Raw genomic sequence first — 72089 nt, 5'->3', positions numbered from 1 at the left:
ATGTGACATTCAATTACACTTAAAAGGCCTGTCCGTGGTAACTGGTAGTATATATGAACTGTGTACGACTAGTAGTAATTAATAATAATATCCTTGTCTGTAATGCTCATTTAACTCAAGCTGCCATCGCATTTGTGATGCTTTTCTGCACATGAATTCCAATTCTCTAATATGTCAAATTCTCGTCCACTGCAGTAGGAGGGTATTAAATCCTCTCATGTTCTTTCCTAAAATAACATTTTTAACAAGAAATACCTGCTCGTGCCCCTTGTGCCGCCCCTCGTGATACATCAAAATTAAAAACAATACAGGTGACTACACATATAATAGATTCTAGACAACTTAATAATATGTAGACTAAAGCACGAAGAACTATTATAGAGTAAATACACGTGCATAATAGAATTTTGGAGCAACATCGAGCTCGAAGTGTGGAACTATAGGTTGCTGATCGGCAACAGTATTGTGCTATTCATACAAGAAAGTACAGATCTACTTCCAATGTTGTTTTCACACAGTTACATCTTTAAAGATATTTCCACAAATTGAACATTTAATCAGCCATATTCCACAGTAACTAGATAGAAAGGCATTAAGGGAAACTTACTGGACAAACAAACCTTCCAGCACAGCGAAATTCCACGACACTCCTGCAGAGAGAGATAAGAACATTATGAAATAATACCAATAATGTTACTGAGCCACACATCCCAGCTGTTGTTTAAGTAAAGACCTGTTAGAAAAATGTGGCACTGTATACATGAGGAAAGTGCGACTGATTCGTGTGTTAGCGGACTTGGACAATTGTAGCACTGAGAAAATTTACTATTGTATACATCGCTATGGATGGGCGATAGCCCAAAACAATATTAACCCTAGAACAATAGTGTGAAAGTCGTAACATGAACAGTCGGGCTAGGTGTGCTAGACCCAATATCAAAACAATTTTGGAAGCCGTTTTAGTGATTAATTTCGCGCAAAAATATTTTACAATGAAATGGCATGCCAGTGCCCTGAAAACATGCAAACATTCTTAGAATAGTCGACTCAACAAAAACTTTAAAATGTCCACTGAAAAATCAGCATAATATTTAGGGTTCAGAAAGCACACAGATATGAAAATATGTGGCAGGCAGTATGTACATATATATATAGATATATCTGTTAAGAGTATTGTCAAAAAATGAACACAATGATTCTCAGTATGACAAGCAGAATGTAACATGCATATGACACTTAGAGATGTTCGAACTGGATCATATTCGTTGGTTCCTTCTGCCTTTTTCAACAATATAACGAGGAGAGCTATTTGCTATTTAACCCTTTGTAATCACCGTAAAACTGGAATTAGCTGGAGCTTCATCTCCAATGTCTTCTTCTTCTCCTTCAATAAATTTGCTCCTGGATTCAATATCATTGGTTATCACAAAATCTAGGTCAGGGTTTGAATCATCATTCTAGGGTTAAACAGCCGTCAAAGAAGATGAGTCCTCAACCATAAAAATATCTGCACGTTGAATATAAGGGTGTAGCCGTTCTATAAAATATTTTCAAAGATTAAGGATTCCGAAGCATAAAGTTGAAACCTACCATACAACTACGTGTGCGTTACCGATGGGGTCTAAATATATGTTCCTTGCGAGCGTACTTACGAAAAGAACAAACGACCAATGATTCATAACATCAGTGTAGATGTTCACTAAGGTGAGCTACCAAGTCTGTCCGAAAATGAGTCTTGAGTGAAAACGTTTCTAATTCATTTATTAAAATGGCTTCATCGTTCTAATGTTAGCTTGTGAGTTCTTTTTAAGATAAAACTTCTACGAAACCTACTACCACAATTACAACACAGTAGCATCTATTCTGGAGACTGAGTGAGCAGGCGATTATGAAAATTACCACACTCCTTAGAAGAGTGAGAAAAGGTCCACCAAATTTTTAGGAAGAACGTACCCGATCCATATCACAAGTCAGCATGTGGAGTTTCATTGCACGATTGAGAAAACTTACCATCACATTGACAACACCTGTGTGACCGTAGCTTGGGAGGACTCACCGGATGTTCTCCAACGTGCCTCTTCCTTAAATTTTTGACCTCATCCCTTACACCAGTGTGAACAATTTCGGTTATAAGTGACCGTGTGCATTCGAAAATTAGATAAGTCATATTCTTTACAAATTGGTAGGCGCACAGCAATATGCGTGAGGAGGTGTGTTTGGAGACGAGATATTAGGGGACACGGTCACCAGAAGAGTGCGGAAGCTCTACAGTATCTTTAAGCAGTTGCTCAGTAAGCGGGCAATTTTCAGAAAAAACTTTTACCACATTAGTTACGGCAGTACGGACGAAATTCAGTATGTATGAACAAGTGTTTACGAAAATTATATTTGCAGGGAAATGCGTTACGATAGTCAAGAAAGGAGTGACTTCAGGCGAAACGTTCACCACAAGATTACAGAGGATTATATATATGCTCATTACGTGTGCTCTTTTCACGAAGCTTTTTACCACATTACTTAGGACAGTTTGGGCGACTGATATTTCCGTAAAACCTATTGGCGGAAAACGAACTACAACACTCAACATGAGATTGTGACCAATATCCAGCCAGTTTGTGTGTGTGTTGTGATAGTGTATATACCACAACTTCGCACTGTATTCAAAAGTAGGATATTTTAATGTTGTCAGTATTTGATTTATTACTGTCATCATTATTTCACTTGTACATTTTTCCTAATATTTTAAACAGGAAGGTATCCATATGTGTTATGGGTATTTTGTTTTGTACAAACAGATGGGAAACAGTGGTAATTATAACTCGGAAATTTGTACGAGTCATACGGACATCCCTGAACCCGATGAGGTGAATTTGTTGACATTGTAGTCCGAAAGATCCTATGAGTCATGTGAATAGCCCACAGTCTGATGAGACGGCCTTGTTGATGTCATAAGATCCGGAAGATGTTCAAGGCGTTGTCTTGACAAAATCTACACGTCGTTCGATGGCAGGATCAATCGAGACATATCATGTAATAGGTCTATATAGGCATGTGATCATACGGCGAGGAGTATACTGTACTTGGATTCATGCTGCACTGGACTTCAAATTTGGTGGAAAAAAACATTACTTCAAAAAGTGGAGGAGAGAAGATGTAACTCGTAGGAACATGATTTTATTGTGTTTCTGAAGTATGGTAATAGCCTATGACTGTGCAGTACTTAGAATGTGGTACTGTGCCAATTAAGGCAGGTTTGTGTTATATAATGGTGAGAGATAAGAGGTGCTGTATTTCAGACTTTAAACAATGTACTTTCCGGAACAACAAGCGTGTGTTGCTTGAGTGATGTACTTTTAAACAAAGTGTTAAAGTCAGTGAACACAGTATTATTAAGGTACAGTATGCGTGTGATATAACAAGCGACAGTAATGAGAATATGCAAGTTGTGTTGGTACACAGAGACAGTGAAGGTTACACATCTACATATGTGATGTGTTGACAGCAAGTGGTGGCTTGGTCCTTGCTATTGGTTTCCCAGTTTTTGTTGTTAATTAATGTGTAAATATGGGGTATATCAGCGATATATTTTGAGTGTGTTTTATGTATATTTTGGTGTTTTGATGAGGTGCCCGTCACGGATGTTTTACAGAATATAGTTAACTATTTTAGAGTAAGTGCAGCTATTGATGAAGCTAGCTAAAGTCCCTACCTAGTGAGTCGTTTTCAGAAGTGTAGGTAAGGCCTGAAGAAGATGTACCAGTACGGAGATTTATGCACTTGCCCTGGGAGAGAAAGAATTATCATGCTCTATTAAAATTCGAGATATACATTCTGGTGAATTCTGGCGCCTATACTGTGAGCATTTCGAAATATTATTCAATTAATTTATTTTCATTATGTTGGTAATTTATTCAGGTAGATTTCATCTGACGCCAAAGCGTGATGCGATTAAGTATTTTATTCATATATTGTATCATTTTAATCATATTGCAATGTTTAATCATTAACATAATATTACGAATGGCGACCTGCATGAGGCGCTTAAGTATTTTACTTGATTTAAATATTTTAGTCATATGGTAATGGTTATTAATGATATTAATAGTTATTCACATAAATAACAGTGAGTGTGTCAGATACTGTATATTCAGTTTGCACACTTCAAGAAATTTCCTACCGCATCCATTACAATGTGGGCACTATACGTTAATCGCAAAAAGGTGTTGTCGAATATTAAGTGAGGTCAAAATATTACCACATTATAAAATGAATTGGACGTGTCTAATACTCGCTGTCTTTTTTAAGCAACTAAAATACATATGAGCAAGTACATATTCAACTCGGGCTTTTGATTAAAACTGTTACACACATTGATCTCAACAAAATAGGAGTGCTGTAATATACTTTGTGTTTTCGAACACTGGACTTAAAAATAATATTAATTATTGGATTGATTACAGGAATGTAGACATTCCTCAGTATCGGACATTGTATGTTGCCGAAGAACTTCCTAACCAGAAAACTTCTTCGCAAAGTCATTACCAGAACGTGGACTCCCACTAATATGCATAAAGCGGTCTTCCTGAATAGTGATCTTGTCTGGACACTTACCAGTATGCGTACGTAGATGATACTGATGATGTGACTTCTTAGAAAACTTATTACCACATTGATCGCAGGAAAATGGACGCTCACCAGTATGTATTACCATATGTTGCCAAAGACTTGACTTACAAGAAAACCTCCTACCACATTGAATACAAGAATGTGGTTGCTCACCAGTATGTATAACTAGGTGTTTCCGAAGACTGGACTGTTGAGTAAACTTAGAACCACATTGATCACAGTAAAATGGACGCTCTCCAATATGTGTGAGCACGTGACCCCTAAGACACGTCTTCAGAGAAAACTTCGCTCCACATTGATCACAGGAATATGGACGATCACCAGTATGTATAAATAGGTGAGCCTGAAGTTGAGACTTCAGAATATACTTCTTCCCACATTGTTTACAGGAATGTGGTCTGTGAGCAGTATGCAAACCAACGTGTCGCCGAAGATGAGACTGCCGTGAAAACTTTTTTCCACACTGTTTACAGGAATGTTTTCGCTCACCAGTATGTGTACCACGATGCCTCCGAAGACTTGAATTTAGTGTAAACTTACAACCACATTGATCACAGGAATAAGCACGCACACCAGTATGTGTAACTAGGTGTTTCAAAAGATCTGACCTCTCGGTGAACTTCGCAGCACATTGTTCACAGGAATATGGGCGCTGACCACTGTGTATAACCATATGTTTCCAAAGACTTGACTTATAAGGAAACCTCTTACCACATTGATTACAGGAATGTGGTTGCTCTCCAGTATGTGTAACTACATGTTGCCTTAGACCTGACTGTCGAGTAAACTTAGAACCACATTGATCACAAGAATACGGACGCTTACTAGTATGTGTAAGGAGGTGACGCCGGAGGAGCGACATTCGGGAAAACTCAGAGCCACATTCATTACAACAGAGTGCCCTTTGGGTATTGGGACGGATTGATCTTTGATCAGAGTCAGACAACATGTGTAGGTTACAATCATTACGTGTGGGCAAAATGCCAATTAGGTCACTTCCTTCATTCCATATCTTACACGTACTGTTATATATACCCACTGGACCTCCGGACAATAATGCAAAGTTCCCTAATCTAGAAAACAAACAAATTATTACATTTTACAATTAAGATAACAAATTCAAATGAAATATCCAGAAGCAAATGCAATATATGTGCCACGATTGCTTCTTATCACATGACATTGCACTTCAAATCTCCAAATCTCAATAATTTCAGATACAGATGCATAAGGCCATATAATTTCGAATTGCCAAATAGAATATATGATAAGTTTGTACTTAACCACAGCACATCCAAGCAATCCAAGAGGGTTCCTTAGTGATTTGTTCATATGCATTTTTCAACTCTATTTTAAATGAGACTCATCACATTTAGGAAGCCAAATAATACCTAACGTTTTAATAGCTTCATCCATAGTGAGGTTAAATGCTGACAAGGTTTCTCTACCATCTACAGGGACATTGGCAAGGGCTTCTGGACAATCTGACGTCCAATTTCTGAAATACATACGTGTACTATAATGCCGGGAAGACGTTACCGACAAAAGCTCCTCATCAACCTCAACTGAGCTAGTACCTATCAACATTATATCTACGTAAAAACAAGAGTATGCAGTAGGGTGAGATTCTGTGTGTTCGTTAGCAAGTTTAACTTCAAATCTCGGAGCAAGAAATGGGGCAGAACTTGTAACAGTAGCAAGGTGGTAGTCCCCGATCTCTTCATCAGAGGATTTATGCCATACAATATTCTGAAGACTCCTATGGCCGGGGTGTATTAACACTAATTTGTATACCTTACGAATATCAGTTGAGTAACAAGATAAGTTATGAACCTTAAAAAAATAGACAGGAAGTCAGGCTGAATTTCAGGGTCAACCATTTACAAAGAGTAAAAAGCTATCCCATTTCAAGGTCACAACAACTGTCAAACTCAATCTTGGCTTGGTTGTCACGCTAGAATCTTTCAGCACATACAATGATGGGCACATGAAAGCTTGATGAGTTAGAAGTCATAAGGGGTACGTTCTCCATGTGTCCCATTTCACAGTATTCACGCATGAAATTTCCATACAGCTGTTTCAAATCTGGAAATCTAGCAAACTTATCTGCAATGTATTCGATTATTTTAATAGCATTATGCTTAGACTGAGCTACAGGTGATACTTCAGGACGATAAGGAAATTTGCCATTAAATCTGCCAGAATCATCCATTTGATCATTATTCAAAAAACTGTTCAGCACATGCTCTTTCTTCAGGAGTGAGAAATAGTTCATGGACTTCCTCAAGCTTCCAAAACATTTCCAATTTTATGTAAAGAGAATCAAGATTTATAAGCCTGGCACACCCAACCTTGGCGCATTATTGTTAACACAAAACTCAGGGATGGTGCCTGACAATCTCCAACCAAATTTGGTCATCTAACAAGATGAGATAACCATTCTTATGCAAGGTACTAGAAGACAAAATATTATACTAGACTTCAGCTCTTAGCAAGACATAAATACGGAAAGTTGCTTAAATATACTAACTCTTAAAATGGCATCACAAGCAATATACCAAATGGAACAATCAATTGGCTGTAAGGGAAGTTGGCTTGTGGTTGTATTCACAACTGCACAGTTCAACTTCAATGTATAATCTGACACATTAGAGAATGAAACAAGGTTGCGTGTAGATCATCCAGGCGATACCCCAATATTGCCTATACCAAATATAGGTAGCCAAACATTCTTAGTACAAATGCCAAGCTTCGTTACAAGACTTCAAGGCGCTAAGGATAAATGACTTCCCCAGTCCAAGAAAATCATTTACTAGTACAACCACTCCTGAACTGTTCTTCACTGCAACACAAGCTGTGCTTAACTAAATATTTGAGTGGGTGGCACAATTGCTGAACTTCTAACACTTACACCATTATTAGGAACTCTTTGTACTTTACGCACCAATAAAGTGTGGGGTAAATTGTACCAGGGGAATTTTGTCGCTCACACTCTTTAGATAAATCAGAAGCAAAAAACATTGATACCAAGGGTTATTTTCCCTCACAAACTTGCTGCGATAATAAATATTTGTTTGAATTTCCACAATCAGAATTGCTATGAATATCAAGTTTTCGACAATTACAATAAAAGGAAATGTTCTTGTTTGTATTGTGAAATAAAATAAAAAGGGAACGACAGTGACACATGGCCATGAATCAAAGACAATCAGTGGATCCAATTCACAATTCCTTATTTTCAGAGATAAGGCTTGTTGTCCAAATGGGTCCAAAATCCATGTCACTGAACCTTGCAATAGTATTAATTACTGGTAAAAAGGAACCATGGCGTTCCCCCTCTAGTGGTACTAATCACAGGTATCGTAATCATGGCGTCCCTCTCATGGTAGTACTAATCACAGGTAATATAGACACATGGCATGTCATACATAATGGCACCACTCACTGGTAACAAAGGCCAATGGTGTTCCCCACATAAGGGTACTACTCACAAGCAACACAGACCAATGGAGGTCTTTGTCGTCCAAAAGGGTCCAAATCCGTGTCACTGAACATTGCAACAGTATTAATTACTGGTGAAGCAGAACCGTGGCCTTCCTCCTATAGTGGTACTAATCACAGGTGTCGCACTCATGGCGTTCCTCTCTTGGTGGCACTAATCACAGGTAATATAGACACATGGTATGTCATACATAATGGCACGACTCACTGGTAATACAGACCAATGGTGTTCACCACGTTAGGGTACTACTCACAAGTAATGCAAACCAATGGTGTTCCTCACATAGTGGGAATAAACAATATCACCGACTAGATCAATGATGACGACAATCATAATACTGGTTTAAAGGGGCCTACCCGACAATCATATTACTGGTTTAAAGGGGCCTACCCGGTAGGTAACCAGACCCTATTGGTACAAGGTGCAATAAAAATGAAATGATAATTAAAACTTCAACATGTATTCATTAAGTGGAATCTAAAGTAAATGACGATGAAAAATTAGCATGAATTCAAAACAATCAGTGGATCCGATTGACAATGCTTCAATGACTTCACTATGCAGGGTAGTGTATGATCTCTTCCTACTCAGTACTCATATGTGTTACAAAACTGAGTAAACCTCAGATTTATCTCTCTGACCTCTTAACAGACAATCAAACTTAAAACTTTATCGAATAGACCTAAGTGAATTGCTGTTAAAATTAATAATTCATCCATTCAGGTTATAGAAAAAGCCTTCATCACCACCACCACTATGAAACAAACGCTGAATCTCTGAGTTCCGAGATAGAGGTTTGAATCCCAAAAACTACAACAGAAATCCTACAAAATGCAATGTGTATAGACTATATAGTATTTGAACGGTAGACCATTAAAACATTAGTTTAATAATTGTGATCACAATTCAATACGGATCAAAACCATGAAGTTTATATCATATGATACTGAGTAGCATGCAAAGCAACTAAGAGCTGCGACATAACAACTTCAACAGAAACCAACAGAGAGCACCATCAGTAAGAAATATATACCACCTGCGGGAAAAGTTTTTTCCATGGTGTCTGGAATTTCTACACCATCACCACCACCATGGGGACAACAAATTGCGATGGAGGTGCATGCAGGGAAGCAGGCTAGCAGGTGGAAAACAGTGATTCTCTAAGCCCAAATCATTGCAAGTAGCTTGCTAATGCTCCAGAGGAATAAATCCCAATAGCATTGACAGGCAGGACACATACACCACTATCAATCAGGCGGCACATCACATCTCAACTTCAGAGTGATTTCTAGCACACTTCCATTTACCAGCTGCGAACCGCTCATTGGTATTTATGCCATTAAATATCAGTAACTAAGCAGAGGCAGCAGAAAGCCTGCACTGCTCACACAATGTACAACGCAGTGGCGCAACAACAAACACTGGTCTCCCTGTCCCATTCTTTATAATGAAGATGAGATATCTCAACCCGAATATCAACAACTTGCTCCAAATCTACAATATAATAACCAAGCTTCTGCCCAATGCCACACGAGATTATATCCTAGAAATTCAGTACAGCAATGATGGCCACCCCATCAGAAGTTCTAGAAATTTTTACCAAGTCCTAGTCAACAAAATAGGGACATCAAACAATCCGGGCCATTTGGATTGGGAATTCTAACGGACACAGTCCGCTGACGCGTATCTTGTCCCAGATTAAGGCAACAATTAACCAGCTTCTGAGGGATGGTTTGCTGGTCCAAGTGAAGCGACATCATGAGGAGGCCTCTTGGTCATCTTGACCACAGCGCAGACACTGCGATCACTGCCAATTCTATGATCATCCTACTATTGCCTTCTTCAAAATATATGTGGTGCGATTTGTAGTAGTCAACCCACCTCAAGTGCTTGCACGAGAAAGGGATCACTCAAATGCAACACTTGCAGTGAAGATCATCCACCTTTCTCAGTTAAATGTAAGGGTAAAGGTCAACCTTTTCCCACTCAGCTGGAAAAAAGTATCAACTATCACACCAATTTACACACCTACCCCGCCCTCCCCTTCCACTCTTCCCTTCTTCCAATGAGACCATTCTGAAAATCATCACTATGGAGCTCCAGAATATTGTCCCATTCCAACGTCATGATGTTCTTTATGAGATCCAGCTAGCAGCGCTTTTGATCTTCCAGACTCACTATAAGGAAATTGCTCTGGGACACGAATGCACTGTGCATTATTTCTGCTTGATCCTAGTCCACTGTTGTAGTAAACGAATGCTTATTACATTAATACATTAATGTGTGTTCTTTAAGGGTCAAATGACTGCTGCCTCAACAGATGCCACGAAGGGGTAGCAATTAGTATTCATAAAGCCATCGCTTCAGAACAAAATTATCATTCTTTAAATGAATATCAATCTGAAAACTAAAAAATAGAAATCACTATTGGAAATCAAATAATAGCTTTAACAACAATTTATATACCTCCTGGCTATTCCCCACTTCAGAAATTTGTAGAAAATACTGATCGTAATACAGTACTTACAACAAGATCACAGATTTTAAAATTACTTCATATACACAACAACAAGCTATTTACGATCAACTATTACATGACATACTTACCTTCCCTTCCCACAGCCCGCCCTACATCAAACACGAGCATTGAATTTCTGATCCTCAGCCCATGTCCCTGCCTTACTAACCATAAAAATGGACTAACAAACAGATAGCAACATAGCTAACATCCCCGAACAGTCATACGGTATACACGAAACAACTGGGTAGGATGCAGACGAACACTATCAGACATAATATGCAATACTGAACCACCTACTTCACAGGACAAATTACAAGATAATGTTATGAAATAAGAATCCCCATTAAGTATTGTCAACCGACTCCATATTCCTCACCTCACCTCCCATCTATGCAAATTTCCCTGCCTCCCTAAGCACTCCAAATATTAAAATATTCCCATGAACATTACAGGGCATACCTTCGAACCTGTGACCCAAATATTCAAGAAGTGAAGAGTTTGGACCTTTTTCTACTCATCCTTCCGCGTTTGTATTTCCAACATGACTAACTTGGATTTCATAATTTTTTCATCAGGTTTCCATGGTCACATATCGAACTGGGAATCAAGCATGGTTTCAAAATAAGATCTTCATATGACCATACTACTTTCACTGGAAACACCTGAGTTAGGACCGTCGAATGCCTCAGCTTATGCAAACATGAGTTATTCTTCACATGAATGACATGTTTTGCAATTTTCTTTTAACAAGACAAAGATATAAACATGTTATGCCTTATATGCTTCAAGCTGGATCAACTCTCATGTGTGTATGGACTTAACAACTGAGTTTCTCACCTAAGATATTAAAGAATTTTACACACCGTAATCTCATTCAGTATTTTTGTGCCATAATTTTAACGTAATTTAAATCACTACTGTGCGTGCGCCATGTGTTTTATCCTGTTTCTTTGGATGCTTGTATTTTGTTTGATTGTATCACTGCCTGATGATGACACATAATTAGTGTTGAAACCCTCTCTTATGAATGGCATGTGATATGTAATATAACTCACATCAATAAGTTAGTACTGAAAAGGTGGACCCAAAATACCTTTAATTCACTGACAAACATAAAGCAATCCTACCCCATATTATCGAATAATGCATACCAAATCTGCACTCAGTGATAATAAAACAACGACTGACATTTTTGCAGATCATTATAAAGTAATTTTCTCACCATCTTCCGTTCCAATATCTACCATCCTGACCACGATGCAATATTGGAATATTCAGGTATCACACAAGATCCTCTTCACCTCACCTTTGAATCCCCTCCAGATCCTGACACCGAACATGCCCCTAAATGCTCCTATTACAGTCTAATATATAAAAGATGCACTCAGACTGAAAAGAATACTGCCCCTGGACTAGACCAAATTACTTACCGACACACAAATGAGCTCGATATCCCTTCCTACAATTGCAAAATGAAATATACACCATAATTCTCTATACTGGATTCATACCCACCAATCCCCCAAAATTGGGTTCATGCCAAAATATCGTCATTTTGAAAACCCAAAAAACCATCATCCCAAATAACTACATATTGTCCCATACATCTTCCGAAAGAGTGTTCTAAACTCTTAGAAATTATCTTAGCTCACTGTATATACACCTATATCGACTCCCTCCATCTCATATCTCAGTAACACGCCAGTTTCTGTCCTCAGCACACCATACATGACCACGTCTTTCATACACTTAAGAAACTGGAAATTGCAACACCATGAAGGCACTGCTCGTCTGTGTTGATTTTCAAGATATGGAACGATGCCATGTAGGTGTGTAAACGATCAAAGTTTCAGACCCATTCGATTGTTGCTACAGGTCTCCCCACGTGATTGGTCGCGGAGGAATCAACTCCAGTATACGGACTCTGGTGTAGCGTAGTTGACTTGCAGTCTGTGCAGTGAGGTGTACCCCGTCAAACATGCTTCGACGACAGAGAAGAGCACGCTATCAACAACTGTCGCCGTTTGAGAGGGCTCGGATAATTGGGCTGTGTGAGACTGGATTATCGCTAAGGACTGTCGCTGCGCGTGTTGGCCGACAGGCATCTACGGTACAACGTGTATGGCAACAGTCGTCAAATGAAGGTACCCACACTCGTAGACCTGGCACAGGCCCAGCGCGACAGACAACTGTGAGAGAGGATCGCCGCATCATTCGGATGGCCCGCATGGAACCCCATGCAACAGCAGCGCAAATTCTAGCAGCTGTGGCACCCCACGTTACACAACAAACAGTTGGTAATCGCCTGCGTGCAGCTGGCTTACGAGCCCGTGTCCCTGCAGAAGATGTTCCACTGACCCCAGAACAGCGACGTGTAAGGCTGGCCTGGTGTCGAGAATGATCGACGTGGGTCGACGAATGGCATAGGGTCGTCTCTAGTGATGAATCGCGCCTCTATCTTGCCCGCAGTGATCGCCGGAATCGTGTGCGCCGACGTACCGGGGAGAGGGGCCGCCCAAGTCTTATTGTCGAGCGGGACACAGGGCCAACACCAAGCATTATGGTCTGGGGAACTATTGGCTTTAATGTGAAATCACAATTAGTGCTTGCTCAGGGCATTATGACTGCTCGACAGTACGTTGATAGGGTACTCAATCCAGTGGTTGTCCCTATGATGGCGAACATTGCTAATGGGATATTTTTGCAGGACAATGCCCGGGTTCACACTGCACGCATCTCCAGAGAAGCTCTCCGTGACATCACAGCCTTATATCCCCGGACCTCAGTCCTATTGAGCATGTGTGGGACATGATGGGTCGACAACTGGCCAACCGTCCTCAGCCACCCACAACTCTGGAACAACTGACCCGTGCAGTGCAGCAAGCATGGGCCACAAATCCTCAGGAAGCGATCCATTGCCTTATTGACTCCATGCCTCCAAGAATTCATCAATGTATTGCAGCTCGTGGTGGGCAAATCCTGTATTGATTGTTGTCCAAACTTGCGGTCAGAGGGACCTAAAAGTGTAATTATCGAATCATAACCGAACACTCGTCCTGCATGTTCAATTGCAGCAATGTAGCACCACTCCTTCTGGGTGTTGCAATTTCCGTTTTCTTCAGTGTATGTCTGTATCCATCACAAAATAATTACCTACAAAAGTATGCAAAGTACATACAGGTCTTGATGATGAGAATGCCTTTCAGCGGACTGATATAATTCCATCATCTTCCAGTTCCAATGACAATCATCAATGCCCTAGCAATATCAGTATCCAAAACACATTTACCTACACCTCTCCAATTAAGGCAGGAGTACTACATGGTATCCCACTGTCACAACTTTTGTATGTCCTGTTTTTTATCAAATTACCCAACCTATAACCTCACTTTCAATGTGACAGTTTGCTGAACATACAGCAATACTGGCTGTGGAGTACAATAACTTATCCTTGCAATCCCGTCACCAAACCAATTTCAATCAACCCAAACAATGGCTCAATCTCTGAAAAATCAAAACTAATATGAGCAAAAGAATGTATAATTTTTTCCTAATCGTAAATGTAGATTCCGTCCCACTATCAAACACTTTCTAACCTTAAAAAATCAACCCCTTGCTGTAACGAACATTTACCTACCTAAGCATAACGTTTCAAAATAATTTTCAATGGAATGTACATTTTGATCAAATTTAAAAAGAGGCACCCCAAAGGATTCACCTCCTCGTCTGGCTGTTGGATCAAAGCTGGAGATTAAGAGCCATACAAATCACACCTCCTACCAAGCACCACTTCCCGCTTCCAAGAAGGACCATAGTTAAATAAATTAAAACTCAAAATGGCATTATGGACAAATACAGATCGCACATCTCTGGGCGAGGTTCACCTTGTTAATTTTTCCTCAGAAATTATGACAACTTGGTTTATTCCCATGAAGAAGAATTCGATAATAATTGTGTCATCGATTGTATACTGAAAATTAAAATACTGTATATTTAAGGGTATCTAAGATAAAATATAAATAAAAAAAATTAACGTTGTTTCACTCCGAGAAAAACAATGATTTCTGTTCTGTTATTATATTTGTAGTGATTCAATACTTGAGTAAGAAAACAATTTTTATTTCTGACAATGTGTTTTACAAAAGGAGAAGAAAATTCTTTAAATTTACTTCCACAAAACACGTGAAGATAGCACACAAGCACACAACGCTCCCGTAGTGGGGAGAATGAAATAACTATTAAACTAAAAAGATTGCTTCATCTCTCTTTCCCTCCTCTGCCTTTAGGAAAATATCTACCATGAACCAACCTACGCCGGTTTATATTTGCAAAGATTGTGGAAGAACCTTCCTCTGGGAGTACAACAAAGGTCCCATAAGATGTCGCGTAGTGTAATTTTTGGTGCAAACACTGTACAAGTCTGTTCTACAACCCTCCCAACGGCTTGTAGTGTAGCTTCATCAAGAAAGATGTTTAAGGAGCTCAAACGTATTCTACCAGATTTTTATTTATTTATGAATAGTACATTTTATAAACTATTTCAAACGACTTCATTGTCTAGATTTACAACAAGTTTTGTTCCTATTCCCACATCTCAAGAGGAAGAGAAGCAAGATAAAGAAGAGGAAGAAAAAGATGATCTCAACGGTATTTACCATTGGAGTTTTTAATTTTATTTCATTGCCTAAGCCTACTACATGTTCTATAACAGTGCAAACATCTCAAGAAGGAGAGCAGCAGGATGACGTACAAAATGAAGAAGGCGATGGAAAAGGAAGACGAGCGCGAAGGTCTCGACGCCTTTTTACCAACAAAGCAAGTTAAATACATGTTTTTACATATCAACTGTCTGTACGTAGTCCGAAATATTAACAACAAGCTTCTGTTACCGTATGAAGATGTAAGATCCCAACCTACTCGTAGAACGCTTGTAAAACATAAGAGGCGATCAGGATTGTCATTACACAAAGTGTGAAGCAGAGATTCTAGAAATAGGGCAAGAATTACATTGTGTGGGTATTACTGGGTAACAGATTTTACAGTACCTTCCTTTTTTTCTGTAGCATGCAGTACACTATAATATTGCAGACTCTTCAATAACCTACATCTCTTAGGGTGTTATTGCCAACTCTAACTGTAGAGCAGGTCTAAGGCCTGGATAAAGCAAGAGAGACACGCGAAATAGTAGGCTGGCTAAAATGGTAGTTTAGGGGGAGGTATAAAATGTAATTCTTGTATAACAGCGTAAGTAGTCGTTCTATTGATAAATGCTACATAACTAAAGATGTAAAATATAACATTTCTAATCATTTCTGGCCGAACTTGAGTTTTCAAGTTTTTGTACAGGCTATATTAACAGAAATATTCATGAATATAAACTTAACTGAGTTGTAAGGAGATAGCTGCATAAAATGTAAAAACCTTGTAATCCACACTTTTTAGTCACTGCTCATTAGCCCGCACTATTTAGTAGCTGCTAATACGCCCTTGCTCAATTGCCCCCTGATCATTTGCAATTGCTTATTAGACCTTTCTCATTAAGTCATGCTTAACTGACCCTTGCTCATTAGCGACTACTCACTGCTGATGACCACGCAGTTTTTAACAGTCTTACCCTTCACCTAGGCAGTTAAACAAACTTGGAAGATGGATGGGGGTTTGCACCATATTGAGAATTAGATGAGATTTTCTCGCCCAAGGTAAGCCTATACAAACATGATATGGCCACGTGGCAATGGCGGAGTTGTGGTTGTGTGACGGTAGTGCTCCTCAATATTTTGTGATTATGGTTGGACCTAGTTTGAATAATGAAGTGAAACTGTGTGCCGCTGGATTACTAAGGTCTGAAGAACAGATATAAGTATTATATTGTTATTAGATCTTAATTAGTGATGAACTACCGGTCAAGTTTAAGTCATCCGAGGAAGAATCTGTGTATATAAACATTCAGGTGAAGTGCTACCAACTTGAACATATTTCCAAAGAGTAGTGAAGTGCAGTTACCCTGAGCCTACACAATCGATTTCTATATTGATTATGATACCATTCTTCACCAGCATGAGCTCTTGTGTAGCATATCAAAAGGCTGTGTCTAGGCAAGATATAAATTCTAAGATTCAGAGTAGTAACTGTCAAGGTTGTTTCCATTGCAAATGTGTTGGCATAGAAGACGTAGAATTAAATTTCTTAAAAATCTGAAAATCAAGTTTTGAGGTGTGCTCGTTGTGGAAAGGAAAGACAAAATAGTGTACATGGCCTGGAACTAGCAATAACACCATCTATTGGGGACATCTTTCAGCCCTTACTTGAGGTGAAGAAAAAATTGCAGAAGTTGAGAAATCAAGTGTAGAAGTTGAGCGAGAATTATGCAAAAGTTTGGAGTTAGCTCACGTAAAGTTGGACGAGAATACAACATTTATTAAAAAACAGTCAGAAGTAATAAATCATTGCATGGAGAAAATGGAGAAATTAAGAGCAGAAAAGTTAATCTTAAGAAGCAATTATAAGACATACAAATACAGTTAGATGAACTCGATCAGTATGGTCGTCGTAACACAGTCGAAATTTTAGGCATACCTGAATGAGTTAATGAGGATGTTTATGAAATTGTTAAGCATGTAGGTTGAGTATTAAATGTGGAGATCAAGAATGAATAGGTTGGTGCATGTCATAGGTTGAAGAGGCGATTGCATCAAGCTTCAGGTGCCACTGTAGTGAAGTTTGTACACCGTAGTGTCAAGAATGAAATCATTCAAAAATGCAAGGTTAAAAAGGATTTAAATGCGTCTCACCTTGGATTCTCTGAGTATGAGACGGTGTAGGTAAACCATAGTTTGATGTCCCTACGAAGAAAGGACCTTGGCCAAGCTCGAAAAATTAAGGAGAGAAGTGATGCTTTTCTATGGCTACATAATGGACGTTAAATTAAACTACAAAAAAGAAAGAGACGGAGATCAGCAGGTGTTTAATCTAAAAACCCTTGACGATGTGAATGGATTGAAGGAGACTGTGTAGCTGTTGTATTTTAGAAAAAATAATTTTTAATGTAATTAATATTTACCACCAGAGTATAAGAGGGTTAAACAGTAAAATTTCGGAGTTTTATGTTAAAAATAGTGAATCAGAATACGATATTCTGTTGATTACAAAAACATGGTTACAATCTCATGTTTCTAACAGCGGAATGTCGAACTCGTTGGTTGAATAGTCAGCGTACTGGCCTTCGGTTCAGAGGGTCCCGGCTTCGATTCCCGGCCGGGTCGAGGATTTTAACCTTCATTGGTTAATTCCAATGGCCCGGGGCTGGGTGTTTGTGATGCCCCAACATCGCTGCAACTCACACACCACACATAACACTAGCCTCCACCACAATAACACGCAGTTACCTACACATGGCAGATGCCGCCCACCCTCATCGGAGGGTTTGCCTTATAAGGGCTGCACTCGGCTAGAAATAGCCACACGAAATTATAATTAATATAACAGCAGAATGTTTAATACAGATTTAAGTGCGTATAGAAAGGATCGTAGAGGTACAAAGAAAGGAGGAGAGGCATTAATTGCTGTTAAAAGTTCTATAGTATGAAGACAAATAACGCAAGATTTTGGTGATACTGAAGCAGTTTGTATAAAAATAATGCTTAATGGTCACAGTTATATAATAATGTCAGTGAATTTTCCATCTGCAACCCAAATATAGATTTAGATCTTAAATTTAGATCTCATTATAGCTGGTGACTTTAATATGACATTAGTTACTAGTGAGCAAAATAATCTTGTAAATTTTGGACCTGCACATAGATCCTTAGCTGAGTTTATGTCATTTTATCAGTTGCACTTGGTCAATCATATTCTTAATGCAAACGGAAATACATTTGGAATGTTAACAAATTAACAGTATATAGAGATAAGTGCCCTCCAGTTAAGGAGGATAGTTATCATCCTGCAATTGTAGTCGCACTATTATTAAAGAGAGAGCGTAGCCATGTTCGACAATAACCAAAACAATCTAAGCAGTTATTTGACATTAAAGGGGCTAATTTCCTTCAAATATATAAGATGTTGAGCAAATGGATTGGTCCAAGATTGTAGAATTTACAAACGCTGACCAGGCTGTTGAGTATTTTTGAAATGGCACCAATGAATAATATTCACACAAAGAAAAAATATCCTCCATGGTTTTCTAAAGACATAATAAATAACCTGAAACTGAAGAAAATCCATGGAAAGTGAGGGAAAAACTCAGAGTACAATAAGGTAATATTTACCCAGTTAAAAAGTGTAATGAAATACCAGTATATGACAAATGAAGCATACAAGAATTATATTTCAAGACTTGAAGAGAATATCAAAAGAGATGTCAATCAGTTCCGGAACTATATGAAATGCAAAAGAAATACCAAGGAAGGTCTGCAACAGGGCATGAACTTCAACAATATCTTACTTAATAACAACAAATGTATAGCTGATGTCTTTGCAACCTTGTTCTGGAACGGTATATTCGAAACATCCACCAACCTATGATATTCCTGACACATGTGATTTATATGTTCATTATCCATTATCTTTAGAATTCGTGGATGAAAAGGAATGTATGTTAGCTGTTAAAAACTAAAACCTAAAACGTCATGTAGTGTTGATGGAATACTGCCGTAGCTACTGAAAGCATGTTCGAATGTGTAGGTTTTCCCCTTACAAGCCTTATATATCATTGTGGTAAAAATGCAAAACTTCCCAAAAGTATGGAAGATAGGGAAAGTGTGCCCAGATTTTAAATGTGGGGACAGCAAAAATATTGAACACTATTGCCCTGTTTGTATTTTATGTGCACCGGGTAAAGTATTTGAGCAAATAATGTACACGTGTATATCCAATCATGTGAGGGTTGGTATACATATAAATCGGCATGATTATATGCCAGGTAGATCAACTACGATTAATCTCTTAAAATATATACAATATGTGTATGCCATTTTGAATAATCAAGGACAGCTCGACATAATATACACAGATTGTTCTAAAGCTTTCGACAAATTACATCATTACATTACCTAGCCAACATCTATTACTTATTTATGACACATGTCTGTAACAGAGTTGCACTCCAATTACAACAGACACTACAAAATATAGTACAATAATACACATTGCAAAACAGAAAAATATCACAAAAAATTAACAATAGATTTTGAAAAATTATAAACAAATTTAGAAGAAAAAATGACAAAAACAACAATAGGTTATATACAGATCAGGATTAGATAGTGCTGCAATTGCTGACTCATGATTACATAAGTAGGAAGTGCTAAAACTTTATGTACAAGCACATACATATGTAAACAGGTCAGGTGCATGATTAAGAGTGTAAAAATATCTCGGAGTTTATAGGCAATTAAATTACATTTGGGTTATTGACAAAGGGACAGCGTAATGAATTATATTTTCTTTTTATAAGAAGCTGTTTGTTAAGACTGTTTAAGTATATTCATTAAAGAAAATTACTAGACAGTTTTTTGAAGTCTGTTAGGGACACTGAGAGATCTATGTCGTGGTTTCTGAATAAGTCATTAAACGTATTACACATCCTTACTAATGGTGAATTTTTATGAATTAATTTGTTGGATATGGGGTTGTAAAAGTACGTCCGGTTATGCAAGTTAGATTTGCTTACATTAACATTTATTCTGGCTAGTAGATCACTACTATCTATAACGCCATTTATAATTTTGTGTAGAAACAGTTGTTGGTGTAATTCTCGGCGAGCGCTAAATGAATTGTATATAAATTCTTCTAATAAGTGACGATATGATGTTCTCAAACTATATGCTGGCTGATTATGCTTCTTGTAATAAATAAACTGTAAGAATCTCTTTTGAACCTTTTCAATTTTATTTATATAAGATTTGTAATTTGTCATCCATGTAAAGGATGCATATTCTAATTTTGACCTCACGAATGAGTTACAGAGAACACATAAAGTATTAATGTTATTTATGTCCTTCCCGTTTCGTAAAATAAAACCCAGTTGTTTCAGTGTTGTATTTACTATTATTTCAATATGTGCACTGAATGATAAGTAACTACTCATTGTAACTCCTAAGTCAGTTACGGACTCGACTCGTTTTAGATTCTGTCCGTTCATGAAGTATTCACACTGAAAAAGATCATTCGCCATAGAATAAGTCATCACGAAGCATTTGCTGATATTAAATGTAATTTTATTCTTGACGCTCCACATGTAGATATTCTCAATGTCCCTGCTTAGAGAAATGCAGTCACTAACATGTGATACCTCCTTGTACAACTTAAGATCATCAGCAAACATGAGGCATTTGGAATTTACAACAACATCTGGCAAATCATTTATAAATAACATAAACAGCAGTGGCCCTAAATTTGAACCTTGAGATACACCTGAATTAACATTGAACACAAAAGATGTGAAAACAACCTTCAAGAATGGGACCGCAAAATTCAGAAGAAATTGAGAATGCTGCAATTCTAAAAAATTTTAATTCAAGGGTGTTTTTCCATCACTTATCACATGCATTTCATCTAGCCATTCGTGGTATTGGCATTTCTACAAAGAACACACTGTCAGCCTGTATTTTCATCCTGTGTTTTGGATTGCTATCAAACTAAAATTTTAGACTCAGTTAGGTGGAAATGTAGTAAGCAGCCTGGCCTATGCTGACGACTTGGTCTTAATGGCAGACTGTGCCGAAAGCCTGCAGTCTAACATCTTGGAAATTGAAAATAGGTGCAATGAGTATGGTGTGAAAATTAGCCTCTCGAAGACTAAATTGATGTCAGTAGGTAAGAAATCCAACAGAATTGAATGTCAGATTGGTCATACAAAGCTAGAACAGGTCGATAATTTCAAGTATTTAGGTTGTGTGTTTTCCCAGGATGGTAATATAGTAAGTGAGATTGAATCAAGGTGTAGTAAAGCTAATGCAGTGAGCTCGCAGTTGCGATCTGCAGTATTCTGTAAGAAGGAAGTCAGCTCCCAGACGAAACTATCTTTACATCGGTCTGTTTTCAGACCAACTTTGCTTTATGGGAGCGAAAGCTGGGTGGACTCAGGATATCTTATTCATAAGTTAGAAGTAACAGACATGAAAGTAGCAAGAATGATTGCTGGTACAAACAGGTGGGAACAATGGCAGGAGGGAACTCGGAATGAGGAGATAAAGGCTAATTTAGGAATGAACTTGATGGATGAAGCTGTACGCATAAACCGGCTTCGGTGGTGGGGTCATGTGAGGCGAATGGAGGAGGATAGGTTACCTAGGAGAATAATGGACTCTGCTATGGAGGGTAAGAGAAGTAGAGGGAGACCAAGACGACGATGGTTAGACTCTGTTTCTAACGATTTAAAGATAAGAGGTATAGAATTAAATGAGGCCACAACACTAGTTGCAAATCGAGGATTGTGGCGACGTTTAGTAAATTCTCAGAGGCTTGCAGACTGAACGCTGAAAGGCATAACAGTCTATAATGATAATGTATGTATGTATGTATGTATGTATGTATGTATCATTTATTTTATTTTCTTCTTAGGCTAGCACATTTCACTGGACTCAGTTATATTTTATATTAACCTTTCTTCACTGAATTTGTCTAAGCGAGTTATTTATTGCTCCTTCTAAATGTAAATATTCTACGGTATATTGTTATTGTTTTTATTTCCATCATGATTCCTTTGCCTTTCATTTGTTATTTCATTATCTTTGTAGCAGATTTTTAACTTGTATTCTGTAGATTACTTTAAGACCTCGCCCTTATTTCAATGAAGATGGCTCAAATGAGCCGAAATATACTTTAATTTTATTGTTCCATCTAATGATTAGGAGGATACATTTAATTTTTTTCGTTTGTATATTAGATCATGGCATTTTAATGCGAAAATTGTAGTGTTTTGGTCTGACCCATCCTTGGTTAAAACTGCTTGCCTCATATCTTAGTGCACGGAAACAATATGTTTGCTATCATCAACATGAGCCTTACGCATACAATCCTATTTGTGGGGTACCACAAGGGTCTAACCTTGGCCTTTTATCCTCTATTATATAATTGTGTTAACGATATGCCCACTAGAATTAGATTTTCTCAATGTATATTATATGCTGATGATTTCAAACTTTATAAAGATATTTAAAATGTTGATGATATGTTGAAATTACAATATGATTTGGATTACTCATATGGATGGAGTATTGAAAACTGTTTGCAACTTAATATAAATAAATGCTGTGAATTATAAATATAAAATCAATAACAAAGAATTCAAAGTTGCTCACTCCTTTAATGATTTAGGGGTAATTGTTACAGAAAATTTATCTCTCAAGTAGCACATTAATACCATGGTTAATGATTCCTATAAGAAATTGGGTTCTTAATTAGAACTTCAAGAGATTGCACTAACACTTATGCACTCACCTTATGGTTAAATAGCATTGTCCGATCAAAACTTGAGTATTCATGTATAATTTGTTCTCCATGTTATAGATATTATTGAAATCAAATTGAAAGAGTGCAGAAATGCTTTTATGATATATTTATTATAAAAATATAAGATATTCCCTTTCAGAAATTATGTTTCATATCAATTTTTGTTGAATGAATTCAAATATGTATCACTAGCCAGTAGGCAATTAATAGCTCAACAAATTTATATTTATCAGATTATTAATGCATTTATTGATGATAATAGTTTGTTTCACGAGTTATGCTTTAATGATAGTAATGGAAATTTAAGATTTCGGCAATTGTTCATAACACCAGTCTCCAAAACTTATTTTTTAAGGCAAAAGGCAAGAAGTAAAGTATCGATTAGGTGGTGTTTTAAATTAATTTGTTTAATTATTTATTGATCGTGCCAACTAGGTGGCCTGCTGATCACTATATACCATGGGCAGACTTATTTCAATTCTGTGGAATTTTCTCGTGAGCCATGATCAAACTAACAAGTTCGGACCATGAGTGAAGTACAGGAGACAGAATTCGAGAATGATATGGATGGACCTGTTCTCGCCTTGAACCCAAGATACTGGGATATCGAGGACTTAACTCCATGTCTTGTCTGCAGAGGGAGCTACTCAACATATGAATAGCAAATACAATATTATCGAGGGTTAGGGGTGTAAAATCTAATTAAGCTAAACTGTACTTACTTGTCTTCTTCTTTGACACAAGCGACCAACTGATCTACTGTGTTTTCATCTACACTTATTTCATTCTTAATATTGCTGGAAGGCTGTAAGGAACAAATATGCAAAACAAAGTAAGAAACGTAGAGTAAGCAGATAACTAGAGTAAAAGTTTATAAATACACATGACATAGCTAACAAAATAAACTGCATAGTTGCACTATAAAATATCAATTTATTCTCCCAATATAAAAATGAAACAAGCAAACAAGTGTTAAGTCAAAGTTATATGAAGAACACGAACAAGAAAATGAATTCATAATAAGATAAAGAAGACAACACTGGAAGAGGGAACAAAAGAAGAAGAAAAACTTGAAGGACAACAATAATCTCTGCAATTCTTTTCTTCTCTTCCTACAACTTCCTGTCATCATGTTCATTCTTTATGTGTTCCTAAATGACTGGTCACTTGTTTGTTTCTCATGTTCCCACAGATGACTCCGATTGTCAGATAGACATGAGAAAGGCCGATCTCTTTCTTGCTTACCATCTTAATGTTCGTACAACAAATAGTTAGTTGTAGGACTTTTCATTGACTCTAGAGAGTGTGAAGGCTTTATTAATATAGACTTATAATATTTACATTCAGATTTTAAAGGACAATGCTAGACAAGTCAGAGATTATTATCGGACTCTGACAGCTAGTTGCTAGTCCAGTCAGGCTGTATGAGAACAAAGAATTTGTTAATTGATAGAGAGGTAGAATCCTTAGTCTAAAAAGCCAAGATAATGGCCAAGAAAATTGTTTTGCAAACCACACACCAACTTATAAACTGCAGGCCATCAGACTGAACAGGGGGTGCATGACAGGGTAATGCTCATCACAGCTGTAGAGTCAAAGGTTTTGGTTTGGTCTTAAAAGGACTCTGTTCAGAGAGTTTTAAAATACCTAGTATATTTCATAGACATGACCAGAACAGCCTAACAATTTTAAAAATTATCATTCAAATCAAGTAGTCTACACCTGACATTTTATGCAAGTTGGATTAATGTTATCTCTCAGGTTTTTTGAAAGGGAGAACCCCTAAATTTTGCTTCTTCACAAGTAAAACTTCCACTGTTATAACAAAGGTGAAAGGATTCAATTTAGTTAAATGTCATGGATTATTTCATCAATAGAGCAATATTCAAATAAATTCATCAATCTAAACCTTACTAATGACAGTTGAAGGACCATAAATAATTTAGTATATTTTGAAACCAACAACCAGCAAAAGAGAAGAAACTCCCATTGTCCTGTGTAGCAAATGCTGCAAAAGAAAAAAAAAAAAAAAAAAATCAAGGATCCAAAGCACATGTGTAACACTTCTCTGAAAAATCTCAAGGCTCAATTCTCCCCATATAAGTCTCTTCAGGATCGGCTGCATCTATGGATATGCCACGAAGTACATGTAGAATTATATTGACTTTAATGTAAACTTTTATACCGGAAAGGCAATCCCATTTGTTCACAACAACAAAGCTTTAAACAACAATATATAACTTCATGAGAAGAAACATGCTTGAAACAGGCGATTCTCCAGATATATCCTTGAAATATTTTCAATGGACTGGTGTCATGAAGATTAAGTAGGCCACAGGTGGATGAAAACAGAAATGATCTTTAATTAGCTCTAGAAAATGTAGGCGAACTGAAGTATGGGAGAAAAGATGGTTGGAACTTTAAGAGATGATGATGATGATGCTTGGTGTTTTAAGGGGCCTAACATCGAAGGTCATCGGCCCAACTTTAAGAGAGACAAACACTGCTGATGAGGAGCCATGCAATGGAATCTAATAATGTCACTGACAGCACACGTTAGTTGTATACCTACCTTACCTCAGAGCATACCCTCTCACATCATATGCATGCAAACTAGCATAATGAACACAGCCTCGGTTTAGCTGGCAATCTAAGTCAGTGTTGTCACAATGTTTTTAAAACAGGAACAATGTAATTGGATCAACATTGATTGTGCCAGAGGTCATACAGTGTGCTCAAAGCCTTCAGGAAGCTTGCAGCGAATCTGCATAGCCTTACAGGACAGTGGCACGGTGGGTAAAAGCCTTTAACGAGGGACGCCAATAAGTGGCAGACGTGTGTCAGCCAGGTCATCCTAGTGTCAGTGAAAGAGAAGTACATGCTCTTGCCATGTTAAAGGACACTGGTCGATGTAATATGATATGTGAGCTGGCCCGAGACACCGGGTTAGCGAATACAACTGTGCTTCATATTAGAAGGAACATCTGGGCATGAGAAAAATTTCATCAAAATTGGTTCAGCGTTATTCAAAAGAAATGCAGAAATGATTATGATACGATGCTGCTCATAACCACTTGGCGAAGAGGCTTTCTTATGAAATATTGCTACGCTGGATGAGACATGGGCTAAATTGTATGTGCCGCAGCTGAAATGTTGATCAAAATAATGGCATCATTACGGGAAACCACAAATTTGAGAGTTCATGACGACCGCAGCCATGTGCAAGTTATTGTTATACTCTGTATGACTGTGATGGTTCTGTCCTAATGCACTATGTTCCTCCACAGCATACCGTCAATGCGTATTACCCATCATTTTCCACGACAACACACGGCCACATACAGTGCAAACGTTGCTGTTTTGTTCGGTCGATGGGGCTGGGAATTGCTGTACCATATACTATAATCCACAGATTTAAGCAGTTGTGACTTTGACTAGATTCACAATATGAAGGAACCACTTCAGAGCCTTTGCTCGAGAACAGTTTCAGAGATTGGTCAGGCAGTAAACTGCTCCATTCGAACTATCAACATAACAGGTGCTGCAAAGATATCCTATGACGTCCACATCATTGGTAACAAGATGTACACAATGCTGGTGACTACTCTGAAGGACAGTAAATCATGGTATAACATGCATATCTTATGTATAAGTTATAATTGAATGTTTGCTGCTAATAATGTTCCAACCCTCGTAAATGTCCAATAAGTTTCAATTTACAAATTGCTTCATAGTGTTCTGGCACAGATAAGTCTTATGGCAATGATGGGAGAGGAAAGGGCTAGGAGTGGGAAGGAAGCAGCTTTGGCATTAACTCATTGGCGCCGACTTACGGAACCGTTCCTTACGCTGCCAATTTGGACCGAACCCAAACATGCAGGCCTGTTCTGTGCCAACCTATAAATGTTTGTAGTTTTCGTTACTAGTAAGTGATAAGTCTTACGCCGCATGTAGATTACTCCTTGAAGTTCAGTGAAACTTCTACACTAGTTTCCAAAAGTTAAACAAGGTCATATCACCTGACAGGAATGTCAGACGGATTGCTCAACAAACGGAAGCTGAATCACACACCACATATAACACAACTTGTCCAGAAAAACGGTTTCAGTGAAGTTCTGATAGCTGAGGTACACCTTAGCCAACAACTAACAAAACTTGGCAATGTCTTCTACAAAAAATATGCTGTTAATAGGGTGTATGTTTACCCCTAACAGCCTCACATGCTTCGCAGTGATGTGGCATGCTCTCTATCAGATAGTTCAAGAGCTCTCGTGGAAGTCGAGCCCATTCCTCCAAAAGGGCAATGCGAGGGTCGTGGAGAGTCCTTGGTGGAGGCTGACAGGATGCAATTTGCCTCCCCAATGCATCCCACCAAGCATGTTCTATAGGATTCAGATCCGCAAACCTCACTTGCCTCTCCATGCGATGAATGTCTTCCCCAGCCAGAAATTCATCCAACAGAGCAGCGCGGTGCGGTCGGGCATTATCGTTAATTAAGAGGTAGTCTGGATCAACCGCAAATCTGAATATAATACCAATATAAATGGTCCGTTATTGGACATTATAAATTTTCCAGCTAGCTCATTCTTGGTTGCCAGCGTTTCGCCCTCGTGTGCTAGGGTGGGCTCATCAGTTGGTACCTAGCACACCTACCAATACGCTGGCTAGTGCATACCGTGGAGGCCACTGCGTAGGCTAACTGGAGCCATCGGCAGTGCCAATGCACTAAGAGACTTTGTCTCATCACTAAAAATTGATGCCTGCTTGGCCATCAGATGATATAGATGTTGATTCCCATAGGGAATCTGAAATATTTGTCCTGAATGAGCAAATTTATAATACCAATATAAATGGTCCGTTATTGGACATTATAAATTTTCCAGCTAGCTCATTCTTGGTTGCCAGCGTTTCGCCCTCGTGTGCTAGGGTGGGCTCATCAGTTGGTACCTAGCACACCTACCAATACGCTGGCTAGTGCATACCGTGGAGGCCACTGCGTAGGCTAACTGGAGCCATCGGCAGTGCCAATGCACTAAGAGACTTTGTCTCATCACTAAAAATTGATGCCTGCTTGGCCATCAGATGATATAGATGTTGATTCCCATAGGGAATCTGAAATATTTGTCCTGAATGAGCAAATTTATAATACCAATATAAATGGTCCGTTATTGGACATTATAAGTTTTCCAGCTAGCTCATTCTTGGTTGCCAGCGTTTCGCCCTCGTGTGCTAGGGTGGGCTCATCAGTTGGTACCTAGCACACCTACCAATACGCTGGCTAGTGCATACCGTGGAGGCCACTGCGTAGGCTAACTGGAGCAGTCGGCAGTGCCAATGCACTAAGAGACTTTGTCTCATCACTAAAAATTTATGCCTGTTTGGCCATCAGATGATATAATGTTGATTCCCATAGGGAATCTGAAATATTTGTCCTGAATGAGCAAATTTATAATACCAATATAAATGGTCCGTTATTGGACATTATAAATTTTCCAGCTAGCTCATTCTTGGTTGCCAGCGCTTCGCCCTCGTGTGCTAGGGTGGGCTCATCAGTTGGTACCTAGCACACCTACCAATACGCTGGCTAGTGCATACCGTGGAGGCCACTGCGTAGGCTAACTGGAGCCATCGGCAGTGCCAATGCACTAAGAGACTTTGTCTCATCACTAAAAATTGATACCTGCTTGGCCATCAGATGATATAGATGTTGATTCCCATAGGGAATCTGAAATATTTGTCCTGAATGAGCAAATTTATAATACCAATATAAATGGTCCGTTATTGGACATTTTAGTCTCTTAGTGCATTGGCACTGCCGATGGCTCCAGTTAGCCTACGCAGTGGCCTCCACGGTATGCACTAGCCAGCGTATTGGTAGGTGTGCTAGGTACCAACTGATGAGCCCACCCTAGCACACGAGGGCGAAACGCTGGCAACCAAGAATGAGCTAGCTGGAAAATTTATAATGTCCAATAACGGACCATTTATATTGGTATTATAAATTTGCTCATTCAGGACAAATATTTCAGATTCCCTATGGGAATCAACATCTATATCATCTGATGGCCAAGCAGGCATCAATTTTTAGTGATGAGACAAAGTCTCTTAGTGCATTGGCACTGCCGATGGCTCCAGTTAGCCTACGCAGTGGCCTCCACGGTATGCACTAGCCAGCGTATTGGTAGGTGTGCTAGGTACCAACTGATGAGCCCACCCTAGCACACGAGGGCGAAACGCTGGCAACCAAGAATGAGCTAGCTGGAAAATTTATATTGTCCAATAACGGACCATTTATATTGGTATTATAAATTTGCTCATTCAGGACAAATATTTCAGATTCCCTATGGGAATCAACATCTATATCATCTGATGGCCAAGCAGGCATCAATTTTTAGTGATGAGACAAAGTCTCTTAGTGCATTGGCACTGCCGATGGCTCCAGTTAGCCTACGCAGTGGCCTCCACGGTATGCACTAGCCAGCGTATTGGTAGGTGTGCTAGGTACCAACTGATGAGCCCACCCTAGCACACGAGGGCGAAACGCTGGCAACCAAGAATGAGCTAGCTGGAAAATTTATAATGTCCAATAACGGACCATTTATATTGGTATTATAAATTTGCTCATTCAGGACAAATATTTCAGATTCCCTATGGGAATCAACATCTATATCATCTGATGGCCAAGCAGGCATCAATTTTTAGTGATGAGACAAAGTCTCTTAGTGCATTGGCACTGCCGATGCCTCCAGTTAGCCTACGCAGTGGCCTCCACGGTATGCACTAGCCAGCGTATTGGTAGGTGTGCTAGGTACCAACTGATGAGCCCACCCTAGCACACGAGGGCGAAATGCTGGCAACCAAGAATGAGCTAGCTGGAAAATTTATAATGTCCAATAACGGACCATTTATATTGGTATTATAAATTTGCTCATTCAGGACAAATATTTCAGATTCCCTATGGGAATCAACATCTATATCAGCAAATCTGAATAGTCGAGCACATGGTCTCAGTACTTCATCCCTGTCTCTCCAAACGTTAACAGTGTTCCTCGGACCACCCATGAAGATGTGCAGGTCTATACGGCCATTCAAAATGATGCCGCCCCACACCATAACGCCAACACTACCATACTGGTCCTGTACTACAATGTTTCTGTGGTTGTTTTGGCTACCCGGTTCTCTCCAGATTAATGTGTGATGGGAATCATTCTGCAAACTGAAGTGGGATTCATCTGTGAAGAGCACATGCCTCCATTCATTTATGGTCAAGTTTCGATGTTGACGGCTCCACAGTGAGCGGAACGCACACTGCTGGACATTGGGCAAACGGCCCTGCTGTTCTGAGCCTCCAGTATACTGCTTAACGGAAAACGACAACCCCTGAGACAGCTGAATGCTCCGCCGACAATTGTCTTGCAGATGCATTCCGATTTCATCGGGCGCTAAAGGCCAGATATCAGTCCTGCTACATGGTGGGTAACCTTGGTCGACCTGGTACTGGCCTATGACTAACATCTCCTGTGTCTCGAAATTGTCTCCAAGGCCTGGAAATGACACATTGTGGCACATTCAAGGATACGGAAACGTCACACTGTGCCTGGCCTGCATTCAGGCGGCCGAATATTCTACCCTGCAAAACGGGGTAAACATGGCATCGTAGTGCCATTATGTTGTTACATTCACCACGAGGCTACACTCGGCACACTATAACAAGGCAAACACGACTGAGGGAAAATGGGACGCAGGCACTGGCTCTGTTTACCTTGCGGTTACACCGCTAGTCAAAGCTGGGAACACTTGCTTCCTATACAGAGCAAACACGTAAGGTTGGTAGGTGCATATCACAGAGATACGTTTTTAAGGTTCAGCCTCTTCAATACAATTTACAAGTTGTATAAGATATTATTTACAACATTTATTTAATAATTGTAGTGGTTTCGGGATTGAAATGTCATCATCATAAAATACATTAATCACACAATTGAGAATGGACTTGATAATTAAAACTGATGTTATGATACAATAATATACACATGGCTTTTTAACTACAAAAGATTAAAAAGTTTTGACATGTTATCGACGTTATTAAAGTCTTTTGAAAATAGTAAAAACTTACAGCAATTACTTGATACACTGTTTTCGTTTATCCCTTTATGTGCTAATACTCAAATCCTCACGTCATATTTACGGTTGCATTTGAATCTTTGGTGCTAATTTTTTCCATCCTTCAAGACACTTCTTACTCAAATTTTGTCAAACTGAAAACGTAATTTTAGTTGATAACACCTTGTTCATGTAATGAACTGATAGAAATATGCATTAGTACAGTATATCTCATTACACTCATCTCAAATGTCTTGTTGCGTTCGTTAAAATAATACAATGATGCATTAATTCAATTATAAAGTAAGAAACGGTTAATGGTAATTGGTTGTCCTTCTGTCTTCTCTTCTGATGTAATACAGGTGAACTCAAATTTCCCAGTTCAATCGGACGGATTTGAATCACCCTGAGGCAAAAACAAAACAAAAGAATTATAAATATTACAATATAATGGGCCTGGACAACCTAAATTGTGTGTAACATATGGTATATGTGGCTCACCTTGGACAGCGTGTTGAGAAGCTTCAGTTTGTGGGAAGGTACTTACTAATACTGGCAGGTAGAGTGTAGTGAGGTAGGTTATATCTGGTGGGGGAGAGGGAGGATTAGGTTGGGGGAGGAGAGGATAGGAGGAGGGATTTAAGGCGGGTCCTGTTAACAGTGTGGTAGGGGTTGTAACGTGATAGAGTATTGTGTATCGCTCTAAATATTGACCGTCTATTTGGAAGATTGACAAATCTAAAGACATTAATTAAAAATCGAAGAAATTTTGTTCAGATTCGAATGGGAGTTAAAGAACTGATGCAAGTGAATGAAGCATTGAAGCACTGAAAGAACTGAAGAATTTTTCAACAAGAGCTCTTTTACGGTGACTAAAAAAGATTCGAAACAACAGATACAACGTCTCCTAAAATCAACTTTAAAAAAGACGTCATTTTATTTACTGAACAGAAGACAAAACTAATAACTATGAACCCCGGACTGCCAGTAGGGAAAGCTTTACCTAAAATCCATAATGCCGGCATCCCCATACGACCCATCATTAATTATAGGCCAATCCCATTGTGTAAATTAACGAAATTTATCCAGAAATTTCTAAGAAAGAATTATAATTTTCCGTCGAATATGTCTGTGAAAAATACCAATGAGTTAATTAAAAGCTGAGATAGCTTTAAAATACAGCCATTCCACTCATCACAATCATACAACATAACAAATATGTTTCTGAGTATCAGTACTATGAAACATTTTCCTATTATACAAACTAATTTAAATAATTATAGTAACCTCAGTAAATTTGAGATCCAAGATTTCATGGAAATTTTGAAACTAGTAGTTTAAAAAAAATTCTTCCATTTTAACAATTGCACATATCAGCAGGATGGTTTGGCTATAGAGTCGCCGGCCTCAGCGATGTTAGCAGAAATATACACTGACTATCTAGAGCATACGGCAATTAATCACAATAGTGACTTTGCAAACATAAAATTTTGGGCCAGGTTTGTAGATGACACTCTCGTTATCCTTGACGAAAGAATTACTGATGCAGCCTCCTCCCTTAACAATTTAAACACTATTGATCCGCATATAAAGTTCACTCTGGAATCTGAGTCAAATGGAAGCATAATTTTTTTAGATCTCACGTTAAACAGACTTCTTTCTTCTATAGAATACAATATTTACAGGAAACCGACACAGAGAGCTACTACCATCAATAAAGATTCTCTCCATCCCAAAGCACACAAATGTGCTACCTACAGCAGCATGGTAAACCGGGCATTCAGTATACCGCTAAATAAAGAAAATTTAAATAAAGAATCAAATACAATTTGCCCTATACCTAAATATAACAGGTATGATAAAGCATTTACAGAGCACATTAAAAATATATGCAGATATCGCTTAAACTTCAATTCGAACATGAAAATAATCTCAGAAAAACTAATATTCTCTTTGATTTTTTTATGTCTTTAGATACGTCTATCTTCCGAATAGACAGTCAATATTTAGCGCAATACACAATACACTATCATGTTACAAACCCCTACCACACTGTTCACAGGACCTGCCTTAAACCCCTCTTCCTATCCTCTCCTCCCCCAACCCACTCTTCCCCTTCCCCTCTCCCCGCCAGATATAACCTACCTCACTACACTCACCTGGAAGTATTAGCCAGTACCTTCTCACAAACTGAAGCTTCTGAGAAGCTGTCCAAGCTGAGCCACACACACCTTACATTACACACACGTTAACTTGTCCAGGCCCATTATATTTTAATACTTATAATTTCTTTGTTTTTATTTTGCTACAGGCTGATTCAAATCATTCCGATTGAACTGGAAAATTTCAGTTCACCTGTATTACATCAGAAGAGAAGACGGAAGGACAACCAATTACCATTAACCATTTCTAACTTTATAATTAAATTAATACATCATTGTATTATTTTAACTAACACAACAAGCCTTTCGAGACAATGAGTGTAATGAGGTATACTAACGCATATTTCTATAAGTTCTTTATATGAACAAGGTATTATCAACTAAAATTACGTTTTCACTTTGACAACATTTGAAAAACAAGTGTCTTAAAGGATGGACAAATTATCACTAAAGATTCAAACACAACCGTAAATATGACATGCGATGATTTGAGTATTAGCACATAAACTGATAAACAAAAACAGTGTATGAAGTGATTGCTATAAGATTTCACAGTGTAAACAAGCCTTTTAAAAGATATTTATATGTCGATAACATGTCAGCACCTTTTATTCTTTCATTGTTAAAAAACTATGTAGGTTTTCATGTGTCATAACATCAATTTTAATTATCATATCCTTTCTCAATTGTATGATTAATGTATTTTATGGCTGATGATGACATCTCAATATTGAAACTGGTACCATTGTCAAATAAACGTTGTAAATAAAATCTCATACAACTTGTAATTTCTACTGAAAACGTTGAACCTTAAAAAACTTATCTCTGTAATCCCAGTTCAATATAGAAACAAAAATGTAGTTTATCTCGTTGAACAGCTGCATATGTCGTGTGATTTGCGGTCTATTTCCTGTTGCCCTGCTTACTCGTAACCTTTTGCTTAACATTTGGACACTAGTGCAAATGGAATCCACCCTTCCCAGAGCACAGAGTACTGTATAAAGGAACAAAATGCTACCTGCTTGTGCTTGTTAGTTAACAAACATGGCTGATGATTATGTGGTTAGAAGTGGTTAGAAAATGATAATGAGAATGATCTTCCTTCAGAAGACTGTTCTCTTTCTTACATTAATACTGACAGTGTTAGGGAAAATGATTCTAGTGATAAAGACAGCATGGACGATGTTAACGAAGAGAGAAGTGGCGTGAGTGCTTTACAAGATGGATCTTCTACATGGAACTCGTCAAACACTTCCAATACACTGAAAATAATTCCATTCACAGGTGTTTCTGGTCTCAGTGCCATTGTTTTGAGAAGACTGTATTAGTGCATTCAGAATTTCTTAGGGATGTGTTCTGGGAAATAATTACGATAGGAACCCATGACTATGCTGCTTTCCAGGCAAATAATTTGATGCAAAAAAAATCAGCAATGTGACAGTAAATGGTATCCTTGCATGGCTGAAGAGATAAAAGTGTATTTTTGCTGATGTTCTCATGAATCGGGTAAGAAAACCTAACCTCAAATTGTGCTGCTCCTACAGGAAGGTTCAGAAAGTAAAATATATTCAGAGACTATGGCATCTGAACTATTCTTTAAAATTTCACAATTTCTGCACATTTCTAATGACATATTTACAGATCCAAATGACCGTCTAAGAAAAATCACACCAGTTATTTCATATTTGCAAACAAACTTTCAGAATATCTACAATTTCGACTGAGATATAGGTATTGAGTACAGTGTTATGAAATTTCTAGGTAGACTCTGATTTGGGCAATACAATCCTTCCAAAAAAGCCAAGTTTGTTACTAAATGTTATAAACTCTGTGAAAGTGCTTCTGGATGCTCTCCCTAGTTCAAAATTTATACCAGACAAGGCAAACAGAGTGTTATTCCAGCAACAAAAGCAGCAGTGCTGGAACTAATGGAAGCAAACTTCAACCTAGGTTGCATATCTTCATAAGTGGTACGTTTCTCCTGAACTTTTTCACAACTTGTTGGAGAATGGAACTCATGCTGTGGGCACCGTATGCTGTAACAGGAAGAATGTGCCTCCAGAGTTCCACACAGTAAAACTGATGAAAGGTGAGGCTATTAGTATGACAGCTAATAATATTTTTGTCATAAAATGAAAGGACAGAAAAGATATGCACTTACTATCAAATGTTGATAAGGACTTGGACTTTGATGTGAAAATTCAAATATAATGAGGTGGAGGAGAGGAAGTAGTGAAAAACCCCAAGGGTATTGGAGGATACAACCGGAAAATGAATGCAGTTTATCGTCAAGACCAAGTCCTTGCGTGTTTCCCCGTAACGTGATGGATTATCAAAGGTTATAAAAAGGTAATGCTGTATCTATTGGATATGGCAATCTTCAATTCATACATTGTGTTCATGAAGGTTACTGGCAGGCGGCTGCATTATAAAGAATTTCTCACAGCATTTGCTGAGCCATTGTTGCAGAGTGTTGCTCTCCTGTCTAGGACAACAAAAGGAAGAACGTCCAGTCAACACATCCACCTGAGGCTTCAGGCAATTGTATGGGGACATTTTCCAGTGCCTATTCCTCCAACAGGAAGGAAGAAACATCCTTCCCCGCAAAGTATGTGAGGGTCGTAAAATAAAGTTCAAAGTGAGGTGGCTATGTGAAAAATGCGGTATTCCACTCCAACTGGAGAGATGCTGCAAAAATTATCACACAATGATTCACTACCAAAGACTGAGAAACAGTAAATGAACAGTTAGGCATTGACCTGTAACGTATATAGCTTTGAAAAAACGCCACTTTTAGACCAATCCTCATTATACAAAATGAAAACAGAATTTCTAAAAATAAACAGTTTTCTGTCCCTGCAGGTTAGACTATTAGCCATGTTCCAATATGTTAATTAAAGTATAGTTTCAGAAGTTGCCTGGTTTAAAAGTGGGAAACCACATAAAACCACCTTTGGAAAAATGGCTGAAAGAGAAGTGCAAGGATGTTCAAGGCTTTATGGTCCTAGGAAAGGTAGGAACTGCATGCAGGAAAATCAAGGAAGCCTTTGGAGAAAGGAAAACTTGGTAAGAAAGAGCAGTGATGAGTGACACAACATTGCCGATGGATTGGATATGGAGGAACATAGTCAACAGAGTGCTGATAATTGTATGAAACTGCAGTCCAATGATTGGGCTCATTTTGTATGTGCATCTTTCCTGCTGTATCCAAGCAAATCCCCTTAAGGAGAGCTCACATGGAAAAAAACTTCTAGGAAAAAAAGACAAAGCAGAAATATGGCAGGTACATATCCATGATAGCGTTCTGGAACAATAGAGGCTTTTGATGCTGATGAAATGCGAATCCCAATTTTGAGGTCAGACTTTGAGAAGTTTCGAAAGACCTAAGAATAAACAAGGCACCAGGAATTGATGACATATCCTAAGAAGTACTGACAGCCTTAAGAGAAACCAGCATGGTGAGGTTATACCCTTTAGTGTGCAAGATGCATGCAAAATGAGAATTGCAACACGATTTTTGGACGAATGATGTTATATCTATTCCCATGGAAGCCAGTGCTGACAAGTGTGAAAAATATCGCACGATTAGTTTAGTATGGAAAGACAATGTGACACTGAGTTGGAGGTCATCAATTTGGCTATGTCTGATCTTAGAGGACTGAAATAAGAATGACAAGCACACATACATAGTGTCCGTAGAACAACAAAAGCATTAATTATCAGAAACCGAGGAAGAAGAATAATTTACAATGTGCTCAAAAATCAGTCTGCTGTGATAAGAACTGAAGACTTCGAGAAAGCAGCAGTATTCCATAAGCGAGGCGGGAGGTTCCCCCTCCTTTACAATGTTCATATTGAAGAAGGAGGCAATAAAGAAAATCAAAGAGGAATTTAGAAAGGATATCACAATTAAAGGAGAGGAACTCAAATCTCTGAAGTTTGCTCATGATATTGTTATCTCAGTCTGCAGAAGATCTGGAGAAATTGTTGAATGGTACAGACAGAGTCTTGTGGAAGGAGTACAAGACCAAAGTAAATAAATCCAAAAGGAAAGTAATGGAGTGCAGTAGAACGAAGTTAGCTGATGCAGGAAAAAAAGATTAGGAAATGAACTTCTAAAGGTAATAGATGAATATTGCTACTTGGGTAGCAAATAAACTAATGACAGCAGACGTAATAAGGACATAAAATGCAGACTACAGGCTAGCACAAGCAGGGAAAGCCATTCTTCAGAACAGAAATATGCACCTTTCAAACAGTGATAAAGAGATTACTTAGATGTTTTTGAACACATTTGTCTGGAGCATGGTGTTGTATGGAAGAAAAACATGGACGATAACTAACTCAGGAAAAGAAAGAGTAGAATCTTATGAAATACAGTGTTAAAGATGAATGCTGAAGGTGAGCTGGGTAGATCGAATCACGAATGAAGAGATATGGAATTAAATTGGTCAGAGATCAATTTGGCTAAATTTGACAAGAAGAGATAGAATGATAGGACATATCTGGAGACACACAGGACTTGTTCAGTTGGTTTTTGAGAGAAGTGTAGTTGGTAAGAACAGTAGGGGTAAACCAAGTTATGCATATGACAAGCAGATTGGAGTAGACGTATGATGTAGTAGTTATTTAGGGATAAAAATGGTACCAGAGAATAGGGGCACATGAAGTGGTGCACCAAACCAGTCTTTCGACTGATGACTCTCAAACAATAACAAGTGAGAGATTGTGTCCTGGTTAACAGAGACTGCAATTCGTTTCCAAGAGGACATGCTGAGAACCCGGTTATATTCATTAAACAAGATGAACAAGCCAGACCAGTGCACTTATAAAACAGAATGTATTTAAGCCAAAATTGGTGATACTGGTGAAGCAGCCATGGCCTCAATTAAGGTACAGCCCCAGCATATAAATGATATGAAAATGGGAAACCATAAAAACCATCTTCAGGGCTGCCGAAAGTGGTGTACCCCACACAACAAGCCGTCGACTTCAGCTTATCAAGACAATTAAACTCAAGGGGCTGAAACACATGTATCACATTATGAGGACTCCTAAAATGTACTGTCTGTTACAAGTAATATTTTGAGAAAAAATTTAGAAAAAAGAGGACTTAGAAGAAGACAGACATCTCGAATCAATATTTTGAAGAAATGGGTTGGAGCTCTTTGGCACATGACAAAAGGAAGATAGCCATGCTCATAGCCTAAATCTGGTTAGGATAGGGTAGCAGTAACAGTGAAAAAAGCAGGCACCAGATGCCATGCAGTGGAGGGACTTTGAACAATAAGAGCTGTTATATATTACCTAGCATAAAATTTCGAACTACATGAAGAAAATGTGAAAATCGTACCAAAATATTGGAAATCTCTCTACACATCTTTCCAATGATTTTCAAAAAGTCTGCTTTAAAATCAGGAGCTGCTCAATGAAGTCTATTCAGCAGTAAGTTACAATTTCCATTTTCAGAAAAATGTCATCAAAATATCAGATTACTTCAAATGTATTTACCTGTGTTTCTCTTGGCACTGCCAACTCAGATTTTGGTTCTTCTTTCAAAAGCATCTCTTCTGATATAATTTTGTAATTCTCCTGTGAAAAAGTTAATATATTAGGCAAATTTTTCAGACACAACTGGAAATGTATTTATAAACGAGTGGGCTTAATAATTCATTATTTCCTAGTAAATTATACAGTTTCAGTTTCAAATCTTCATTATCATTTGTCAGAAAATCTCAATGTCGAGTATCCTTAAAAGCATGACATCTAAGAGACCTTCAGGAGTGGAGGAATGTCCTGCTTGAATGCCCAGAGTTATTTTTGAAGAGTAGAACAATTATATAATATTCAACCTTCCAAAATAACACCGAATGATCAGCAAAATATACAGACATACTTAAAAATAATCCAAAATCAATTCTGAAATATTAAGAACTTCACAATTCATCACTGTTATTTTTCACATCTTGTACCAACAAATACAACTCAGCAGGAAAATGTATCTTCCATATTTCCTCTTGTACATGAAGTGATCAGCCTGAAGGCAGGGAGGATCCTCAGCAGCTCTACCATCAGCTGCCATAGAGAGCTAGGTGTCACTCAGGAGGAAAACTAGGGAAATGAAGAGTAAGGTAGTTTCCCTTTGCTTTCCTCTTCCAGCCAGACAGTGCTGTTACATACCAACCTCTCATGTTCACTGAACTGTGCACACAGACCAGCTATTTCACACCTTTTCCTATAAGACCTGGCTGTATTAGGAATGGTGTTGCCCATACTGCTCATATCTCAGTCACTTTCATATCGTAAGAGCCAAGGATGAGACTGAGCCGGAAAGTACAAGTGACAAACTTGTTCTGGGCCAATCCAGAAAACAACAGGCATTGAGCACCAGAGAAGTATTAGGGCAGGCCACCTCATATGGATGTCATAGGCCCTAAACAACATGAACCATAACCACCTATAGGTTATCTACAGTATCATAGAGGGCCTGTATGTCTGACATCAGTGCTCCTTGTGAAGGCACGTGTACATATGATCAGCTGACAGGGGTATTGCAACTTACATTATGTTGCACCGACACACATAGGTCCTTTGGCGACGATGGGCTACAAAAGGGCTAAGAGTGGAATGGAAGTGACCGTGACCCTAATTAATGTACAGCCCCAGCAATTGCCTGGTGTGAAAACCGGAAACCATGGAAAACCATCTTCAGGGCTGCCAACACTGGGTTTGACCCACTATTTCCCGAATACAAGCTCACAGCTGTATGACCCTAACCGTATGGCCACTTGCTCAATATAGATATATTGTGCATTGTAACAAGACTTTATATGAATTGAGGAGAAAAAGGTCAGATTGTTGTCTCAAGAATGCCAGCCCTATGTTCAGCATGTACCTGCACTAATTAGTGTAACTAATCCAAAGATACATTTTGTTTTAACTAAGTGTTACTGAATTATAACTGACATTGCTTTTGCAATTCCTGTTTGATATTAAACCCATTTTAATGTTTTAAACAGAGGAAGTACTGTGGGACAGATTTATTATTCAATTGATCATGTTTATTATTTCCTTTTTTTAAAGACCAAAGAATTAACTCAACAATGGGTTGTGAGGATGAAAAGAGACAAATTGCATCCCACACAATACAGTCATTTATGCTCCACACACTTCAAAATTAAGTATGTGTATCAAATGACCAGTGGCTATTACTGCCAAATGCGACATGGTTCTAAGCATTTCATTTTCTCTCACATTTGCAAACAAAGAAAATAGAGTGCTCATTGAAAATAAAATATAACCAAGAAAATCCAACAGAGGCAACCTGTTAAAATTAAGGTATACAAAGTGGGGACTATTAAATTATCTTTTCCTAACCATTTGCTGCTCCTATTAATCATGCAATATAAAACTGTAGTGATCTGGGTGACATTATTTAAAAATTTTATTTTTTGTATCACCAAACCTATGATCAAAACTACAGCTTTTGTCCCATCCCTAAGAAAATAAAGCAGCAAAGGGAAAAGCTACCAGGAAAACAAAGAGGAACAGGAGGAAAGTCTTCCTTTAGCAAGAAATCATTGAAGGTCTTCACAAGAAACATAATGATTCAGGTATCAAAGTTCTGGGTAGCTATATCCAAGAGGTGATCCAAGACCTTGACAGGCTTCAGGCCAACCCAACCATGCATCAGTATCCCCAGAATCCCTATTGTTACCAGTGCCTATGGAAATTTTTACACCACCACATCTTTAAAATCTTTGTCTTTGGGCAACATCTATTGATGACAGTCGAGGTTTTACAGAGGAGAGTTTCTAAAATAAAGAAAAAGTTGGGGCTATTGCACAATCAATCCTCAGAACTTAGATGTTTAATGAAATGGCTATTAAGAAGAACTTGGTGCAGGAAAACAAACAGTTTTATGTCTATGTTGACTTAGGTCAGGGATATTTAGATATTGGTGAGTAAGAAGTGGCCAAGGAAGTGTTAGATTTTATGGTTGCAACACTGAATATGAGCTCAAAAATACCAGTGATTGGAGTGCTCATACAAAAAATCATATACTCAGCAGCTGTGATGGGATTGCAACTGATAGCCTCAAGAATGAAGTTTGTTGGACTGAACTCCCAGTGTTCTTTTCCACATCCAGCAGAGTTTGAGCAAAATGCATTAACTTTCCTTGATGCTGCTCACAATATAAAACATGCAATGAATTTCCTAGCAGAAAAGCAGGTTTTTGTAGATGGTAGTGCTCCAGACCAAAAAAACAGTACTGCAGTGAAAAATCTAGAACTTGATATTATTACAGGAAGTGAATGGCCTGCACACCGGTTATGGTCTAAGGAGAAAGAATGAGTGGGTGAGACAGAAGATAAACATTTCCTTAGGGGCACAAACCTTCAGTACTTCTGTGGCTAATACCCTTAAATTTTGCAGTGATCTGGGTCTTGAAGTGTTTACAGATTGTGAAAGTACCATTCAAATTGCAATGTTCCTAAATCTTGCGTTGATTTAATAAATTCATGCCATCTTACGTGTAAGCAAACCAAGGCTGCAAACAGATATTCCAACGAGGCCTAAATCTGTACTGATATTGAAAAATGCATAAGTTATCTTAATACTATAACGTTAAATGATGGTTTGTCCCTCTGCAACACTAAGAAAATAACTGCAATGAACGGTATAATTTCTAATTTGTTAAGTGTGCAAGGTCTTGAAGAAACATATGTTTTGGGAGAGGATTTTGTACTAAGGTACCTCGTCACATGGAGTTTAAGCCAGGGTCACCTGAAATTCATCCACTCACGTGGGAGAAAAAGAGATGGATATAAAATTCTTGACAATTTAAAGCTGCATACAGGAAGTTTCTGAATGGTCAGATTATCCGGCACCATGGCTAAATGGTTAGCATGCTGGCCTTTGGTAACAGGAGTCCCGGGTTCAATTCCCGGAAGGGTCGGGAATTTCAACCACAATTGGCTAATTTAACTTAAACGGGGGCTGGGTGCATGTGTCCTCATCATCATAATTTCATCCTCATCAAGACGTGCAGGTCCCCTACGGCCATCAAATCAAATGAACTGCATCTGGTGAGCTGAACTTGTCCTCAGACACTCCCAACACTAAAAGCCACATGCCATTTCATTTTTCTTACTGGCAGTATGACCCATCTTGTAATTCTAATTGTGTTTTTGAAAGGTACTGTTTTATTGAAACCTCGTCTTGTACAGACAGTTCAAAAAGAAATTGATTTTCACAGGCTTGATCAAGATTAAGTCACCAGTTATGTAGGCCTTTCTTTGTATAGTGAATATGTTGATTATGTTGTAAGCAGTGTGTAAAATATTAAGAGACAAGAATTTCATATGTTCCTTATAGAGGTTACTTCACTATTAAGTTAAAAGAAGATATATGATGGTTTAACCTTCAAATACTATTAAAATAAGAAATGTAATTATCACAGTCCTACTTAATTATGATTGGTACCAGTTTCAACCATTATTCTCGGTCATCACCAGCTGCTCACAAATAAGTATATTTTAAAAAATTCCATCAGATACTGTCTACAAAGCACAGTATAACACTTTAGCGAACAGAGTGTGTTGGAAATTCAAGGTTATGAAGAACTCTAGGATCAAAAACGTATTTTCAGTTGTAGTTTGTGAGGCACTATATAATTTGAGGGATCAGTACTGCATGTTGGTAGTTCCAAAACCATGCAGAAGTCGTAGATCAAATACATAAATGTAGTACAGAGCAAGTTTTTGAAGAGTGGCAAGACATATGTGCGGATCAAAACTCTGCTTCATGAACAACAAGTAAAAATACATATTTGAACCTAGACTTCTGCATAACATTGAATTTCCAACACATAGTACTCCGGGAAGTTTTATGGTGCTTCGTAGACGGCATCTGATGGAAAATTTTTAACTTCACATTTTGTTTACCTGTGCACTGCCTTTTATACTTATTTGCTATTGGCTGAAATTTCAACACACAGTGCTCCCTAAAGTGTTTTAGTGCTTCACAAGCAGTAACTGATGGAATTATTCAAACTTCACATATTTTTACCTACACATTGTCTTTATACTTATTTGTGGTTGGCTAATAATGACCAGGAACAATAGTCGAAACCGGTACCAATTATAAATAAGTAGGAATGTAAAAATTACATTTCTTATGTTAATAGTATTGAAAGGTTGAACCATCATATATCTTCTTTTAACTTAACAGTGTGTAAAATATACCACTAAATCAATTAAATATGTGCAGTATTTGCATCTTTTGCAGTGTTACATAATATCAGCTTCATATCCGTACTGAATTATACACCTACAAGACTTTATTACATCCTCCTAATCAACATAAACTTCCAGGTAACTTCACTGATAACTTCAGGCCATGCTGCCAATGGGGGAAAACACGGACACTGCACTAATGCAATTCATATCTTGATTGAATATCTGGATCCAATAGAGTATAATTCCTGATTGAATAAGCAATGACACATGTGGATTGGTGCAGTGTAATGAGTCTAAATGAAACACATCCTTTTCTTATCATCATGCTTGAGACGCACAGTATGAAAGATATGACACATTTATTGTTCTTTGCCTCAGTGCTTAGACATTCATGTTTTTCTATAGGTGTCAGTTCAAAAAATCTGCAACAGGCCACAATTATTATTATTATTATTATTATTATTATTATTATTATTATTATTATTATTATTATTATTAATAATAATAATAATAATAATATAATCAATATTCTGAATGGCTAAATTAAGACGAGAAGGTCCATTCCTTGCAAAGTTTGTTTCATGCTTATTCTAATAGCAAGACTTTTCCTTAATGGGGCTGACTGATCAAAAATCACCATCAAGGAGGTGAACTTGAAGTGAACCACCACTCAAATCAGATAGCATTTTTGTATCTCATGTAATAAGGCAATAAACTGATCATTGTATGTAAGAATGCATTTAGTATTTTGTACTGCATGAAGAACAGAGGAATCTTCCAGATAACTTCAGTCCATGCTGCCAACAGAGGCTAATGCAATTTTTATCCATGAGCACATTATGAAAAGTCCTGTTAAAGGAGTAGATACATACATGCATATTCATTATAGTCTGTTATTCCTTTTGGTGATCAGTCTGCAAGCCTCTGTGAATATACTAATCACCACAGCAATCCCCTATTTCTAATTAGTTCTATATCTCTTATCTTTAAATCATTAGAAACTGAGCCTAATCATCATTGCCTTGGTCCCACTGTATTCCTCTTACCCTCCATGACCGAATCCATCATTCTCCTAGGTAACCTATCCTGCTCCATTCACCACACATGGACCCACCATGATTCGCTTCATGACTACAGGTCCATCCATTGAGTTAAATCCTAACCGAGATTAAATTTCTTCATAACTAGTACCCTCCTGCCATTGTTCCCGTCGGTTTTCACCAGCAATAATTCTTACTACCTTCATGTCCGTTAATTCTAAGTTGTGAATATGTTATCCTGCACCCACCGAGCTTTCACTCCCGTATAGCAAAGTTGGTCTGAAAACACACCTATATAAAGACAGTTTGGTCCAGGAGCTGACTTCATTCTTCCAGAATACTGTTGATTGCAACTGTAAGCAGACTGCATTAGCTTGACTCAAGTTCACTTACTATATAACCAGCCTGGAAGTGCGCACATCCTAAATATCTGAAATTATCTACCTCTTCCAACTTCGTATCCCCAATCTGACATTCATTTATCTTGGATGTCTTACCTACCAACATCAATTTAGTCTTAGAAAGGCTAATTTTTATACCATACTAATTGTACCTATTTCCAAGCTCCAAGACACTAGACTGCAGGCTTTAGGCAAAATCTGCTGTTAAAGTAAAGTTGTCAACATACGCCAGATTGCTTACTAAATTTTCACCTTACTGAATCCCTTCCTGCCACTTTATACCTTTTAGCAGATGATCTATGTAAACTACGAACAACAGAGGTTTCTCGAAATTCTAGAGAATACAGAAAATCCGATCCTGACAGTCCCGTTATGGTCTGATACCACACTGCTTTTCATCCCACTTCCTCTGAACCACTCACATCACCTCCCTTCCAAGATGCCAGTGAACACCTTGCCTGGTATACTGATTATTAAGATACCTTGATCATTGTTGCAATCCTTCTTCTTTGCTTGCTTATAGGTAGGTGAAAACACAGCTTTCATCCAATCTGAAGGTTCCCTACTGACACTCCATGATAATCTTAATTTATGAACCCATTTCAACCCTACCTTCCCACTATACTTCACTATTTCAGGTCTAATTTCATTTATTCTGCTGCTTTATGACAATGGAGTTTATCTAACATCCCTTCCAATTCCTTAAGAATAATTTCACCAACATCATTGCCCCCTTGACACAAGAGTTGAGAAACAATAGGGATTGCAAGTAATATATGACACAGTGACGTTGCAGAAAAAAAGACTGTGTTCTATGACTGAGAAAATTATCCGTGAGAATTAATTTGATGAGTATGATGCTGTACTGCAAGAATGGGCTACAGATGGTATTGTTCATGAGAGACATTATGAAGGGCCAAGGGGTAAATGTTACATTCTAACTCATCGGGATATATTTAAAGGCAGTGCAGCAATGCAAATTAGGCCCATATTCAACATATCCGGTAAAAGGAAGAGGGTGTAGTCACAGAATGACTGTATGACAAAGGTCCAAATTGACCTTATTCCCTCTGTTCTGTTCAGGTTTAGAGAGAGACCAGTGGGTGTTAGAATATTACACATTGGCACTCGCATGTTGCTGTTGCACCTGCATGAAATACTTTCCGGTATACAAGGACGAAGGGGCAGCCAGACCATGCTGTCTAGATGTGTGAGATGAAAAATGGTACAAAGCTAAGAAGGCGGATGCTGAATCTGGAACTCTATCGAAAAATAGAATAATGGATGCTGTGGTATTTGAGGTGACAGGTGTAGAACTCGCTGGAATCTCAATACTGAAAGTAAAGAGGAAGGGGTGGATTATGCTATTTACATTTGCTGTGTATAGGGCAGTGCACTTGGAACTGGTCAGCAATTTCATAACGAATGAATTCTTAATGAGTTTTCGATGGTTCATCACTCCATCAGAAAGACCAAAATTAACTACAACAACAATAAAACAAATTTCACTGGTACAGATAATTTGTTTTGAACTGTCAACTAAAACCATACAGAAAGAGAGTCCACAATGCAGCGAATACAGTAGAGGATTAACCCTCCCACAGCAGGATGGTGGGGTGGTTGGTGGAAAATTCTGATTCAAATAATATAGAGAAATTTGAGATGTGCACTCGGGAGAGCTTCACTGTGTTGCAAAGAGATGACGATACTACTGGGTGAGCGTGCAGCCATCGTTAATTCCCATCCTCTTACATACTTGCCTCCGAAGTCTGAAGATCTCAAACAACTTTCACCTTCAAGTATTTTGCAAGACGATGCCTGCATGGGAATACTAGATTTTGATCAACTGGATTCCGAACTTATCAAGGAAATTTTGATTTCTACTGCAGTTGCAACAAGATTTTGTGAAGAGTACCTAAGTCAGTTGATCCAGAAGCAGAATAAGATGTCTATAAACACTGGAGAAGGGGATGTGGTGCTGGTTGCAGCTGATTGGAAGAACTGGATCAACTGGCCATTAAAACAGGTGCTGGAAGTGTATCGTGGGAAAGAGTTGGAAGATTTGTGAGATTGAAAACATTGTCAGGTGAGATGACTAGTTCACATCGGTGACTTCTGAAACTGCAAAGGAGAATGGTGACGACTGCCCCAGTAGCTTTCACTCTCATGAACAGTCTGACTCATCACTCCCTAAAGTGGAATTATGACAGCAAGTCTACTGCTTCATGTGAGTATAAAAACTGATTAAATGTAAATGATTTAAAATAAATGTGAAGTTTCTCTCAGGTAGAAAGAAAGTTTCTCACAGGCTATGTGCTTTAGGAACTAAGACTGCAAGGCATTCTCAAAAGATATCATCCTCATTAATCTTCCTATCAAAATAGTGGACATGAGCAGAAAGTTTTACAAATAGATTTCCAGTGAGGTTGGTAGATTTCAAATACGTTTGGCCAGGTATAATTTCTGGGAGAGTAAAATCACTGTTTCAGTCTTCACACAAATCCCCACTCAATTCATGGATAATGAAATGATACTGAACCTAAAAACGTCCATGGATAAGAGGATTCAAAATGTGGATTCAAATACATCCAGTAGTTTTTCAGTTACAAGAACTCAAACAACAACAAAAAGAAAGGCAAGACCCCTAAGCTAAAAATATTTAGGTATCATTATTTCACCTGAAATGGATAATTAAAAGAAAATGCTGCCAAAATAATCAATATGTAGATACAGAGTTGTGACAATTTTTTCATACAGATTACAGTCACTACTAATATTCATGGCTCATCAGTCCATGGACTAGAATGATGCAGTTTTCCATGTCAATTTATCCTCTCCTACCAGCTACTTGTGTAACTACTGCAGTGTTTTCCCCAGAAAATGTGTCAGCTAAGTATCAGGAATGAGTGGCAAGGTGGGGAATACTACAAACTAAGATGGATATGAAACAATTTCAATTTATTCCCCTCATGGCATTCGTATCAAGAGACGTGTAACAGTAATTGCAAAAGTGAACTGTTTTTTTGTATTTTTACTCTGAAGAAGACAACAGAGGATTTTGAACTTCTAGTGTTCTACCACTCATTCATAATCATTCAATACCAGGATTACTATTCCATTGCTGTGGAGTGTCATACGGGTTTGTGACATCATTCAAAACTGCTAAACATTTAAACTCTGATGCAATTATGATGAAAATAATGACTGATCATTTAACTAAACAGTTTTACAGTGTGTAATTAGTGCATATCCATTCAAATTATGTGCAGGTTCACATTACATGATGCACGTAGTTTCAAAAGATCTGTATAAGGCGACGCTCCAAACAAACAGCATTTAAAAAAAAAAGCTGTTGCAGTACCTACAGTCACACAATCAGGTCAGGTGATACCAGTTTTGTAATATCATGGTGGAAAAAGAGGTGGTCAATTATTCTGCCATTAACTTTGTTTCAAATGCAGTATAAGGTGAATTTTAATTCAATGGAGTACTTAACCATCTCACTATCCACATGAGCCATGTTAATTCCTCAATGTAACAGGGAATAAAATAGTACTGCCCTAAATTTATCCATCTGTGCAATCTCAAAAGCAACACTTTAGGAAGCCTTAAGAGTATTGTGACAGTGGAAAATCCAATTATCAATGTTGACCATCAACGTTATAAAATATTTTCAATCAGGAGAAAAGATGAGTAAAAATCAATAATGAGCAAGCTCCCCATATACATGTTAATTTAAATCTGTTGGTGCCAAAGAGGATAACATAGAATTATCATTACTGTATTAATGGACCCCATCCCCTCATGATTTTAGGCAAAAAGGAAGCGACCAGTCACAATCAGTAATTTTATCATGAAGAGTAACCTAAATGTCACTAGTAGTTTTGACCTAATGAAGAAAAGTCCATAGCATTGATAGGATCCAGAATCAGCACTAAGTTTCAGGTACTGATAACTCTAACTCATTGGAAATCTTACTGGGGCCTTGTAGGTAAGATAAAGGTGCTCATTTTCTAAAGAAATGGGCCTGCTCAGTAATTTACACTGAAAATAATAAGTGTTAACTACCCAATAATTACAATATCCATGGGGAAAAATAATTAATAGAAGGTTCCAATGCCAACAATTATCTCCTATTTCCAATAACAATGAATGACATCCAACATATAATATACTATGGGTGATGGTTTGATCTGCCCTATGGATAGATTATCAGTTTCTAATTTTGTACAATTATTTCACTCGTACATGTTTTGGGAGCCCTACCTCACTTGATCAGCGATTTCTACACCATAAATCAATATTTCCCATATCTTATGGTCTAACATTATTCATCTGTACATAAGACATCACCAATATATACCATTATTTTTAACACATACATACATAACGACCATTTCTTGATAATGCTTGTTGTAATGGAACACTTTAGAACATTTATGAAAAGTAAAACAGGTTATTTTTATGTTATGTAACATTTTAAAAAATGTATTAAAACGTCAGATTGTTTCCTTACAAAAATTGATCACTGATAAAATGTTTCTTGCTACTATTTTGTTCTGTTGTTGCCCACTTAAGCGTAGGCTTATCAAATAATTAACTATTATACAACCAAAGTTAATATTTTTGCCTTCTTATTCTTAGAACACTTCCCAGAATTAACTGGTTTACCATTGAATTATTTGACTCCTTAAGATCTAAACATGTAATTCACTATATCATTTCAGATGGAACCTTTGTATGTTGGTGTTGGGCTGGAAAATCAACAGAACAGATCAAACATCCCGTCACGAACTTGAATTTTTGGCTATTAAAAATTGCTCTTCTTATTGTAAATTATTGAAGTGGAGGAAAATTGTTACTCACCAGCCTAACACTTATTTATTCTATGTTGTGCAAACTAGCTTTAAAGGTTTCAAAACACTATGATGATGGAAATCGTTCCCGCAGGAGGCTAATGTATTTGAGCACCTTTAATACCATCAGTGAGATAAAGGATTAACATGCCAACTTGAAACCAGAAGACAAGCCCTCCACAACATGAGCTACTCAGACTGCCATTTTCCCTTGCAAGAGCTACAAATCAAAGAGAGATGAAAAGAAACCCACTTCTTCAGCTTTCAGATGTGCTGTGCCAAATAAAATGTGCATACCTGTAAATTCTGCATTTGTGTAATCAAAAAAAAAACTACTTTGTCAATTTGAGATTAGTATACAAATAAATATATGCCTTAAGAATACACAGCTAGATACTCATATATCTCCTGAACATCAGATAAAAGTAGAGTTATGTAACCAGTCAAACTCAGACGACTGATAAGGGTTTAATTGTAATCAGTATAAAGTTACCTGGAATGATACTTACGCATGAAGTATTTGATGTTTCCTCAAAGCAGATTGGTTCCTCTTTGATCTTTACTTCCAAGTCCATTTTAAATAGTGTGTGAAGGTATGGGCAGTTTGTGGATGTAGATTACTTCAACAGCTCTTGCACTGAAACATGAGCAGTGAACAATATTATTGCTGTTTTGTAGTCAAGTCTGTAGTTTTAGGTGACTGTTGATATTGTGCTCATAGCCACAGGAGTTCCAGCTTTACCTGGAAACTGAACCTCAGGGATAAACATTTTCAATGAAAGAACATCCCACACCCACAGAATGGGATTAATTTGCACACCCCTTGTGAAAAGGCAGTGACTACGCAACTTACATACCACCCACTACACTAGGAGTCTAATGACTGGTTTGATGTACCACAGTCTTTTTTTTTTTAACGATTTGTTTACATCACACAGACACAGATAGGACTTATGGCATTATGGTTATGAGTGGGAAGCAAGTGACTGTGGCCTTGAGTAATACAGAGTCCCCGCATTTCTCTGGTGTGAAAATGGGAAAACACAGAAATCTATCTCTGGGGCTGTGACTTCTTCCCACTCCTAGCCTTTTCCTATCCCATCAGTCCTATCAGTGTCAGTGTAATGTACAGCCAATTGTAACAAAACAAGGAAATTCTACAACCAAACCTTCCAAATTATTAAATTCTTGCTCAACTTCCAGGGCAAATGATCCGCTTTTAGCCACTGTGAAGACACAATCCCCACAACCTGTCCCTGCACTAATTCTATTGGCCGTGTACATTTTGTACTGATCTATATAAACTTTACTCATTTTTTACTAGAGTCAAGCGGTGATTCAGATACAATATAAAATTTGAAAGTCAGTATTAGGAATGTTCTGATATAGTACATTCAGTTTTGTTTTCAATCCACAAACCTTTGGATAGTAAGTGGTGAGCCCAGTCTTATTCATCACACTTACAAATTATGTAAATCATCCTGGATGTTAAAGACAATTGTGGGTAAGCCCTGCGCCTCATGTATTTTAAGAAGCCAGATTCTTACACTGATAAAGCAGTAGTTCTTCTCTCAAGGCACAGTACTCACCTGGGCTAGCAGCCCCTTTAGCAGCTACCATACAATAAGTTGTATTCAGTAGCAGTTGAGCCACATTCCTTATTGATCAAACAAATTATTTGATAGAGGATAGCCAGGTACTCATTGGCAACTTTATCCAGAAAGTTGCAACCATTACTGATTATGCTACAATATATAGGCCTACTGTATGTCCATTACAAAAAATAGTTCTGAACTGGCTTTCAACTCCTTTGTTACAACAAACAGTTCCTTCATTACAACATTTCCGAACTGGCTATAAACTATTTTGTTACAACAAACAGTTCTGTACTGGCCATAAACTACTTTTATACAACTTTCTATGAACTCCTCCAAAATTATCTTAATTAGCATACATGAAACAGAATGCTTCCAGAAGTGATTATTAATAGTGGTTTGTTGGAATCAGTAAATGGCATCTGTGAACTGTATCGATGCCATCTACGAATTGTTACAAAATGTTAAACGATGGATGATCTCACTATTCCAATAAGAAGTACTGCATAGTGGTGGGCAAAACTCTCGTTCGAGATACTCGAGACTGACGTCACCACTCTCGATGCATCTCGAGGCACGCTCCAATTGGACCTCAGCCAGTACGAATATGGTAGAAACAGAAATGATTAGCAAACATTGAACTCGAGCTGTTAGTATGGCTCAGTTAGCTCAATAGCATGGTTGGGTATTATCCTCCGCTACGTTTTGTGGTGGTTCGAATCTTCTCTTCAGATATTTTTGTTTGTTTTTGTTTTGCAATCGGAGTTTCGGCTACCAAACACACGCCTGGTCGTGCAGAAACAACCAAATCGCTAATAGAAGTAACTGTAACGTTACTGAACATAGAAAATAAACAATATATAAAAAATCTCTTCCACTTGAACACATGCAATATACACCAATTATAATGTAAACAAACTTGATTACCTCGTGGCTATGTCATCAGATCAGTTAGCTTTGTATCTGTATTGCACTGAAAATAGTACTCATAATAATGTTATTTGTTTTACGTCCGTCCTAAATGCTAGTTCTTGACAGACGCCGGTGTGTGGGAATTATGTCCCGCAGGAGTTCTTTAATGTGCTGGAAGCCAACGACATGGAATTGTTACCATTAAAACAGTACACTGACAGAAAATATTGAACACACTGTGATAAAAGTGTATGTGTTTCTACAGAGGGTTATCGCATTACTGTGTTTTGTGTAGTACGTTTTAGTTATTACATATTACAGGCTTTGCTACTCTGGGTTTTGTGTTGTACGTTTTGGTTATTGAATATTGCAGGCTTTTTCTCTGTTGTGAAGATATTTCCACCGAAATAAGGTTATTTGCGGTAATAAAACCGAATAAATCATAATTTAATTACCGGTTCTACTCTATAACGAGCCACCAGAGACCACGGATTCCTTCTACCAATATACACAGGTTTCCCTCAACAATTTCCGAAAGTTTGTCGACGGGATAACATACTGTGTATGTGCCTTCAGGTCGGATAATATTGTGGCTGGTCTTGAATGATCCTATTCATGGAAACGATCAATTTGTTACCATACTTCTATAAAAGTATCGATAGTCAAGAAGGAGACTTAACCCGAGAACGAGTCCCTTTTCAGATACATGCACACATACACCAGTATCTTTATGCCATTACCGGTATATTTTCCTTTCTGTTCAAATTATTACACAACTCGATGCGTCGTAAAAGAAATGGTTTCAATAAAATGTTAAAAATATGTCACTCTTCATTACTATTTATTTCACATATCCAGTCCCCCAACAATAGGAACAAATCAATGAAGAATAGAACGTCTTTCCTGGCCGAGAATTGAACCCGTAAGCCCTTGGACCAAACGCCAGCACGCTAACCACTTCGCCGTGTAAGCGGACAGGGTAAGTAAAATGCAGGAAGTACAGGTAATAAGTTGACTGCGAGTAGATTAAAAAGAAGTGGGCCTATCGTCATTAGTTGTTATAATGATGTTATTTGCTTTACGTCATACTAACTACTTATTAAGATTTTCGGAGACGTCATTAGTTGATCAGCAGGCGTAGTATAGTCGAGGGTTAACATGAGCATGATGTCCCGATTCATACTTCGAGATAGGATTACCGGTACGAGTCATGGACTGCATCACTTGCTCGAAATGCATCGAAAGCTCTCGATACGTTTCCCAGCACTGCCTCGAGACAAAGGGCTCATGCGCCTGACGTCAATATACGGCATCGAGATAGCATCATGAGGCACGTACTGCATCGCTTGATCAGAATGCATCGGGAGCTTTGCATCACGCGACCCATCACTAGTACTGCATATAGTCACACCATTTACTGGTCAAATCAAATGTGCATTTATAGAACATGCAGTCCCTAGTATTGAATGTGCGCTGCTGGGATTGGCTCTGAAATGGATCTGAATGTAGTAGAACAGCATAAATTCAGAGCTCACAGTTCAGAATTTCTGTTGACACAGAATGTACACTGGAACGAAAAAGTATTGGCACAGACACCTTTTCGCACATAATACGACTGTATACACTGAGTGACAGAGTAAATGCAACACCAAGAAGGAGTGGTCAGAACTTTATGCCAATTGCAGGGTAGACTGACGTCACTGAGGTATGCTCATGATGTGAAATGCGCCACTGTGCTGCGCACGTAGCGAACGATAAATGGGACAGGGCGTTGGCGAATGGCCCACTTCGTACCGTGATTTCTCAGCCGACAGTCATTGTAGAACGTGTTGTCGTGTGCCACAGGACACGTGTATAGCTAAGAATGCCAGGCCGCCGTCAACGGAGGCATTTCCAGCAGACAGACGACTTTACGAGGGGTATGGTGATCGGGCTGAGAAGGGCAGGTTGGTCGCTTCGTCAAATCGCAGCCGATACCCATAGGGATGTGTCCACGGTGCAGCGCCTGTGGCGAAGATGGTTGGCGCAGGCACATGTGGCACGTGCGAGGCGTCCAGGCGCAGCCCGAGTGACGTCAGCACGCGAGGATCGGCGCATCCGCCGCCAAGCGGTGGCAGCCCCGCACGCCACGTCAACCGCCATTCTTCAGCATGTGTAAGACACCCTGGCTGTTCGAATATCGACCAGAACAATTTCCCGTCGATTGTTTGAAGGAGGCCTGCACCCCGGCGTCCGATCAGAAGACTACCATTGACTCCACAGCATAGACGTGCACGCCTGGCATGGTGCCGGGCTAGAGCGACTTGGATGAGGGAATGGCGGAACGTCGTGTTCTCCGATGAGTCACGCTTCTGTTCTGTCAGTGATAGTCACCGCAGACGAGTGTGGCGTCGGCGTGGAGAAAGGTCAAATCCGGCAGTAACTGTGGAGCGCCCTACCGCTAGACAACGCGGCATCATGGTTTGGGGCGCTATTGCGTATGATTCCACGTCACCTCTAGTGCGTATTCAAAGCACGTTAAATGCCCACCGCTACGTGCAGCATGTGCTGCGGCCGGTGGCACTCCCGTACCTTCAGGGGCTGCCCAATGCTCTGTTTCAGCAGGATAATGCCCGCCCACACACTGCTCGCATCTCCCAACAGGCTCTACGAGGTGTACAGATGCTTCCGTGGCCAGCGTACTCTCCGGATCTCTCACCAATCGAACACGTGTGGGATCTCATTGGACGCCGTTTGCAAACTCTGCCCCAGCCTCGTACGGACGACCAACTGTGGCAAATGGTTGACAGAGAATGGAGAACCATCCCTCAGGACACCATCCGCACTCTTATTGACTCTGTACCTCGACGTGTTTCTGCGTGCATCGCCGCTCGCGGTGGTCCTACATCCTACTGAGTCGATGCCGTGCGCATTGTGTAACTTGCAAATCGGTTTGAAATAAACATCAATTATTCATCCGTGCCGTCTCTGTTTTTTCCCCAACTTTCATCCCTTTCGAACCACTCCTCCTTGGTGTTGCATTGTCACTGTCAGTCAGTGTAAATACTAGGAACCTTACTCAATAAAGGAAATAATTTGTGTATTAAACCACTTTCGGAACACAACATAAACACACGTAATCTGTTAAATTAGGGTTTTCTGCTGCTCAAAAAAGTATTGGCACACTGTACGTCGTTTGTTATTGAGCTTTACGGACAGCGCCGCGTATACCAGATTTGTGCAATCGGAGTTGACAAACAATTCAGTCGCTTGCCTGACGCCAGTGCATGGGTTATTCACTTGTTGATGAATCCGAAGGCGAAGGAGCATTCCTTGTCTTTCCGCACCAAGGTGGTTTTCTTGCATTTGGAGGGTAAAAGTTACCGTGAAATTGGTAAAGAACTCTCTGTTACTTATTCAACAGTGCGGGCAATCATCAAGATGTTTCAAGAGACAGGAACAACAAACAATAATCGTAGATCTGAACGTCCCGGTGTTCTTACATGTAGGGAGCTTCAAAGCATAGTTCGTCTTGCGCTAAGAGAGTCCTTTAAAAGGCAGGATCAATTGTATCGGACATCCAGTCCACGTCCAACAAACAGGTCAGTGCTCAAACTATTGGGAATGTTTTGAACGGAGCTGATATTCATGGGAGATCTCCGAGAAAGAAACCATTTATTTTGGAAGTTAACTGAAGAGAACACTTCCAGTTCGCCAAAAATTATGTCAATAAATCGATTGAATTTTGGAATTCTGTGATATTTTCTGACGAATCCAAGTTGAACTTCTTTGGATCTGATGGAAATGTAAGAGTGTGGTGCAAACGAAATACAGAGCTCCAATCACAACATGCCTACACTAAAACATGGAGGAGGAAGCATAGTGGTTTGGGGATGCATGGGAACTTCTGGTGTTGGTGACTTGGCAATTATTGAAGGTGTCATGGATCATCGTAAATATACCGATGTTGTGCAAGGCCACTTATGCAGCAGTGCACAGAAACTGGGTCTTGATGGCATCTTTTACTTTCAATAAGACAACGACCCGAAGCATACGGCTCTGTGAATGCGGGAGTGGTTACTATATAATGCACCAAGAAGAGTTTTCACTCCACACAGAGTCCTGATCTTAACCCAATAGAGCATTTTTGGGCTCACTTGGAGGCAAAAGTTTGAAAATGTCATTCTACAGGGAAACGCGAGTTTCAGACGGTGTTGTTGGAGCAATGGTCAATGATCTCAGGAGAGATAACTCGCAACATGGTTCCCACCATGCCAAGACATATACAACTGTCATCATTGTAGAGGTGTGACGGTCCAGAAATTATGTGTCACTGCTCCAACTGCTCCAGTGACACGACTGGAGCAGTGACACGTTGCCAGTCCAGTGACAAACCGGTCCAACCACAGATGGAGCTGAGGAGCATGGCATAGTATGCAGAGCGCGGTGACACGCTGCCGGTCCAGTGACAGACCGGTCCAGCCACAGATGGAGCTGAGGAGCATGGCATAGTATGCAGAGCGCGGTGACACGCTACCGGTCCAGTGACAACCGGTACAAGCACAAATGGAGCTGAGGAATATAGCATTGTAGGCTTACGTAGTCAGCTGATGCACGATCTGCTCTGTTCTTCGAATACGTCATGATCACGCCTGTCTTATCTGATTCGATAATGGCACACTGGTGGTAGGTTGAAAGTATAGAAAATATTTTTTATCTTCAATTAATAAATTCATACATAATAATGTTATTTGTTTTACGTCCCAATAAGTACATTTACGGTTTTCGGAGACGCCGAGGTGCCGGAATTTTGTTCTACAGGAGTTCTTTAACTTGCCAATAAATCTACTAATAATAATGTTATTTGCTTTACGTCCCACTAACTACTATTACGATTTTCGGAGACACCGATATGCCGAAATTTAGTCCCGCATGAGTTCCTTTACGTCCCTCTACATCTACTGATACGAGGCTGACGTATTTGAGCACCTTCAAATACCACCCGACTGAGCCGGGATCGAACCTGCCAAGTCGGGGTCAGAAGGCCAGCGCTGTACCGACCAAGCTACTCCGCCCGGCACAATTTTATTTCAAGAAGTAAATTACAAGTAGACTTTGTGGAAAAAGTAACGATACCGGTATTTTTTAAATGTAATCGTTACAAGTAATCCGATTACTTTTATCCAGTTACTTCCCAACTAGGAAAATGATAACATTTTGTGTGCAATTCTTCCCTAAGATTCTGACATGTGAATGACCTATAATGTTGTTTAGAAATCGCCGATGATCATTTTGAAATATCTGACGTTTTAAAAAGTATTTAGTGTTGTGAATTTAAAATGTTCATTGATCATATTCGCCAGATTAAATGATTAGTTATAGTATTAAAAGTGACGTTTAACTATATTTTAACTATGTTAAGAAAAACAGTCATTAATAATAATCACAATAATATATTATTATTATTATTATTACTATTATTATTATTATTATTATTATTATTATTATTATTATTATTATTATTATTATTATTAGAAACGTTTTAATGCTGAAGTAGATTACTGTGGATTTCTTTCTTTCACATGAAATATTGAACACCATACCGGTATGTCTCCGTCCTGTTCTTGTCACAACCTCCCTAACGGAACGGGACGACGACGGCTGTGTCACTGGACCGTTTGCGAATAGCAGTAACAACACTTCCCGGTACAGCAAACTGCGAGTCGCAGCGCAAGACTGCCACAGTAGCAGTGGACCGGTAGAGAAGAGGATCCTGGAGCAGGTTGTCACTGCTCCATTCGGAGAATAGGTGACGCGTACCGGTACGCCAGTACCGACACACCTCTACATCACTGTCAACGGTAGGCACACAGGCTACTAGACTTCAGTTACGTGAATTACAGAGACTTTAATTTCATTTGTGTATATGCATTTTTGTCGTGAGGAACCAATTATACTCGAAGAACCTTATATTTACTACTGTACATTTCAATCTTGGCTTCACAATTATTAATGAGGAATGTACAGTGGTGGAAATATTTATTGCATCACCTTTTATAATTAACCATTTTGTTATAATCATTGAATAACTGAGCTCAATTGGCCTGATTTCTCTCTATTTCTATCAGAAATGAATATGTGCAATATTTTTTATCAATTTACTTTTATTCTTAACTTTTGTTTTTATAAAACCTTTTGTTTTTTATCATTTGACACTTTCTTGAAACATGGATGTAAGTGGATATGTGTTCTATTCTGTTTGCTCTTCTGAAAAATGAATACTAATTTTGAAAGAAACACTGCATATTAATGTTGTAACATCACAGTGATCGACTTTAGTGCTTGTAAAAGCACAGTTGCCGCATATGAATGCACTGTTGCCATTTAATACTTTGTTGTTCCACCGCACACCTTAATCACCGCTTACCATCATGAAGGCACTGAATAAATTAACTTTTTCATGCAATCCTCACTCAGTACATGAAACCACTCACGCGCAAGGGTCTCCAATAGTTCCCATTTATTCCGTGGCTTGTTTTGGGTGACAACATTTCCCATAACCTTCCAACAGTTCTCAATAGGATTGAGATCAGGGCTGTTTCCAGGCCACTCTAACACTTCAACCCAGTTTTGTCTAAGGAAGGATTTTACCAGAAATGTAGAAATATGTGATAATAACCACGAACGTCATCTGGTTCGTGCTTGGTACAAATATTAATCATAGGGCTCACCTTCAAAGCTCTGTGGCAAGGAGCGGAGTCATCCTGAAGGAAACATCTCCAGACTGGTCTCTTAATGTTGGCATAAGCTTCCTTTCGAGGATGCTTATGTAGGCATCTGTGTTGACAGTGCTATTCATAAAGTGCATATGACCTACCCCGTGATTGGAAATGCACCCCCAGACATCTGTCCTTGTGGGTGTTTGACTGTATGTGTTATACATAGTGGAAAAATTTCTTCACCTTTACCTTGACGCACAAACACTTTTCCATCTGAGCCATGTAGATTCAATTTGGACTCGTCAGAAAAGATTACTCTGTTCCACATCTCTGATGTCCATGTCGCATGTGCGTTTGCACATTTTAGCCGCGGTTGTCGCATTGTCTTGGTCAATAAAAGGTTCTTTCTAGGACGACAGGCTGAGAGTTCAGCTTCCAGTAGTCTATTTTCTACAGTTCTACTGCTTAATGAGATGTCATTCATTTCTTCCCAGTCTCACTTTAGTTCAGCTGATGACAGGTGACGATCCTTGAGTGTGCTTTTTCAATACCATGTCCTGTTTCATAGTAGACGCCCTTTTTCGACCTCTTCCTTTCTCATGATCAATATTTCCTTTTTCCCTGTATTTTTCACTATCCTTGAAATCGTAGTCTGAATAAAACCTGTCTTAGAGGCTATCTCTGGACCAACAGATGAATAAGCAAGTATAGCAGCTTTCTTTCCTGGCGTTAATTCAACCGATCTACCCACTTCCCGCTGCAAAGTCCAATCTCAAAATGACTGTATAAACACTGGCTTCATTGTAAATACAAACAACAACAACAACAAAGGGTTGTGTATTGTTGAAATATATATGAGAAGAAGTCAAACTTTCAAAGCAAGAATATGTCAACAATGTTTAACAATAATAGGATTGGTATAAACTGAAAGCAAACAGCTGAAAAGGACAAAAAGATAAAGTAATTCATGGTGATGCAATAAATATTTCCACCACTGTACATATAATGGTAGGTATGCCAATACTTTTTGGTGCCAGCGTATGAGCAGACGATTCAGAATCAGCTCGGTACCGGTACCATGTAGGAACAAATTTGCATACCGTATATTATCACTAAGAATGGTAGCTGAGATATATTTAATGTAGACAGCTCACAGTCGGATAAAAAACAGAATTATTTGCCGCTGATCTTCTATTTTTAAATACCAACTAAACAATAAAGCTTACCTTATTTCGTATCTCGTAAAGTTCGGTATAAAGTTCCTTATGGAGATGTACAAGACTGAGACTCCTTTGGACACGGTGTAAAACGTAAGAAACTGCAATTACCTGAAGTAGAAAATCTTACGAGAAATAGCACAGTCCACAGAATAAACCTGCACAAGCAGCCGCAATATGTCCACGATGCACAGTGCAAAACAATTTAATTCGAACATTAAATAACGACAAGCCAACCACTTCGAAAGTAAACCGAAAATGGCATATACACTACATACGGCTCAATCAGTCAATACTGATCTGCATTTAGGCCCGTCGCCAAGGTTGCAGATTCCCTATCTGTTGTTTTCCTCACCAATTTACATAGGTACATAACCTGGGGCTGTCTAAAGGCTGTGTATGCTCGCCCGCCATTATGGTTCATTCCTGTGCGCCTCCGTAGCGTCCTCGGAGGCCCGGGTTCGATTCCCGGTACTGCCAGAAATTTAAGAATGGCAGGAGGGCTGGTATATGGTTTAAATGGTACACGCAGCTCACCTCCAATGGGGGTGTGCCTGAAAAGTGCTGCACCACCTCGGGATGAGGACACGAGTTTACTACTACGGTTCATTCCTGCAATACTTTGGTAAGGCAGTTGACCGCCCTTCTTTTTTTACTGTTTTCTACGCTAGAAAATAATGCTAAATAACATACCGGTACTGTGAAAGTACTCATTCTCAGTATCACTCAAACGGTTACTCAATATAAATATTAGTATTTTTCGTACATTATTGTGTAATTTTTACTCGAGACTGTGATTGTAAAAGCAAAGTCGTTGATAATTTTCCTTTTACTAAACAAACTAGGCATGTATTCTCACTGGAGAAATATTAGAAGAAATATCTTACTAATAAATCGTTTATTATTATTATTATTATTATTATTATTATTATTATTATTATTATTATTATTATTATTATTATTATTATTATTATTATTGATAAGTAGAATAGGTTGTTCGTAAGCTATGTGCCGCGGTAACGTCAAATGAAATCAAGGACACCGTGGTATAGGGAGCGTGCACGGCACTAGTAACAGAGTGCTCTGGCGGAGTTCTGAGAATTAATACGGTGAGAGTGCGTTCCGCTGGAAGACTTGCTTCATTGTTAAGGCAAAAAATATCGTTGCATCTTGTCGTCAAGATAAATATGAAGTAATGCTAGGGAAGTTGCAATGCTGTACATTTAAACCTGATATTGTTGTCACAGGGCGAAATTAATAACAATATTGTAACTACCTCATATCTATGAATCTGTGAAAACTTAAATTTCGCGAGTGAGATTTCCGGTGAAATTGACTGTGCTTTTGACAAGCTATAAACAGGCAGCATCCGGTAAGCAAATAAACAGGATTCAGTTGGAATAAGTAGATAACACGTCATGTTGCTACGCGAAGTTCTGATAAGATAGATTTATACGAGTGGATTATGTGCAGGGGTTACAGTTCTACGTTCCTTATTATTGGTGGCAAGAAATTTGCTAGCACACAAGCTACGTAAACAATGTTGCTGATATACGGGAACAGGCCATTAGGAATATTTTCCAAGATTTTGAAAATTTCACCCTCAGTATGCATCTGTCAACATGAATTTGCACACATGCTACACTCTGAGTTTGTAACACTTCATTTTCTGTAAATCTCCCATTGTGAAGAAAAGGTGGCATAACAAGTAAAGAATGAGGTGACAGTTTTAAAACCTGGGAATACCTTGTCGGCTAATATAACGTCCCATTCACACAGAAGATTTAGGAAGCCTGAATTGTTTAACAATAAAAGTATCACTAGTTCTTTCACCATAACAAGGGGAAACAAAACATTAGTTCCGTTTGGGGCCACAGGTAATAAAAATTTAAATGTATAACATGACTTTTTCGAAGAATACATGTAACATCTCTCATCTATTCTTGCTGGCGTATCTGATTTCATTTCTGTGCAATCTATTATAACTCGTACGTCAGGATAATATGTTTTAAAAGCGCGAGGCAAAGTATTTTGCACGGATAGTCTGCTAGGCCAGAAAATAAAATTAGAAGTGTGTTTCTTTACTACTGTACTCCGAGAGCAGTAAAATATATTCGCGCAGCAGTAGTCCGATGTACACCAAATATGACTGCCAAGGAAGCAAAGGTCCAATTTCATTTTCATTAAAACGAGTAAACAAACATCGTTATTACTTACATTCATAGACACTTAAGAAACAAAGAAAGTAAAAACTGAATGTTTTAAATGAAATGCTTGTTAATTCCTTCAACTGTGCCTCACTTTTTACGCTCTGGTTTCCATGAAATCCTCTGCATACGTCCAGTGGGGGTGTTGCGACCACAACTTTTATCCACCTTTTCCGAAATAATTGAAGGTACTGTGCTTGAGTAGCACAGTGTGCCTACATCATTCCCACTAAAAACACAAGTGAATTCGAAAGTCGTTGCTTCAATCTCAAATGCTGCTTGCACCGACTTATGTAGTTTTTCACACACTCATTTCTCACAATAAATTCATGAGTTTCCTGATTAGAAGACGTATGTATATTTGAGCATTTCATTCGTTTACTCGCTATTAAAACCGGGATACATCACATTCTCTTTTCGGTTTCTTCTTATAGCTCTCATGAAACACAGATGGTATATATGATCGATGATTTTCGATATTACTTCGCTTTCCTCCAATAAAATGTTCACTGCAAATGACGGAGCATTTGGTGGGTTCCGATGGAGTTCCATCTCAACTGATATGCAGGAAAACATTTATTATTATTATTATTATTATTATTATTATTATTATTATTATTATTATTATTATTATTATTATTATTATTATTATTATTATTATTATTAATTATTTATTCGACGTACTCAAGACACGTGCACGTGGAAGGACATGAAAGTAAACATACGAACCTGCTGCAATGCACAATTGAAATGAAATGTACTATTTCAAAGTGTTCTTAAATGAATGTGTTCTTGACTTGGCATACCCGGTATGTTTGAAATGTGTGATTTACGTCACAAATGAAATAAGGTAGCCTACTGTACTTACTTTATCCTTCCAACAACCGGAATTCACTTCCTGCATCTGCTCGATTCCTATGGACGACCAGGAAATGTGTGAAATATAATTCCTTTTCCATGCGTGTCTCTTTGTGCCTTGTGGCAGTTCACTGCACAACAGTTTCTATTTGATTTAGGCATTTTGATACACTACTACTACCACCACAATTTCACACCCACAGTTACACGGCCTGGACTGACCGCTCAAGACAAGATCACCAAAATGTTACCGATTTCTTCCGCTAGAGGCGCTAAGAGCGGCCGTGCACGCTCCCTACTGATATAGACTAGTGTCATTCTTAAATCATGGAATTTGACGTGGCATCGGTCAGTGTCGAAGATATATCAAGTGTGATAGAAGATTTTGATACCATATGATCTCAGTCGGTATTTCATACTTGCGTGAAATTGGTTCAGTGCTATTTTCAGTGATGTCGAAATAATACGAAGAATATCCTTCGAACAAAAATAACGCTTAAATGTGATGTACGAAGACGATCCCGCCCATGTAACTGGGATTCTTTAAGTTTATTTCTTTCTTATAAAATGTAGTCCCTTTCCTTATTTACCTGCATTTAAAATAAGACATTCTATGTGTAAAATAAACTAAATTTTGTGAGTGTTATGGAGTCTCATCAGGTTATTCAGTTGTAATGAACAGAGGATTTTATTCAACCGAACTTTCGTGAATGAAATGCTATGGTATTATAAATTACTTTCGGGAAGACGATAGGAACAGAGTCACTACTTCTATAGCTGAATCTTCTCTCCCAACCTGAAGTATTGCACTGATAATCAGTTACCCGTGACTTGTAAGGGGAGTGACCTACGAGCTGTTGATCATATTGTACATTTTTGACTTTGGGAAAGTTAACAGTACGATACGGTACTTTTCTGGTTTTCCCTCTGGTTTGAGGGGAATTGGTATGATTTCTCAACACGACTCACTTTATTAAGCTTCAAAGGCTTGCAACGTAGGTTAACTTGCTCGGGCAGGACATTAAAACAGGGATATTTAAGTAATATTTTACGAATTTACTGTCTCCTTATATTACAGTATTTACAAAACAATAACATTCCATTCCTTGTTTGCATTTTCTCTTCTTTTCCGAAGCAGTCCCATCCCCATACATTTTACCACGTTTCGGTACATTCTTGTTAAGTCCACAGCAGCATAGGATCGAATTTTGAAGAAGTGTCTAACATTCTTTTTCTTTTAAATTACAGCACATTGGAGAACATGAACTGGTACATCTAACATTCAAAATTTTCTCCTTTGCTAGATTTCCACTAGCCTATTTTGCATTATACAGTTTAATGCTAATAGTCCATATAGAAGACCTCACAGTTTACAAATAAAACTTCAGAATTTGGTTTCTTTAGATAACCCAATTTTTAAAAAAATATACCAATGTTTTAGAGTTTGAGTCAGAAAGCTCATAGTTTAAAACCTGTCTGCATATAGGCCTACCACAGATATTGGCTTTCAATAATGCATTTGTTGTACTACCGCCAACGTTAAACAAATTATTTCTGTCATATGACGTTAGTTTTGACAAAGATGGTAACTGTGGTGTTTGAAAGTTGAACTCCTGTTGCCGGACTTGGGGCCAGAACTGAATACTGAATGATCAGTGTGACTTAATTCAGGGGTGTAGTAATGTCAGTGGGGGCTGGATGCAGGTTTAAGTCAGCAGTTGAAGTAGAAGGTGTAGCAGAGGAAGTGGAGGCATAATAACCAGAAGGGAAACTAAACAACCTGTATCCCGCAGTAGAGACATTACCGTACTTCAATTAGGTGCAGAACGCCCACCATTATGTAATAAATATCCACACAAATATAGCACTACTCCGTCCCTGCACGCGGTGATTAATGCAATACGTTCAATGAGACGAAGCGAGCGCTCGTAGGAGAAACTAGAGTTTCATCACATGGCCCATTGGGCATGAATGAACCAAAATGGCGGCTAAGCATACCCATCTTGTAGAGCCTTAATATAACCAGTGCGTCGTTTCTCGACCATATATATACAGACCCGGTATAATTAACTTATCTGCAGCTAACTATTGCACATGTAGAGAAGTCAAAAGTCATCTAGGACAACCAAGACCAAGTCCACTCAAAACACAAGACAGAAAATACATGGCGCGTACCTACCGAGAGATAGAAGACTTCATCTTCTAGAAAAGAGATCTCAGAGAATTAGAGTAGGCGAAGCTTTATCTGACACTGTAATAATTAAGAGGGGAATTCCTCAAGGCAGTGTTATTGTTTTCTTATATATATAAATGATATGAGTAAAGAAGTGGAATCAGAGGTTATTCTGTATAGAGTAATAAATAAGCTACAAAATTACGAGCAACTCCAGCGTGACCTCGATAATGTGTTGAGATGGATATCAGGTAATGGTATATTGATGAATGGGGTTAAAAGTCAGGTTGTGAGTTTCAAAAATAGGAAAAGTCTTCTCAGTTTTAATTACTGCGTTTGGGGGGGGTGAAAGTTCCTTTTGGGTATCATTGTAAGTATGTAGGTGTTAATATAAGGACAGATCTCCATTGGGGTAATGACATAAATGGGATTGTAAATAAAGGGCACAGATTTCTGCACATGGTTATGAGGGTGTATAGGGGATGTAGTAATGATGTAAAGGAGAGGTCATGTAATCTCTGGTAAGACCCCAACTAGAGTATGGTTCCAGTGTATGAGACACTCACCAGGATTACTAGATGCAAGAACTGGAAAAAATCCAAAGAAAAGCAGCTCGATTTGTTCCGGATGTTTTCCGACAAAAGAGTAGCGTTACAGAAATGTTGCAAAGTTTGGGCTGGGAAGAACTGAGAAAAAGAAGACGAGCTGCTCGACTAAGTGGTATGTTCCGAGCTGTCAGCGGAGAGATAGCGTGTAATGACATTAGTAGACACATAAGTTTGAGTGGCGTCTTTAAAAGTAGGAAAGATCACAATATGAATATAAAGTTGGAATTCGAGAGGACAAATTGGGGCAAATGTTCATTTATAGGAAGGGGGGTTAGGGGTTAGAATAACTTACCAAGGGAGATGTTCAATAAATTTCCAATTTCTTTGAAATCATTTAAGAAAAGGCTACAATAACAGCAGATAGGGAATCTGCCACCTGGATGACTGCCCTAAATGCAGATCAGTGTTGATTGATTGATTTGCCTTCTTCGTCTTCTCCTTGAAAGGTGATGTTGGTCTCCCTTTGAGAGGCAGACGATTGGGAATCAGATGCTAGTGCTGGAAGAGGAGGCAGCCCTCCGAGTAGTGATATGCTCGAATGTCGCCTGGTAGAGTCGGGTCGATTCGTGAACGAATCGCATTTGAACGACTCCAAATAAAGAATCGTGTGAATAGATCTCGGTATGGATGATGAGTCGTTCAAATGAATCGTGGAATTTGGAGTCGCACGAGTACGAATGAATCGTCGTTCAAATGATTTGTTGTGAATCGTTGGATTTGGAGTCGTCTGTGGTTGTAGTCAACTCCGCACGAAGTTGGCAGCGACCATTACCGATCCGTCCTGAAGTCTGCGAGTGAGAGATGAGGGTAATGGTGAGGACATAACTCGCCTTCACACTGTTTCAAGAAAGGTATTTCCGGCCTACAGTAGAGGTCACCTACAGAATCTATGACACAGTTGAAACAAAAATTTTATTTTTCGCTTCGTAGACTTCCGCGGCCGGGGGTAATGCTGTCAATCAAAGTTGAATTCAGGATTGTTGAACAGTGGCTATTTCATAGTCGACTATTCGTCATCGTTCCAGATGACTTAGTTACCAGCAGGGGCGAATGCTGGTCATGAAAGTCAGGCTTGCTCTTCCATTCGTGAAAGTTGGTGGGGTGAGACATGCATAGTTCTGAATGAATAAAATTTATAAACCCAATAATCGCTAAATCACATTAACGTTTTAATCATCTGTTACATGAACATGCATTCAAATTGGTTACATCGCACTTTTAAGAATGTCCAAAAGAATAACAATCAGACACACCTTATAATTATTATCAAATCATGACAAGCCAGTGATTATATAATTTAAACAAGTAAACGTCAAACTATGTACACTGAAAAATTGCAACTATTTATTAGATCTTCCTACTTGAAAACAAACACTACTCTGCGGCTTCTCTTTACAAAACCATCAATAACTTCATCATAGAAAGAGGACTGTAATCTAATTTTTGCATGCAATCCTTTTTGCAATCGACAACATAGCTAATGATGATAACTTCTCCTGACCTTGAGTCGATCTGCAATATGTATTAATGCGTCTCAGTGTTAAAAAATTACGTTCTGCAGAGGATGTAGTAGCAGGAATTGTTGCTACAAGTTTGATGAGCTTAAAAATTTCTGGCATACCCATGTACAATTTCTTAGTATGCATAAACTGCATGAAGTCTGAAACACTTTTCTCTTTAAAATCAGAAGATGAATACATCACACTTAATTCGGTTTTTAAGCGAACAAAGTCGAAATATGACCCATAGTTTTTTCTTGGGCAGTAACATCACTATCTGGAAACCTACTTCTGTGCTTCTCAAACAAAACAAAATCCAGCAGCGAGAAAAACCCAAATTTCTTTATGCATTTAAAACGCTCTCCCATTTGGACAAGTACATTGTCAATAATTTCATTGAATTTAGGTTTGTATTTTGATTTTTCTGCTTCATCACTAATTATTCAATATTTAGAGCACGGCTGCCCTACATAAACATCAATTTCAGTATCAACATGTCCATACAAACTATCAAAATCTTCATCTCTCATACACTTGCTATATGAAATGAGCTCCTCAACCTCCTTGTCACAGTACTCAATATCCAGACATTTTGTTTGTAAAATATTGAACACAGTAACGGAGAATGAAAAAATCTTGGACAACACTGCCAGCAGAAATCTAATGTTGAACTTAGGTAAGAAGAACAAAAATCCTTGTGCTTTCAAAGTAGTGTATTCATCCCAGTCGTCTTAAGTATCATGTACATGTTGAAAGAATTTCACCAGCGTATCAAAATATTCCTTCACGGTATTAATAAGACGTGAAGCAAAATTCCATCTCGTTGGTGCTACTGTTGGCAACTTCTTCTGAACAAAATCTCGAAGAGCAGCTGTTCTCTTTATAGACTTTGAAAAAAATCAGCAAGTCCTGACATTGTTTGGAAGAAAATTGTACATTCTTTGATTTTTGAAGCAGACTGCTGTAGTATTAAATTCAATAGGTGGCTATAACAATGCACAAATGTCGCATATGGATAATGGTCTGGAAGTAGTTTATTAAGCCCATTCACATGACCGGCTAAGACAGCAGCACCGTCATATATTTGAGCCACAATCTTTTCCTCACAACTGAACTCTTTTAAAATAGCACGAACATTATTTAAGAGGGCTCCAGCAAGCGATCTTTACTAACATCAGCTAAACCAAGAAACCTCTCTTGAATTTCAATCAATCAATACTGATCTGCATTTAGGGCAGTTGCCCTGGTGGCAGTTTCTCTATCTGTTGTTTTCCTAGCCTTTTCCTAAATAACTTCAAATAAACTGGAAATTTATTGAACGTCTCCCTTGGTAAGTTATTCCAATCCCTAGCTCCCCCTCCTATAAATGAACATTTGCCCCAGTTTGTCCTCTTGAATTCCAACTTTATCTTCATGTTATGATCTTTCCTACTTTTATAAGCACCACTCAAACTTATTCGTGTACTAATGTCATTCCACGCCATCTCTCCACTGAGAGCTCGGAACATACCACTTTGTCGAGCAGCTCTTCTTCTTTCTGTCAATTCTTCCCAACCCAAACTTTGCAATATTTTTGTAACGTTACTCTTTTATCGTAAATCACCCAGAACAAATCGAGCTGCATTTCTTTGGATTTTTTCCAGTTCTTGAATCAGGTAATCCTGGTGAGGGTCCCATACACTGGAACCATACTCTAGTTGGGGTCTTACCAGAGACTTATATGCTCTCTCCTTTACATACTTACTACAACCCCTATACACCCTCATAACCATGTGCTGAGATCTGTACCCTTTATTTACAATCCCATTTATGTGATTACCCCAATGAAGATCTTTCCTTATATTAACACCTACATACTTACAATGATCCCCTAAAGGAACATTCACCCCATCAAAGCATTAATTAAAACTGAGAGGAATTTTCCTATTTTTGAAACTCACAACCTGACTTTTAACCCCGTTTATCAGCATGCCATTGCCAACTGTCCATCTCACAACATTTTTGAGGTCACGCTGCAGTTGCTTACAATCTTGTAACTTATTTATCACTCTACAGAGAATAACATCATCCGAAAACACCTTACCTCCGATTCCACTCCTTTACTCATATCATTTATATATATAAGAAAACATAAAGGTCCGATAATACTGCCTTGAGGAATTCCCCTCTTAATTATTACAGGGTCAGATAAAGCTTCACCTACTCTAATTCTTAGAGATCTATTTTCTAGAAATATAGCAACCCATTCAGTCACTCTTTTGTCTAGTCCAAATGCACTCATTTTTGCCAGTAGTCTCCCATGATCCACCCTATCAAATGCTTTAGACAGGTCAATCGCGATACAGTCCATTTGACCTCCAGAATCCAAGATATCTGCTATATCTTGCTGGAATCCTACAAGTTGAGATTCAGTGGAATAACATTTCCTAAAACCGAACTGCCTCCTATCGAACCAGTTAATAATTTCACAAACATGTCTAATATAAACAGAAAGAATGCCTTCCCAAAGCTTACGTACAATGCACGTCAACCTTACTGGCCTGTAATTTTCAGCTTTATGTCTTTCCTTTATACACAGGGCTTACTATAGCAACTCTCCATTCATCTGGTATAGCTCCTCCGACCAAACAATAATCAAATTGTCTTTAGTATATCCCCAGAAATCTGATCAATTCCAGTCGCTTTTCTAGTTTTCAACTTTTGTATCTTATTGTAAATGTCATTGTTATCATATGTAAATTTTAATACTTCTTTGGCCTTAGTCTCCTCTTCTATCTCGACATTATCCTTGTAACCAACAATCTTTACATACTGCTGACGGAATACTTCTGCCTCTTTGAAGATCCTCACGTACACACTCCCCTTGTTCATTAATTATTCCTGGAATGTCCTCCTTGGAACATATTTCTGCCTTAAAATACATATACATACCCTTCCATTTTTCACTGAAATTCGTATGACTGCCAATTATGCTTGCCATCATGTTATCCTTAGCTGCTTTCTTTGCTAGATTCAATTTTCTAGTAAGTTCCTACAATTTCCCTTTACGTCCACAGCCATTTCTAACTCTACTTCTTTCCCGTCTGCACCTCCTTCTTAGTCTCTTTATTTCTCTATTATAATAAGGTGGGTCTGTACCATTCCTTACCACCCTTAAAGGTACAAACCTGTTTTCGCAATCCTCAACAATTTCTTTAAACCCATCCCAGAGTCGGCTTACATTTTTATTTACCGTTTTCCACCGATCATATTCACTTTTTGAAACTGCCTCATGCCTGCTTTATCAGCCATATGGTACTGCCTAATAGTCCTACATTTAAGACCTTCCTTTCTATCATACTTATTTTTAACTACGATAAAAATAGCTTCTTGATCACTAATACCATATGTTACTTCAGTTTCCCTATAGAGCTCATCTGGTTTTATCAGCACCACATCCAGGATATTCTTCCCTCTGGTTGGTTCCATCACTTTCTGAATCAGCTGTCCTTCCAATATTAACTTATTTGCCATTTGTTGGTCATGCTTCCTGTCGTTCTCATTTCCTTCCCAATTGACATCTGGCAAATTCAGATCTCCCGCTACGATCACGTTTCTTTTCATGTCGTTTCCCACATAGCCGACTATCCTATCATTTAATTCTGAATCCGCGTCAGTGCTACCCTTTCCCGGTCTGTACACTCCAAATATATCAAGTTGCCTATTATCTTTATAAATGAGGCTTACACCTAGGATTTCATGTGTCTCATCTTTAACTTTTTCGTAGCTTACAAACTCTTCTTTCACCTGAATGAATACTCCCCCTCCCACCATTCATAACCTATCTCTACGATACACACTCCAGTGCCGTGAGAAAATTTCTGCACCCATTATATCATTTCTCAGCCATGATTCAACTCCTATTACAATATCTGGTAAATATATATCTATTAAAACTCAATTCTATTCCTTTCTTTACAATACTTCTACAGTTCAACACTAACAATTTTATACTTTCTTTCCAGTTCCCTATTCCCTTATCACCGCTTCCTAGGCCACCCCGTTTCCCTGAATGTACCTCCCTATTACACTTCCAAACAAAATTTCCTAACTTATACGTACCACTGCGGTTTAAGCGAAGGCCATCTGAGCGCAGATCCCTATCTCCTACACACCCATTAGGATCTAGAAATTTCACTCCCAGTTTCCCACATACCCACTCCATAGTCTCATTTAAATCCCCAATCACCCTCCAGTCAGTATCCCTCCTACACAGTATTCCACTAATAACAATCTCCGGTTTCTTAAACTTCACCCCTGCTGCATGTCCAGATCCCACACATCTCCAACGATGTTGGCACTTATATCAGCTTGCCTTACGTTGTAGGTACCAACGTGAAACACTACCACCTTCTCCTTCCCCTCCTCCCTCTCTTCT

General features: G+C 38.5%; 1 long non-coding RNA gene across 1 annotated transcript; it reads right to left on the bottom strand.

The window, feature by feature from the left end:
• Positions 1-38878: 38878 nt before the first annotated feature.
• On the bottom strand, positions 38879-60454 carry LOC136882083 (uncharacterized). Its single transcript, XR_010861085.2, has 3 exons — positions 60337-60454; positions 50415-50542; positions 38879-38959 (listed from the first exon to the last, which is right to left on the bottom strand). It is a non-coding gene; the product is annotated as an uncharacterized lncRNA (long non-coding RNA).
• Positions 60455-72089: the final 11635 nt, after the last annotated feature.

The sequence above is a fragment of the Anabrus simplex genome, chromosome 10, assembly GCF_040414725.1.
Source record: "Anabrus simplex isolate iqAnaSimp1 chromosome 10, ASM4041472v1, whole genome shotgun sequence".
Taxonomy (NCBI): Eukaryota; Metazoa; Arthropoda; class Insecta; order Orthoptera; family Tettigoniidae; genus Anabrus; species Anabrus simplex.
The sequence above is the reverse complement of the archived record's forward strand: the minus strand, read 5'-3'. Positions and strand labels throughout refer to the sequence as shown.